The following is a 71,601-nucleotide window of genomic DNA, read 5'->3' as shown; positions in this document are numbered from 1 at the left end:
ATCTAGCCATATCTCATTTGAATACTACTACATCTGAATGTGTAAATAAGAATTTGGAAACACTAATATTTTACTTTATTTTTCTCCAAATCTCTACCCAATTAGTTAAAGTGTAAATCTATTGCTTCGTTTCCCCTCTCGGGGGGTTGTGGGTGTTGGCAAAATGTAACATTTTAATGAGTATCTGGACTTTTAAAAGTCCTGTAAATTTTTACGATCACTTCCCCAACTTTACGTCAAAACGCTGATTACACAAGGCCCAAACAAACTTAAGTAACCTAATAAATGTTCTTGTGTGGCACAGCATTGTGACCTTCTTAGTTACAACTGACACTTTCACTTGAGGGCTGGTATAAAAATATAAATGAAATAATATCTAAAGCTTTTTTTATTGGTGTCTTCGGTATTGAAAATACATTAGCAATATGATGTTTCCCCGCTCTATCAAACATGGCATTATTTTTCTAACACAGCAGGTCGTTAGCTTGCATATTCTCTTAAAGTAAAACACTGAAAAAGAAACCACACTGGTTTCCTCATATTCAAGTGGTTTGGATCTGAATGTGTGAAAAAGTTTTCCATCCGTGCTGCAGTTAACACGTTATCTTTGCTGGCTTCTCATGACTTTATGCATGGATATACAGACTTTTCATAATTGTGAATGAATAAACTCAGCATTGATGGTCTTGAGTTTCTACATTTGCACATTTCCTTCATTTCACACTTGTGGGGTTTTGACACCCTGGCTGCTTCTCTATTTCCCATCTTTTATATTTTCTTTTTTAACATAATCAAAGCCGCTCACAGATACCTGACCCAATCCTACTTTTCTCTAGTGTCCATTTCATTGTTCCCTAACAGCCTTTATTTGGGGGTCTTGTGAGAACAAAAGCTTTGCATGCATTGAGCTCCAAAGGACTAGTGTTTCTGTGATGTATTGGATATTAATGTTCTTATTGTCATTGTCATGTTTTACAAAAACAAGGAAATCGCATTGTCAGCAAAAAGTTGAGAAGTAAAGCCCTTCCCACTTGCTTTGTGAGATTTGTTTCTCAGTCACTTTCCCTAAAGAACTGCAATTCATCCATCACTGTACTCAGTGAAGTTGATATATTGTAGCTAAAATACAACGGCTCCACCTTCCCAGTGTCATGGATGGTCCCACAGCTGTGAGCCCAGGTCTAAGGCCCTAGAGTGGATGTCACCATCAATGATTGGTCAGTCCCCATTGTTTCTGACACTGTCATTGGTCAAGATTAATAGCTGTTTCTGGTTAATTATTCCAGGCCTGGGTATTGGTCTGGAGCTGAACCTCAGCTAACCCCCAACTCTTCAATCAACGTACAATGACTTCATTTGGACTTCTCCATTCACTGCAGCCAGCCCTTGAATCTAATAATTGCCGAGTTCCTTTTGTGTTTTTGCTGATGCAGGCTATTAGCGGAGCAGCCAGAGCATCTTGGGCTAGGTCTGGGCCACGCCAGTTTTGACGGAGCTATTCTGTAAAAGTCCTGCCCCCCGTCTTGATGTCCTTCTTTCTTTCTCAGAGGTCTCTGAAGAATCTGCAGACTTCAGCATATTCTCAGCCCAAGGTGAAAAAGGGAACAGAAGGACAGGGAGAACAGAGAAGGACCGACTGCTGGGTCAACCTGTGCTTCTCAAGGTCTGCCTGAATAGTTTTTTTTAGGTATTCATTGTGGCCCTCTCTTTCACTCGCTCTCTATTCTTCAAAGTACTGGCAGAGCCCTGGCTTGGCGTGGGTCTCAGCTTGCATCCTTCCCAGCGAGAGCTCTGCGGGCCACACTGATGTTCTAATCATAACCCGGCGGCGGCAGCTTTGTGTTGAGCGTTGGGAGAACCGAGGACTGGCTTCCTGCCGTTCACAATCCCTTTGTCCCACTGGAAGGTGCCGCCGCCAGGATTAAAGTCGGCCACAATAAAGGTCACCCCAAAAATCTCTCACTCGTTCTCTCTGGTACTCTGTCTGTAAAGCTGGGTGGTAACAGGGGGAAGAGGTTGTGGTCCTGTTTGTGTATTGTAAACGAATAAGTGATTTTTATTACCCAAAGCAACATATACAGGGTTTATTGGTTAAGTGATCACCTGCATTCCCTGTTGCCAAGGCTACAAATGAATCAATCCAAAATGTGTGTGAACTGTTTATCAGCAGATCTGTTCGTGTTAATGTGAATGCAGCAGTTCCGATTCTTACCGTGAAATGCATACTGTATATTGGAAAGCGTGACCATATGTTTGTTTCTGTATAATGCTGCAAAAACAATTAGTTCTGGGGCAGAATCTTAACCTTTAAAGTGGCTTTGCAGTTTCACTGACTAATATCTGAGTCAGTGCAGAAGTGCTAGACAACAAAGTGACTTAAAAATGTCTAGAGAATACTACTGCTCTCCACCCATGCTCACTGTAGTTTCTCCCCAGAGACTCTGCGATGTCATAAGAAATATCAGGAGAAAAAATCTATGATGACATTATTGCATTTGCATTAAACTTCTCACAAGGGAGATAACAAGAAGACAAAGATTTCATTCTGGAACTAAAATGTAAGAGTGTGGTGATTTAATCAACAAACACAGACAATTATCAAGGACTTATTATATGCTCTATTAAGACTTTTTGAGGAAAAAGGGAACTTTATATTCTTCATGAAGGTACTTTATTGCAGTGATTTTGTATTGGGTTGCATTATGTTTCATGGTTGTTGCAGTTATTGTGTTGGAGTCTTGCATTTACCATTAGATTCCAGAGAGAGATTACTGTAGATAAAACATAATATTTTAACTTTAGAATACAAAACCTGCTTCCTAGCACATTATTAAACATTTCCTGGTCATTTACTTGCTGTTAGAAAGGAAATTAACCAATAGTAAATGTATTCTAATTTTCATGTTTATTCTGATCTCTCCCTCATGTTGGTTAGTTAAACAGTTGCTATTGACACCATGGTGACATATTTTTGTGAAATAATTGTCTTTTTGTGTGTTAATCAAGATATGTAAATCATTTATTTTAATTAATCTGTTGAAAGTGCCTTAGTTGAAGGTAGGTTGGTTCGCATTTGTTGAAGTGTTTATCAGCATAGACATCTTTTTACAGCATTGTAATTGGGAATAATGATTTGGCCTTAAAGAAATGTCTCCTGCACATGCATTCTTGGAGAGTTTGCCCATCCTTCTGTTGAGGTTAAAGCAAGAAAATTGCCAAGATAAGAACATTTCACCTACATTTAATGAAACTAAATCTGTACACCTAATGAGCAATGATTCAGTTATCTTTATAGTTTGTCCTAGTTTTCAAACGGCCCCTCTTTGAAATGCTCGTGCAGTAGTCTTCCCCTGTGACACTGACAAAGTGTGTGATCAAAATGATGACCCTGAGGATGAGCCCACATTCCTCCTCAGCACGCTCCCTCTATCTCCCATCTCCACCATGCAGACCCCCAGCCATCATGTAATAAATGTTCAGCGCCATAATCAATTTGCAATGCTTGGGGAGCATCTCTCTTGATTTAGCCTGTAAAAGAAGGGAAAGCGAGAGAGAAAAGGATGAGGCAGAACACAGAAGACAAGAGGGGTCCCTAAGAATGTGGCGAGACCGGGTGCGAAGAAGAGGGTACCGGGGGGTCTATTAGAGAAAAGACTTCCCGTGGCGTAAATAGTATTCATAGATGACAGAGTGGTCATGGGGGATAGACGAAGGTCTTCTTCTATGTGGATCTCGAGCTGACTCATTCTCAGCCTGGCTTTTCTTCCTGACGCAGCTCGCCAAGGGGCTCCTTTGTGCCCTAGCAGCAGGTAGCAGTGGAGTGGCAGGTCAACTTTCGGGCCAACACAACTACCCCGTTTTCTCGCTGACCCCTGCTGAGTGTTTCTCTGTGCAAGAGTGAAAGCATAATATTGTGCATGTGTGTGAGATGTAAAAGAGAAGAATTCACTGCAAACCACAAATATTTTTTTTAAAGTAAACTATCGCTTCTACGTCTTTGGGATATATTCTGAGTGTAGTCTGGTTTTAAAAACCACCATCTTCGGATTCGATCCCCTCCATTTTTTCTGGTAGAGAATTGACTTGACTGTGTAGAAAGATAACACAAATATAATAAAATTAGATTTTGATTCTTTAGGACTTAAGAAGAAAAAAAGGAATAACATATTATGATGACCCCTGCCGTCAACACACGTCTCTGACACACAGAACTCTCACCTTTCATATTGTAGGTTTTCTAAGCGATTAGATGCTTTTTATCCCAGACTGTTTTCTTTCTCTCCCCATGGTAACTTGAACAGTTTTCCCAGTGGGTGGTTCAGTAGGCCACGGGCTGCAGAATAGAGTTGCCCACATAGCACGCAGCCTAATCGAATGACCGCCCCAGCGTGGCGCCCAGTGTGGCGCCCAGCGTGAGAGTCGTCCCCAGAGGGGAGCTTGACCGGAGGCTGCAGGTACTTTTCATTGCTGCCTGGCAGGCAGGCTCCTTTCCCCAGCATCCTGCTGCTAGAAATTTGTAGGCCCCCTCTGGATTTCTTTTCTAGGAGTGTCAGCTACGAGGCCCCTGGTGGGAGATTTGTTGATATGATAACTCGATTAGACTACAGGATGGATGACATGGTGGCAGCGAGCCAGTCAGCAGCACATATGGAGGTGTTGACTCCTCTCTTTAACCTCTCCTCACGATCCCGGCACTCAACACCTGCCCTCAGCTAATCAGCTGCACTGTCCATGGTGGTGGCTGTAGGTTTAGGTCAGGGCTTGTTTAGATGTGAATGATGGAGCAGCCTGACATTGGCTGGTAACCCTTAGCCTCAGGACATCGAAAGGACATTAACACAGGAAGAGCATCTGAAACGTCATAAGGGTCTCTCATTATGTCCTCCATTGAGAAATCCTGACCAGAAGCAGACAGTCATTCAATTAACTTTCTATGTAGGTCTATAAGTAAGTAGTTACAGTTGTAATTGAATGTCATGTGAGGTAGGCCTCAGTGATTTCATTTCCAATGGTATGTAAAGGATCCCCAGTTTCTGGTTGAGCTCATTAGGGAAGACATTTACAGGAATTACTTGTCAAAATCATGTTAACACTCTATTATTCATTGCAGATCACGGCACAGAGTTCTTGTGATCCTATTCAACATCTCCTCTCTCTCTACAATGCTGTAATAACTGCTGTTGAGCTATATTTCACAGTTGATATCTGATGGTATAAAATTCTCCAGGGTTTCATTAGCTGGGACTACAGGGGTCGTAAAACTTTCTTCACAGGTTTTCACCACTGGTCGGACAGCCAAAACCACTTTCGGATGCATAATATGTTCTCTGTATCTCCTCCAGGTTATTTGCTACACGATGCACTGGGGCCACTCAAGTCAATTAAGTTCACATCTCCACTTTGGCCAAACAAGGGATTGTGGTGATATGAGGAGCGCTAAAGACCAACAGGAGCCTCCCCTTCCCAGCCCAGGCATTGAGAAGTAGCAAAAAGGACACCAAACAAAGGGCGGCCCTCTGTGTCTCAATGACTCCTCTCTTTGTTGCCTTCTTGGGCCCCATAAAGGAAGAGGGACGCTCTTGTTTGCCCAGGAGGTGGTTTAATGGCCCCGGGTAGAACAATGGCGCCACATTCAAGCCATCTAGAGGGGCTCATTATATGGGACCGTCCCAAAGCGCGGGGTCCCTGGACGTTCCCACTGGAGCACTGGGTGAATGGTGGCGATAGGCGGGGCGGGCCAGGGAGGGCATACAGGGGGGGAATAGAGACCATTGAGGTGACAAGCAGGTTCCATCTGCCCTCACTGCCTCCTCACCTTGCATCACGACAGCTAGGGGCCTCTCCATGCACAAAAGGCAAATTTAGTGTGTCGGGGTGGCTTAAAACGCTCACTTTAGAAGAGACTATTGAGGGAAATATCAACACTGTAGACCAGGGAATGGTGCATTCAGAGTCTCCTGCCCCCTTCCCTTTGACAGAGTTCCTTTTCCTTTCAGTCCTTTTCTCCTTTTGGCTCCATTCATGTCCCACTTCTCTCATCTCACAAACTCTTCAGTCCAGGCCATTTTTCCCATACCTTGCAAAGGGGCGGATGACAAGAATTAAGTTAGTTCTGGCCCGGCCCAGAGGTTTTGTCCTCTCTGAGCGGTGGCAGGTAAATGTGGCCATGATGAGATGGGTCATCAATCACCGGCCAATCCTCTCTGGTGATGTGACACAGGCAACAGGACTCAGAGGTCATCAGACATCAGTAATGAATAGTATTTGGTTGATCACAAACTTACCAGCTTGAGGCTTTTGGTGTATGTTGCAATGGTTAGTCAGAAGAGGCAAAGTTAGTGTGAATACATGCAAATATCCTAAACTCATTTTCGGTCCGGAAAAACCTATTTCAGAAGAAATAAACATGTATTTAGTTTTGCACAACAGCAAACAAATAGGCCAGTCTTTGCGATTAGACCCCATTGTGATGTACATTTTTTAAGTGCAGGTGAAGCAGTAGGTCAAATTGGAAACCACCCCATAGCAACTAGACATGTGATGTGATGGGGATGAGACGAAGACAATGTCAGTATGATTTTTATAATGGAGATGTAGAAGATTGCTTAAATAGACTGGCCTGTATTCTCCGGGCAAACCCGGCCTTGTGTTTAAACTCAGCTTGTGATCAATATCTCATGGAGAAAATAATATTAACCTCAATTCATGTTTGAATCAGAGCTATGTTTAATTTAACTTAACAGCTGCCTTTAAAATGGATCAAATTGCTTTTATTGTAATGCAGTTTGTTAGTTTCCTCTAACAAACTGCACATAGATCAACATACAAAAAGTTGATCCATCAAATACAAAATGTCTCCCATAAACTAGTCTTTAGAGTTTACTACAGGAAGTTTAATTTAACACCTACAAGTTGCTGCTTTACACACATTCACATGTGGAAGCTGCCCAGTAAAAAACAACTTCTCTCCCATTTAATAACTGCAGCTACACAGCAGCAATTGGGGGTAAACCTCCCAAGGCCCTTTGCCAAGAACACTCTGATAGTAGTTAATGAGGAAGATTAAAGTTTACTTTAATCACTCGTTTTTTTCATAACAAAGTCCTGAGAAATAAACTACCAACGTTCATGTCACACCTCTACATCTTTAACAGCTAGCACAGGAAATGAGATGATTCTAAAAATGACTATAATAATACACTCAATTTGTTGAAATATTTGCAATGTTTTGAGGATTTATAAAAACAAATGCAAACAAATGTGAGTACTCTTCCTATATCAACAATCTAAATGAATATCATGAGTCTGGCTATAGGAAGAATGCAACTGGTTTAAACTTGCTTTTTATATATTCTGTTAATTTGAAGTGAAGCTGCTTTAGTTGATTGTGAATAAAAACTTCACAATCAATGTAGGTGCCAGAAATGTCAAAATATTAAACATTTTGAATAAGGCTGACCCTGCAACGTATAGTTTGTGAGTTGAAGCACATCATCTTAGATCTTATCAGAAATGACATATCTGTCGAGCATTGGATCTCTCACATAATTTCTTCAGTGTTTTTCAAGTGTTTCATGGGCCCTTAACGATGAAAACGCTGATTAAGCACTCTGAAATCATTTCTCAGGACCTTCAGGTTAAGGCCATGGGAACAGCGATTGCAAATGAATCGACACAATCATCCATGTCTAAAAGCTTATGCCCGGGCCTGAGAAATGTTTCTGTCTTTGCTGCCTGTCTGAGGGACAAGGCCTCCATGGTCAACACACCACTCCTAGCCTTATAGTCTTCGGGATCACATCTCCAAGACACCCCGCTGTGTTGCTAGCAGCTAGCCCTGGAGCTCCCACTGGGCAGGCTCAGCAGGGGCCGCTGGCGGCGGGCAGGCTCCCCAGGGGCCACATTGCACCCGTTTTGCACCAGGCTTTTGTGTATGAGTCTTCAAACGTGTGTGTGTTTTAAAATGTTTATCTCTGAACATACTTAGGAATATATGTGTTTTTTTTTAGCTATCTATGTGTTTACTGTTTGGCCTTATGAGTCTGAGTGTGAGGAAGAAGTTTTCCACCAGATGCCTTTGCTCCCAGCGCTCTTAGTGGGGTGCCAGTGTTTCCCGCTGGGTCCCCACAGTAGGAACATACATCTCGCCACAGGGGAAGGCCATCGGCCCTAATGATGGGACACATCAGTCTTCCTCTCAGTCTGGCCTGACATGCCCAAGTGTCTTGTTCATGGTGGCATATCCATGGTGAAAGAATGCATAAGGAAGAGGTGCTTTATCAAGCCCTGTGGGAACCTATGTTCATTCCCAGCGGTGGAGAGCATTTAAACACTGTTCAGCGCTGTTGGTGCAGCTTACTCGCTTGGCGGGAGGTTGTGATCGTATTTCCCTTTACATGGTTCCCTCCTGTGTAGTTGTATAATTAAGTATTTGTTTTATTTACTTCCCAAATGCACTAAAGTAAATAGGTTTTGGATATATAGATCAAATATAGTACTGAGCTAAGAAGAGATAAAACAGCCTGGAGTATCCGTGTTCAGTTTTTGAGAGCCTCATGAAGAAAACAGGCAAAACAGTGTGGCAGGTGTACCTTTAAACCGCCTACGAAATTGACGCATTCTTCAGGCGCAGAACAAAACGGCTGCTTTTGTTATTTCAGCAATGATACCGGCAATATTCCAAAAAGGATAGTTGGAAAACAGAGGTCACTCTGTTCTGCCTCGCTTGCACACATCTCCCCCACTTGCTTGCTTTTAATGTTTCTATCACTGGGAGCTATTCGTTGCTGCAGATTATATAATGATGAGAATTTTACTTCTGGAGGTTTGGTACATCAGAAAAATAAAGCAAAGACAGGAGAGGGATGCAGGAGCAGAGGGAAGAGAACAGAGTAAAATGACGGGCCCATGCGTGGCCATGGATGACTCCAGAGGTTGTTTTTGCATGAAAGACTGTGGGTTTTTTTTCTTTCTCTCTTTCTCTTTCTCTTTGTCTTTATCTCCCTCTCTTTTTTCTTTCTTGCTGGCTGTGTGAGGAGCGAGTGGTGCTTTGCTCGCCTCCAGCCAGGAGGTAAAACTGAACTGCAGAGCCAGGCTGCCAAATGATGAAAGACTCTGGCATCCAGGGATGCTCTGAGCCTGGACCAAGAGCTCAGAGCGAGAGAAAATGCTCGCTTTTCAACTTAACACTTTTTTCCTACTACATTTCTTCTCTCTGGCTTTTTTTGGTGTCGGTTTTTCCATCATCAGGGCGAGCGATTTCTTTTCTTTTTTTATGAGCGGCTGCACCGCAGCCTTGGAGCAAGAGCTCCTCGTGGGAGACGGGTGGATGGATGGAAGTAGTGAGGAGGAGGGCAAAAGGATGGGCAGAGACGTGTGTGTGTGTGTGTGTGTGTGTGTGTGTGTGTGTGTGTGTGTGTGTGTGTGTGTGTGTGTGTGTGTGGGTGTGTGTGTGTGTGTGTGTGTGTGTGTGTGTGTGTGTGTGTGTGTGTGTGTGTGTGTGTGTGTGTGTGTGTGTGTGTGTGTGTGTGTGTGTGTGTGTGTGTGTGTGTGCGCGTGCGTGCGCGTGTGGGAGTTTTGAGGATGAAGTCTGAACGTGGGTGTGCAGTTTTTTTTGTTGCTTTCAATGCTTCCATACCCTCCATCCCATGTTTGAAGAGAAAGTTTAAAATCTGTTTTTTGAACTCATTTTTCAAATTGCATTGCCACATCCTCCTATTCATAATAATAACTGGTGATAATAATTTTCATAACATACACAGAAAACATCAAGATTAAAACATGTTCTAATCTTTTTTGTAGCCTTTTTTGTAAAAAAAAAAATTAGGTTAATTGCTACTTTAAAAAGGCTGGTATTTTTTGGGGGAGGATAGGGCAGGTAGCAGTCCTTGCAGACCACAGACTTAATATATGTCATCTCTGTTGTCTCGCAACATTTTTAAGACAAATGCTTCCTACTGGAATTTAACCTAAAATGCATGATGAGCTGCCTGTGCACAATCTGATAACTGACAAAAGATAGACTCGTTATGGGACTAAAATGCACGCTGTGCATGTGAAGCATTCTTTTTGCTCTCTTTTGGTATGATACATTCAGTGGATATACAAGCAGCAAATAGACTAGCATGTGTTTGTTTGACAGAGTATGTGTGTACAGCATGGCTGAATTCAACCACAAACCCAGAGGAATCCTCTGATTCTCAGGTCAGGCTGCGAGCACCTTGCCAAGACTCTGGTTCCCTAGCATAATCCTGTCTCAAACAGTGGGGAAATGTGATGCAAGGTCTCCGCAACACCATCAAGATTGTGTTTTTCTGTCTTTACAGTAAAGCTACTCCCTTCAAAATTCCAGCCAGGGGTGTAATCCTCCATCTTACACCATTCCCTCTATTCATCACACTTCATTTGTCATCCCCGTGTGAAGAAGGGAAGGTGAGGAAACTGGAGGAAAGACTTGACTGTGTTTGTGTGAGCAACAAAGACAATGTCACCATGCAGCAACACAATCAGAAAGGGAGTTCAGAGCAGAAAACTGTGTGTGTGTGTGTGTGTGTGTGTGTGTGTGTGTGTGTGTGTGTGTGTGTGTGTGTGTGTGTGTGTGTGTGTGTGTATGTGTGTGTGTGTGTGTGTGTGTGTGTGTGTGTGTGTGTGTGTGTGTGTGTGTGTGTGTGTGTGTTGTGTGTGTGTGTGTGTGTGTGTGTGTATTCGCATGTGTGCGTGCGCTCCAGGCTGAGGCCAGAGTCCAGATCTAAAACAAAATCAGTCTTATATGTTATGGCTCTGCATGTAAGTGTGTGTGTATGTTGAGGGGGGATGTGTTTATGTACCACACTATGTCGGTAGGGAGGCCTTAAATTAGAGCCATGCTTCAGGGGATTAGGGCCTGTGCTGCAAAAAATATCAACTTTAACAAGACTTTTACTCTTGTAACAAGTCTGGAGAACTAATTTTATTTAGTGGTATGAGTGAAAGCAATGTAGCTTCCAATATAGATTAAGTAGTTTTCAGTAATAACTGGACAAGTAAACTAATTAAAATATATCCTAAAAGAAATGCTTTTGTTTGGGAAGAAATTCAAAATCACATGAGATTATAATCATATTTAATATATTAAATGGTATACAGTATATGCAGCCTTCTGTTGCGAAAGAAGGAACACCTCCTGGAAAAATAAATACTGTGAATGCAAAGTTAATTATATCTCGGAAACTCATCTTGATTATGGGAATAAATGTTAATTTACGGATATTGGATCATGCTAGCGGTTCTGGTAAAGTGAGGTGCAACCCATGTACCTGCAACAACAAAACTGCTTTATGTCACATGACATCTTTCTCGATATTCTCAACAGATTTTCTGCTGCTCTCAACTCAAACCTAAAGAACAGCCTCAAATCATACATATTACTTTCACGGGTGATGACTTGGAGTTGGATGGGGTGTAGGAACGTACGTAGTGGTGGATGGGTCAAATAATGCATTGGTCGGATTGGGAAACAGGCAAACAGTCACCCAGCCAGCTAGCCAAGGCCAAGTAGGATCAGTGTAGTACTCCATGTGTGGCGGATGTTTTCCACAAACCGAGCAGCCAGCTTGGCCGCAGCTGTTTAAACCGCAGGCCCTGGGAGAAGATGAGGAGGAAGAAGGGAGGGCTGGGAAAGGAGGAAGGAGGCTCAGGGGGGCAGTGGGGAGGGTGGCGGGCTTGGCAAAGGTCAGACAGGCTGAGGCGGCCGGGAGTGTGGGAACTGTCCGGGAAGGCATGTGCGAAATGCTCCGAGACGAAGTATCATCTTACAGCCAGACCGCCTGAGGGAGAGTGCTGTGTGCCTGCATGTGTAAGTGTGTGTGTGCGGGTGTTTATGCCTTCTGCATGCCTCAGTCTGTGTTAGTGTGAGTGTACATTTAGGAGGCTATCATGAATCTTGGGGAAAAAGGGTGAGCATATTGATATGAAAAGATAAAGAGTAAGGGAAGGAAAAATGGAGAGGGGAGGAAATAATTCAAAGCCCCTTTTCGCACACACATACAAACACACAACTGTGAACATTCCTGCTGGTGAATAGGGTTGTCTTTGAGTGCGAGTCATGTCAGCACTAAAGACTGTGTACAGAAGTATGTAGCACATCTGTGTAATATGATTTCATGTCAGGGGAACACTGACGGTCTTAAATGCCCCATTACTAAGAAATTAGCCTGCTGCACCTTTAATATTGTTGTGGTTTTCGTAGAGTAATGTATGGCGTGTGCTGCTAAACCGTGTATATGTTTTAAATTGCTGTGTGGAGAATCTCAGTGAGCTCCTCAAAGCTGCGGCCGTCAGATTCCCTCACGTTTCGGGGGAAAACTAGCTCCATAATGATCCATGTTTGTCTGCAAGCGTAGTTACACTGATGGTTTTAATGAAACGCAGACATCCTCGGTTGAACTTAAACTGCACCCAAAGATGGGATGAGAAGTTTCCATGCACATACACACACACAAATCCTGGCATTGGTCGCTTGGTAAGCTTGGCTTGGCTTGGCTGAGCGTCACACCAAGCAGGTGAGGTGAAGTCTGATCCTGTGTAGATGCCTCAACATGCATTCCTCACGCTACCCCCATCTCCCCCTCAAAAACCAAGCCATCTTCTTTCTCATGTGCCTGATCCTCCAGCTTAGAATAACTCAAAAACAGCCAAACAAACCCACACCTCAAGTGGATGGTGTTTCATACACCTTAAATGTCTATGTACGTGTCTTACTGTCATAACAGTAAGTGTGTGTGTGTGTGTGTGTGTGTGTGTGTGTGTGTGTGTGTGTGTGTGTGTGTGTGTGTGTGTGTGTGTGTGTGTGTGTGTGTGTGTGTGTGTGTGTGTGTGTGTGTGTGTGTGTGTGTGTGTGTGTGTGTGCTCTAACTCCCACCTTTGTCTGCTCCTCCTGCTCCCATCTTTCACAGGGCCAGGCCTTTGAAGAAGCCTAATCCGGGTTATTTGCTTTCCCATGCTTGTGTCAGGTCCCGCTCTGAATTAACTGTGGAAAATAAACTCTCGTCTGCCGGCCGCTCCCTCTGTCCCTGATTTATCCGAATAGGATGTGGCCGATGGGCGTACATAAAGCAGGCTGAATGGTGGGTAAATATGATCTCACCGCCACTCTTTTTATCCACAAGGCAACACTCTCACTGTTGCTCAAAAACCTTTATGTAGCCTGACATCCATTCAGGGCTTGTTGAATTCAGCCTCAGCTCAATGAGAGGTCCCCAAAGAGCGCCATGCTTACAATGGGGCCCAGTTCATTACAGTAAATAACAGTGGCAGCCGCCACATTGTTTCCGCAATGCAAGTTGATTTACCACACTTAAATGGGTAATTGTTTTAGGCCGAGTGGAGCTTCCTCTCTGGGTAGGAAACTGAACCCGGACCCCCCTCATGCTGTCAACCCCTGGAGTTGGAGGAGGGAAGGAACAAGCATGAGAAGCTTTAAGCTGTTTCACAGGGAGAAAGGTGAAGCAGCTTGAAGAGCAAAGGTGCTGTTTAAGTAGAGATGTGCTCCATAAAGCCAAATGTATCTAGTTTGCAGACACACCATGTAGCAGCAAGATTATTTGTGTCTACATGTTTGAGCAACATACATGAACCAATGTGTACACCAAAAACGCTTTTATATACATGTTTGTGTGTTAGTGTGTCTGTGTGTGTGTGTCTGAGTAGTCTGCTGGTATTTCTCAGAGAGCCCATCTCTCCCAGTGTAGTTCCCGGCGTTCAGTGACGCACAGTCACGCGATGGCCGTCTGTGGGCGCCTGCCAAGGCCTCTGTGGCCTCCGCAAAGCTGTGCAGCGTTTTCCGCTCCCAGGGGCCCTCAGCGCTCCAGCCTGGTTTCAGCGCACGGTGTTTACGTCCTGTGTAATTGCAGACCTCAGTCTGAGCAGGAGGCCAGCATCTGTCAAAATAGCCATGTGTTCCCTTCAAGCAAGGCTTAAATCACATCAACTCCTGCAGTCAGACCGGGTTTCCCACAACCCCCTGCCTGACTAGGCTGGAGGCCCCAGGACCTGCTGATTGGATAAAAGGGAAATGAAATGGAAATTCCACTATGAGCTCTACAACTACCTCTCATGCACACCAAACCTATAGCTAGAGCAGTGTAATAAGTCAGAACACTTTTGTACACACACACACACATTACAAGTCAGAAAATCCAAACACATTATTTCTCTTTCACAACCCCCCAACCAGCCATGGGCCCCCGTGTTTGGTCCCACACCTTGAGCAGGCAGCCGTGAAATGGGGCCCTGTCTGGGAACTGTTGGCAGGCCTGGTGGAAACAGCGAAAGCGTGGTCCTCGTTAGCTGGGATGACGCTAGCAAGCCCTTGGTCTCTGGGGAGCATGCTTGGCTGCTGCTGCTGCTACTGCCAGGAGGCTGGGAAAGGAAAGGTGAAACATAACCAGCTCTGGGGCCAGCGACTGACTCATAAGGCAGCCTTCAGCCAATTACATCTTCATAAACCAATTATTAATTAATAGCTGGTTAATAAGTTGAGCTGACCCTAGACAGCAGTGCATTTTCTTGTTACAGTATCTGCAGCTAGGACAATATCCACTGACCTCGACGTATCCCAACCCACTGACCTATTCTGACCAGGGAGGCCTGACCACATACTTCTCCTGACCTCCAATGCGTCTCTCCCCTCCTACCCTCTTTCTTTTCCAATGTTGGGAAACAGGGCAGATCAAGGGGAGGGTGGAGCAATGTGTGGGATGATGGGTGGGATGGTGACAGGAGAGTATAAGGAGAGGGGAAAATTCCTGAGTGCTTAAATCCCTTCACATCCACCCTGGAATCAGAGAATCCTGCTCAATTTCTGCCCACACAAACCCAGCCCCTGTGACACTCATGGAATGCTGAAGCTTTTTTTTCTTCTTCACCAATTTGGGTAATTACCGCAGCGGTCACGGTGCTCAAAACAGAGACCGTGACCCTGGGCGGTGCACAGTGACAGCCCGTGTAGCTAAGGCGGCACTCTGCTTTGTGCTGCAGAAAACAAACCTGCCGACAAATTCATCACTGACTTCTCTGCAGAAGCCCATATTCGGTGGCTATAATGCCTGCCAACTGTTGTATTGTATCGCATCAGGGATACCCAACATTCCTATGGAGTGTGTTGGAATGCATCGTTTAATTATGGCACACCATTAATTGTGTAAAGGCAGGCACATATCACAGGAAGTTTGATTTAACATATGCCTTATTTGCGGTGTTAGTTTAGTTATCAGCTTATTGCTGACTCTATCAGGGTTGCTGTTCAAAACTGTACTTGCCAGTTCGTCACGATTATTGTTTTGTATAAAGGCGTTAAAAACAGACAATGTTCAGTAGGTGTTAGCAGACCATGTATAATTGACATATAAAGGTAAACTCGATGAACATCTTTTGTTGTTTTTGCCTCCAGGTATAAACCACTAGCAGTTACATCTATCACTCACATCTTTGCTGTGTCAAGTGCTGAATAAGCAAAGCTGTTTTTTGTTTTTGTTTCTGCAAACAGCTGATGTCTTGTTTTTTTCTACTCAGTGAGACATGTTTATATTTGGATCTATAAAATAAAAAACCCAAACATCATTTTTTTATCAAATAAAGTAAACTTAACAATTTGCCGTTTGGTAAACTAAGATCAGTGAATTTAGTGCATAAACTAGAGAACATCTCGCAATGAAATGCCAAATCAGGCCATGGGCGTTAAATGTGGGTGGTAATGGTCTCAAATGGATATCCGACCTTGCTCAAATCACACCCCTCATCAAACTTGCACATTTGTTTTGAGATCAACTGGACCTAATCACCTGTATACTTTTGTGACTGCAACTTGCATGGTTGACAAAATTGTACACCAAGATATATTATATTCATAGGCCGGGGTGCATTGCAGGGCCTCTGTCAGAGGTTTCAGTGCACTCTGATCACATAGTGGCACTGAGGTAAACCTTATATTAGCCTTGACAACAGCCACCTATAATAATCTTCAAAGGCACTGGTGGTGGTGTGTCTGGAGTCAAACACACGCTCATGCCCCAACCCTGTTGCGGGTCGCACAACCCTCCATCTGTGCGGTGTTCAGGTTGCACCGTGTCCAATAAAGATCTCGTTTCACTGCAGGTGTTCCATCAAAGTGTTGGCTGGTGCACTGCTGGACTCAGACCCTGGCTCCATTAAATGCCTGAATGGCTGCAAAAAGCCAGCCAGTGATAAGACTGCATGCGTGTGCAGGGGCCAGATGATGGTTCCCACCGCTGTAGCACATCTGAGCCTTGTGGCCAGAGGTGTCGTCCAGGGGATTCACTCAGACTCCTTTAGGGTCTTCATTGCTCTCCACCTCCTCCTCATCCTTTTTGTTCCCCAGTGCTTGTAATTGAAAATGTATTTATTGCAGGGCCAGAGGCTGGTCTGGGGAAAGGGAGGTGCTGCAGCTTATGAAGATGTGGCTGAGGTGAGGGCCGCAGGGTTTGGCTCCTCTTCAGCACCGCCAACTCACCCACACAGTCAATTTTTTTCCCTTTCTCTTTTTTGGCTGCTGTCTTTGTTTACTGCTCCCTCACGTATATATCTCTCTCCTTACTCCTCTCTGTTTGCTTGTCTTTTCTTTCAGCGTCTTGCCTTTCCTTTTTGCCCTCCTGTCTCTTTTATCTTTGTCTCTCTTTATCGTTCTTGATTGGGCATGTATAAAGTCCATTTCAAATGCAAATGGCGCCGCTTGAATTGACAGAAGTTATGTGCCAAAAGCAATTTGTTCAAAGGAAAGTTTCCTTCATTTCAAATCCAATTTGGCATTTTTCAGGCGTTTTTGAACCACACAAAAATGAAAACACAGAATGTTAGTGGAATTTGTGATGAACTGTTTTGTTTAACCTCTTTACCTCTTCACATGGATATCTTAAATCAAGGAAAAGATAACAAAATTAACAAAGAACCCTAAATATATTAAATTTGGCCAACGGAAAAACAGCTGTAAAAGTTGGTGGAAATGTACCCTGCATTATTAAGAGTGTTTCCAATTACAAAAAAGTACAGCTGCAGAAATTGGCTATTTTGGAAATGTCTTGGTGAAGATTTATTTAGGGGCATATTTTTATTCTAAAAAGCTTCTAAAAAGACCTATCTGCAAAAAGAGGTTTTGGGTTGATGCGGGTGTCAAAAGTATTTGTAAAATAAAATACGGGCCGATTGACTGGAAACACGTTTTTTTATGGCAAACACCTTGTTTCTGTTCTCCCATGAGTAACTAGACTGTAATTTCTGCTAGCCTGAGCATTACACTCTGGCTACTCAATAGACGGGAACAAAACTGCAAGACAAAAATGGCCTTTCCCTGCGGAGACTTCTTGAGGGGCCCTCATAAAGCGTGATTATCTTTTACGAGTTCCTCTCTCATTCCCAGGTCTGGCTGGTTTGGGAGCTCAGTGAAGCCACTGGGCCTCCCTGCTTTATCAGATAGGGAGGAGGGGGAGAGTGAGAGGTGAAGAGAGGTGAATGAGGTGCTGGGAACTTTTCCCCCCCTAAATCCTCTTTGTTTGCGCAGGCATTAGGTAGAAAGACATAACCTGAAACATATGTCACATGGGTTTTGGTTAAGTATTCATCGTGTCGATTATGCCCACAGCACTGTTTTCTTCCTGAATTGGATTTTTTCTTTTCCAATATGGTGAATTCTCTCGAACAGTACTTGACGCTAGCAGCCTGCTCTTCCTTCGTTTCTATGGCAAGGAATACATTGATTCATAATCTTGGTGGCTTTTCAAATAGAGGGCAATGATTTTGTTGTTGTTGTTGTTGTTGTACATTTATGTGGGGGGAAAAAAGGCACTGGATAGTCCTTTTTTTTTTTTACAGTTTAACCTTCTGATATTTTGTTGAACAAATAAAATAAAGGAACTCTTCTCTAAACTTTCTAATGAACAATCTTTTCTTATCCTCTAGGATTTAAACTTGTGTGAAGTTGTTTGTTAGGTGGCAGGAAAGACCATAGGGCATACATGTGTCTCTGCTTGGACCATATCTTATTTCTAAACCACTGAAATTTAATAGCATTTTTGCTTGAAAAGACACCAAAATGTTTTCCTTTCTTTAACAAAAGTGAACAAAAATCTGATGGGTTGGTTACAAAATGTGTTCCTTTCCTGGCAAGGTTCACGGAGGGCGGATGTGTTCGTGTGGTGTAAGCGTTTCTTGAAATCACCAACAAATGGATTCAAGGCCCAGCAGTAGCCTTTGGCTGCAGATGGTTAACACTTACATCGGCTGCCACTGTCTCTAAGACACGCTGACTGAAACACCAGCACTCCTGGAATCTGTCAAACTGTCTGCTGAAACAGGAAAATAAATAGGAGGGAGAGATCGAGAAATAGTAAGGAACATTGAAAGCACAATGACCAACTTAAAAAATCACCCCTGCAGATGATGATTGATAGCTTGCCTAAGGTACGCATTTTTTGTAGACAGCAGCATGACAATGGCGCTTCTGAAATAAGATAGAGAGCCCGAGCTTTGTTGAAATGGTAGCCTAGCATTGTCTTTGTAGCGATTCTTTGACTTCCCTATGACAAGTCCCAGTAACACAGACAGTTGGCACACCAATGTGGGCCACTTTGCGCTATAGAGGGACATGAGAAGCCAAAAAGAACCTTTAAAAAAACTAAGCAAGATGTAATGCAGCTTTTTATATGCTCATTCTGTGCCTGTGATAGCTGCGGTGGCATGGATTTGTATCCCAGCTACACTGAAAGGGCTGCTGAATTGGATGGAGCTTTAAAGTGAAGCAAGAAAGCTCTGGAAAATCGGCCCTCAAAGGCACATTTCAACTGGAAAGCATTTCTTTTAAGCTGTCACTCCTTGGTAGTTGACAATCCTATTATGGCACCAACTCATTGTAATTAAGAGGGAGAAGAGATATATGGGCAAAAACACATTTACCGGACCATCAGAGATACAAAGAACTTGGTTGTTGTTCTGTGTTTGGAGGCTAATGTAGTGCTGAGCAGCCAGATCACCTTATTTGCATTGACATGTGAGTGATGTTAACTGTATCGAGAAGCCAATTTTTCTTTCTCTCTTGGTCCCTCCGTCCCGTCACTTGAGGGCACTTCTTTAAACAGACGTAATGGAAAATAGGTTTTATGGCTTTTCTTCTCTCCCATTTTTTAGAGGTCAGAGAATTGGAGGCTTCAAAAGAAAATCCTCAGGAGGTAACGATCCCTCACCTCATCAACTCTTCTGCTAAAGTCTAAATGCGCTTTGCACCGAAATTGTGACCAAAGCCCATTATAAAGCGCCTGGGAAAGGATTGTGAGCGGCAAGTCCATATGCTGCTATTTATTTGCTTGATAATAAGTGGATTGTGTCTCTTTCTTCCTCACCTTCTCCACAATAGGCAGCTTTTAAAGAAGGGAAAGATGATAGAGCGGCATCAGCTATCATTGTAGTAACTGAGAGACGTCTTAAAATTTAGGAGCGCTGACAGAACTACAAAGCTCCCTGTGTATTGTGGGTAGGAAGTGTGCTCATATGGTTATTTGGCAAGTGGCTTTATCTCCCTTGGGGCAATGAAGCCTGACCTATGAACTTTCTATTACTCACACGCTTCTACATAGCAATGATTGTGACCATAATATTTTGATGAACCGTGATATGATTATTCAACCCTTTTTACTGAAATATGAGGTGTTTTGCTCTTTATGCCACACATAAAGCATAGCGCTAGTAAGGTAAATTGTCATGTTCTTATTGTATGTGTCTTATCATCTGATACTCCCCTTTACCTCTTTGATCTCCATACGCTGCTCCTTCTCTATGGACCTGTCTTGTGTTACAAATGAAGGTGCTGAGAGGGTCAGAATATCAAGGGCCAGACTGCTGACATACAAATACATAGATAAACTCCTTCAGTGCTTCTCCACACCTCCAGCAGCTGTGTTTTAGGGCCGTCACTCATCCTCCAAGAGCTCATCTATAGACTCTGCAGCTGTTTCACAAATCCCTTCAACATCATGATTGTTCAGTGGAGAATTGTCGGTATTGTCTTTATTTCAGGGCTTGCACGTATATTTAAATCACTTTTTGTGTTGTTTTTTGGCAATGACAAACATAGGCTTGTGGGATCGGATGGTTATTCTGCTTTTGAATCCATGTATGAATGTAAGTAGACAAAAACCTCATTATGTGACTGAATTTATACATTACATCTATGGAGCAGATGTTGCCTTTTCCTTTCTTTATTGAGCAGCCCTGTCTGACAAATACAATTATGGGAATTATGATTTGACAGGACTTTCATGGGCTATCTTCAGAGGCAGAGCGGGCATCAAGGGAATTATTTTTAGTATGCACATTTGTAACATATCAAGCAAAATAAACATACCAAGAAGTGGTTTGTATGTTTTGAAGACAATGCCTATATCGCTTTGTTGTAAATAAAAAAGCAGTGCGTTTTGTGTGTTTTTATTACACTGTTGTTGATCTGTCTGTGTTTTTGTTCTGGTGACATGCACAGATCTGACACCTGCCTGATTGATCAGGAACTACACATAAACAAAACCCTTGCGAAGCCCAAACATCTCTAATCTTGTACCTACACAATACTATTTCCAGTGTTCTACCTTAACCAACCTTCAGGGCCAATCACAGCTTTTTAGCCCGTAGGTGTCACAAGTGTGTTGCCTGTTTCAAGAGACCCAGGTTTTGAAGCCTCATGCACGTGCAAATACACACTTAAAAAACATAAACACACAGGTAATATTTCTCACTGGGAGGCTGCCTATTTTAAGCTTCCCCTCTGTGCGTGGGAGTTGTCCGGAGTGATTTACATTGTGTATGAAAGAGGTTGGCTGGCTATGTCTTAATGCAGAGCACCGTGAGGGAGGGAGAAGTGGCCCGTAATGAATTGGTGTTAATGAGCTGTTAACTCTGCTGCTGCCCAAAGCTCCACAGTAACCCCTGCTGCCTGGCTTCCAAGACAACACAAATATATAAAATCCCATACCCACACACATCTACACATAGTGGAATGCATACATTTGCTGTGAAATACATTTTTCAGCACAAGTCGTCCAAGTGCACACATAGATGTCACGTCACCCAACGACTCTCTCACATACTCACATGTTCACTGTCACGGGCGTACATGTACGTGCACACATACTTCCACGAGCACCCGGGTGCACACACACCTCCATCCCAACACATACTCAGTCAATCAGCCTCTCACCCCCAGGCTAAACGGACCGCTGGCTCAGAGGCAGTAAATCTTCCTCATGCTGACATGTACTTGTGTATGGCGTACACCCAGCCGAGCTGCTGAGCAGATCAGAGTCGAATAACATTTGCAAATGATTCTCAGTGTTTGTTTTTCCCTAATGGAGCGCCAGGTGGACGGGGTTTACAACATTTCACATGGGGTCAAGTGTCAGACACCAGCAGAGAAGTGTTTCAACAGTATTTTAAGTCCTATTTCTAGCACTCACATTTTCCTACATTGAAACCATGTCTTCAACTTAAAACTGCTAACATGCGACAGAATGTATACAATACTGTTGTGAGGTCCTTATGTCAGTTTGATGTGTTTCAGGATGTGCTGGATTAAACATATTTATTTTGTTTTATGTAGAGCAATCACTCACTCATGTTCTTTATGTGCTGATCATTTAAAACTCTCTCCGAAATGTTCAAATCACTATAGTCTACCTATCGGGTAACAATTATTGCCAATTATATTGATATTATACTGTAAGGTCAAGTTACACTGTGCTTTTTGTTAAAAGTCGCTGCCTGTTTGGCCCCAGCCGTGGCGCAACTGGCTGGGGCACCTGCACCGTACGCCGGCGACCCGGGTTCAATTCCTGACCCGTGGTCCTGTCCAGATCCCACCCCGACTCTCTCTCCCACTTTCCTGTCACTCTCAACTGTCCTATCCGAATAAAGGCAAAAAGCCCCCAAAAAATTACTTTAAAAAGTCGCTGCCTGCACAGCACAAAGCTATACTTATCAGTGTTCCACATTGTATTTACTTCTATAAAAAAGTTGTCCTAATTTCTGATGATATGCTAGGTATGTTTTCCACTGAATATCTGCCTTCCATAAACTTCCATTTAAATGATGTGAAGGTGGCAGGCTTAAAATGGCATATTGCTGTGATTGAATTATCCTCCATAGTCAAATTGTGTTTCGATTGACAAGTTCTTATAACATTTTCATTGAGATACCTTATGATGACATGCCTATTGTAAATTCTGAAGCACTTTATTCACTTAATCTAGACAAATACAATAAAACACAAATGCAGCAGAGTTTCCCATACTCCTTTGTTGAGCCGATTCCCCATAGTGGTGCATACTGTTTGTTTATAGTACTTTATGAGTTATTTCACTACAATTTCAGTGCACCATTAGTTGCCTTTGCACAAACACAGTCAAGATAAGGTCCTCCATGTTTTACTCTGTATATTAATCACTCTGCGCCGGTGGCTGTTGAGGCAGGATCCTAGCTAGGAGGACAAAGGCGCACTCTCTGCACCCGCACAATGCTGACTGAGGGCAAATCGTCCTATAACTGATTCTTTAGCAGATAAGCCTTCACTACACTTCCTCAAACACACACACACACACACACACACACACACACACACACACACACACACACACACACACACACACACACACACACACACACACACACACACACACAGTTCTGATGCCTCATGCTTCTGCTGCGAGAAACAAAATATGGAAAAAAAGGGAGATCTGTGTTTTACTCACTGAGGGTGTGTGTGTGGTGTAATGTGTGTGTGAGATCATTCTGTTGGTCTAAATGTGCATGCCGTTGTACAAATGTTTGCCCCCACGTTAAGGGAAGAGGCCAATTAATGGAGGATGCTGTTAAGTGATTTTAGGGGCATTGCTGGGGATTTAGGGGAAGGAAGAAAGATGGCCGCCCGCAAGGTGCTTTGATAGTCCCTGACAGCGCTGGTGCTTTATAGCTAGCAGCTGGTCCAGGTGTTAGCCTCTGCCTGAGCACACATGCACACACATGCACGTACACACCGCTTGCCTCATTAAGACCGGCCCTTACAGGAGGGCTCTTTGCGGTTTAGAACTGACTCAGGCGCAGTGTGTATTTTCAGCATGTGTGAACAGACGTTAAACGAGCTGCTTGCCTGGAAGGGTAGGAAAAAGGGAAAGCAAGGAGAACTTGGGTTGGTTGTCATGCTTAGGCATTCAAATCGCCATTTGTTGTGGCATATAAAATACCCCCAGAAACAACTGGCACATTTATAGTTTCTCTTCCCAACGTTAACCAGAGTTTTACAGTCTGATGTTTAAAGTCATCACAACCACCAAATTTGTGTTGTTGTGTATGTGACCTTTTACAACGTTGTTATTTTTTCTTCTTTCTTCCCAAATCCGGGTGTATTACATTAGCATAAGCATCGACCATGTTTTTACTATGCAGTCTTTAACTCATGCTGTGGTTCGAGGAAGTACACACCCTCAAGTCCCTGGATAATTAAAGTGGGATGGAATTGTTGCCGTCTTGTACAAAAAAAGGATTTATTCGTTTCCGTTTTATAATCTCTTAATTCTCTGAACTAGACAACATGACAAAATCCCAGTGAGACACTTTAATGAAACCCTGTTGAAGCAGTTCAATGAAACACCGATTAGATTTGTATTAGGGGCACCTCATCAGCAAACCCTTTCCCTATGATGGAAAGAAGTGTGTGTTTGTGAGTGTGTGTGTGCTCTGGGGGGAGACCTACTCGTGCAATAATTGTAATTTGGCAATAAGTAGCTTAACCAACGAGGGAAAGGAAACTGAGCAGGGGGGTGGAAATAAGGAGCACCATGTGGGAAGGAATACAAGAGATTATCAGTTTGGAGGGTGCTACTTCGCCTCCCCTCCTCACCCCCTGCGATGGCACTCTCTTTCCCTTAGTGAGGCCAACATTCACTTCAGGTCAGCCATATCTAATGTTACTGGACCTCTCCTGGCACAGGGTTACAGAACAAAGGTGCACCCTCCATTCATGGCCGCGATTCTCTCCCCAGGTCTGCTAATGAACATTACAGACCGGTTCACTGAGAAGCTAAAGATACTCGCTGCTGGTGTTCTCTCCCCCTGCGGTTTCCCAGGAGGACGACCATCCTCAAAGAAAGTGTTTTCTTTTACAGGCCTTTCACTTTTTGGAGTGTCCATCCTCTTAATGCCAATGTAACAGGAACAGGAAATGGGATGTCCCGTCTTCCCTGTGTGTGTGTGTGTGTGCATGTGTGTATGTGTGCATTCTTAATTACTAGAATGTGATGCAAAATGAGATACTTAGTGACTTTATTCACTTACCTACAGTATGACTCATGTTACAGTTAGGTGACACTTATGTTTGTCCTCAAGCCACATCACTGTTTGAAAAAGGTGACAGGAGAGGGGAAAAGGAAAGAGGATGCTTTCAATTTTCTTTTAGTTTTTCATGGCTGTTTTTGTAATTTGCTGATTAATTCAATTAAAACATGAATTGCCATATCTAATGCAAATGAATAGTACATGACACAATATAATTGCATGTAATAGCATCATTAAAGGACAGAAACAAATGAAAGACACAATGTGAAATTAAAAACACAAGAGATGTCGGAGCCCTCATGTATTTTAAGAATCCTGTATTTGCAAAGGTTTGAATGCCTGTATTGACCCAGATTCAGTAATGGTGCTAAGCGACTAGAGGCCAGTTGAGTCCAGCTGTCTACCTCTATTTTGAATTGCATAATTTGCAACAATTCTTCCTTTCATTCTTGACTTCTTGTCTATTGTTAGGACAATAATGACTGAGACACAAACGTCTGTGAAATCTGTCATATGCGTAGGCAGCGAAAAGTCACCCAGCACCTCTGACAGGACAGATGCTGACTTTACAAACCAAACATAAGCTCTCTCTGTCTGCTCAGACAGCCACAAAATGTTTGCTTTGATCTCGGCATGAATGTGTCTATTTGTGTCATTTCTTAAACTTCTGACAGGAAGAAGTCCAAGCAGGGTTATTCATTTGTTCAGGCAGTGAGTTTTTAGGATGTGGGTTTTCTGGAGGATTTAGATTGCAGATGATAGCCACAGACTGTCTTTGTTTGTCATCAGCCACTTTGATCTCTTATGAATGCTATGTGTTTTTACATTCTGATGTGAAACTGTACACTCATCCTAGCCAAGTTGAAAGCAGCTAATTATATCACAATATTATGATATTATGACCAGAAACATATGTCATGGAGAGACAGCAGATGTATAAGACTGGTGTATACGTTTGTAGTAATATATAACTTTAATAGCTCTGATGTTTTTCACTTGATGTGCTACTGTACATTTTGGCAGGACATTAGACATTCTGCGGAAGCTTCATCACAGGCATGTCTCACTATATGTAACTGCATGTGTTGGAGTGTGTCTCTTGATATGGTATGGGAAAGCATGGTTTGGCAAAACCCTTGCAGACATGCAGGAACATCACAAAGTTCCCCCGGCGTATCCTCACAAACCACTATGAAGCAGCATTAATGATAAGCACCTGGATTCCCACAAGCTCCCAGTTAGGCCCAATTGGCGGTAACTGATAAATTGGAATGAGGGGGAGTTTTTCACTGTAGGGCCCAGTGAATAAACCCTTTTCACATCAGGATGCAAAAGAGAGCCGAATGAGAGAGATGAAGAGATCCTTTATACTGGCAGTGTGTTCACATGAGAGGAGACCACACGCTTTAGAAAGAATGAGATAGAAAAAGAGAGAGGGACAGTGCCTTCCAATATACTCCCACGCGTCTGGGCTTGTGTGACCGCCGCACACACACATGCACACGCTACACGCCACATGTGTCCGTGTTCATCCCCCTCCTCATAACATCAACCCTTGGCTCTCTCAATCCGGGCCACACTCCCCGCCGACTTTGATGCATTTTTTACTTAATGTTGTACGACAATAATCTTTTTCACCCCTCCAAAAGAGCGGGCCATGGGAAGAAAGGCCCTGCACTCAACGCTTTGCTTCATCTTTTGCCCCGGCTCTCCAGCGAGACAAAATAGCTTCACCAGCACCACAGTGCAGTTCAACTGCATCTGAAAGGAGACGGGGACCAAATCCCTCTCATACACAACAAAACAACACTGTAGCCTTTTCAGTGTGACTGCCCACAAGGAAAGGGCCTTTTCTGTCTGCGGCGGACACAGTGTCTATCTATCTATCCGCTCCCCACAGATGTTGACACTGTTTGTTGCGGGTTAAGATGCACTCTAAAGAGCATTGTTCCCCTTGTATCTGTTCTGTTATTGAGTTTTCCTGTCTTTCTGGACGAGGGCCGGAGGTAGAGAGGGGAGAAAGCGGTGAAAGACCTCCGGATAGCAGTCAGCGCTCCAGGGGGCCTTTCTGCCCAGAGAGACCCCGGCAATGGGCTTCATTGTGGATAGCAGCAGGCAGCCACCAAGAGCTGTATGCTGGAAGTATTGTGTTGCTGGAGGGACCCGAGTCCCTCTCCAGAACAGGGTCAAAGGTGAGCCCCCCTGTGGGCTGCTCCATACCTGCCCTGCCCTGTCCCCCCCTTCCACTCTCACAGGCCCACGGAGACAGGGCTATATACAATAGAAACCAGTCAACACACTACTAAGGAGACTCTTAAGATTGAGAGGTAGCAGAGCGGAGAGACTAATTCAGTGCGCTCTCCACTTTTCGATGAATAGCTAATTCGATTAATGGGCCCATGAGAGGGAATAACGAGTAAGGCAGGTCAGAGGCTTCTCTGTGCAGCTTACAAGGCCATGTCTCAGCACTCCAGCATGATAAAAATCTTATCATTGGCACAAAACAAAAACCTTTTGATGGCATCTCAGCTATCAGTATTGTTGATGCGGGCATGAGTCACAAGGTGGTGTATGTACCTGTGTGTCTGCAGGTGACTATGTGGCTGTGCGTGTGTGGATACGTAAGTAAGAGCGCTTTTAGAGACAACAGGATGGTGAAAGAGCGTGTCAAACATTTGGATCTATGCTGAGCCAGATCCCGCACATATCGCCTTATCTCAACACCCCTGTGCACCTAGGGAATGCTAGTTCTCATGTCTCCATGCACCGTCAGCTTTTTGAACACAAACATACAGCTCTGCTAAATTGCTATACAATATGAAATGGACCTTCTTAAAATGTAATTAGGATATTGTTTTTAAGGGATCTAGTTTTTAACGTTCATAACTAGGTGTACTTCGATTTGTGATATACACACCTTTATTTGGGAGGGTTCTCAAATAAAATGAATCAAGTTTCTGCTTATAATAAGTATTGTCCTGTCTGTTATTCTCTGAGATCATTGTCAACATAAAACCTGTGTGCAGTTGTTGCCCTATGTAGTCCCAAAACAAAAGCTATTAACTTGCCATGTATTTATGTTTATATATTAATGTGCCTCTTTGTTCACCTTTTTGTCAGCTGGGACCTCCCCCTGTGGCACCCCAAAGGCAATGCACTTATGGTTAATGCATGGATATACGTTTTTAACTCTAGTTGTTCTAGATTGCTTCTCATTATAATACAACAAAACCATCCCTCCCATTCACTGCGGGATCATATTAAACTTTTATGTTTTGAAAAGCTAACACCTGAACCAGTCTCCTGAAATGATTCATGTTTTTTTTTCATCTATTTGGTCCTAGCAGTTACATTTTTGTTATGGTTTTATCAGTTGTTAGCCCTCATGGCTCCACCCAATTGGGGGAAACAAGAGAGAAAGTGCTCTATGGTGGACACAGAGAGTCATTTAGCTATGGGACTAATGTGCAGTGTTTATGACAGAGGATACATGCCAGTAGTCATCCCTGATTGGTGCTGTCAGTGGTGATGTATGAGTGTGAAGGGGCATCTCTGACCTCAGATTAACAGTACATTAACCCTCTCCCTAGGCGAAGCCAGTGTGCCTCTTAAACCCTGACCCCCCGTCCCCTCACACCACCACAGGGGGTCTGCAGTCACTGCTCTCCCTTCCAAACTCTGCAAGATGCCACATTGTGTTCTCTCTGGACTATTGTGTGCAGCACTAAATTATGTGCCTTCTATGTCCCCCAGTTCTCATGCTCACTTCAAGGGAATGCCAATGGCTGCAGGGCTGGAGCTGTAGTGTCCAGTTTGAGTGTCATCCCAGAGGGGAGCTTGACCACGAGCTACAGGTAGCTTTCATGGCTGCCTGGCAGGCTGGCTCCTTCTCCCAGTGTCTTGCTGATCTAAATTTGTTGTCCCCCTCTGTGTGTCTTTTTTTGGAGTGTCAACCGTGGGGCCCCTGATGGGAGATTTGTTGATATGATAACTCGATTAGGGTTCCAGGATGGATGACATTTTGGCAAAGAGCCAGTCAGCAGCACCCAGGGAGGCACTGACTCGTCTCCTTAACCTCTCCTCAGGAGGCAACAATTAGTGGTAGTAATTGGTGAATTAGCAGTGTTGCTACATGTATTCTCTACTTCCTTCTCGCTCTCTTTGGGATTTGGATTGACTGTTGGCAGAGCAATTGACAATTTGTGCAATCAGCACCTTTTGCAGTTAACAGTTCTGCTGCAGTATATTCTCCCACTATGTGCCCTTTGAAAACACAAAGTGACTAGACAAACGTTTCATTACTGAAGGGTAGGTTGGCCATGAGGACTCCCTTTTTTATTTTCCGTTGACACCCTTCTTTATGTGGCTCACTGCCTGCAGTTCAGAAAAGTTAATTCAATTAATGCGGCCATGGACTGCATTTCAAACGCTGGTCTTTTTGTCTGAGAGTTTTGCATCATAAAACGTCTTTACATTTTTATGCTTTTTTAAAATGTTAAAATGGCCACAGAAATATACATGCGCTCTCAAACAAGGCCGTTACCTCGACAACATGATGTCCCTTTTGTAATCTCATGGAAATGGAAGTCTTAACTGCAAAATGTCATTTCATTATAAAATTTTGTTGCAGCTGATGCAAATCTGCCAAATGTTAAAATGAAAGTCAATTTCGCCAGACTCTTTGTGTGCCGTGCATTCAAGTGTAAAATCAGCGATAAATAACTAAATTAGAGTAAGGAAGCTGATGATAACTTGAGATAAATACAATATATATGAAACTTTATTGTTTCACATGTGTCCTGGTGGGTAATTACATGCATTTCTTTCATTGCTTAATTTTGGAGCAGGATGCAGAGAAGCAAGAACTACATTTTCAGGCAAGATTACAGACTCAAATAATCGTAACTGAAATGTAGTAAATCTTTACAGTTATCTACAACATTAGTGAGTAGTTTTCCTCTCTTGATAAATTCCTTTAGTGTTTAGGAGTTCTCTGCGAGTCCAGAAAGATTCTACAGGCCCATTCCAGCTTAATTACCTCGCCTCATCTTCCACTGTAGTCCGTAGAGCTTGTCGACTCTGGTGACCCCTGACCTGTCATGCACTGTGGGTTTAGCCTGACGTATTCAAGGTGTTGCCATCTGTGCCCCCACCCCCCCAACCCCTCCATCTCTCGTCTCTCTCTGTGGACAAGTGCTCTGTGTCCTGGACCACTGGGCTGGAAAAGTTGCTTACAGTGGACTGTTTGTTTGGCTTTGTAAACGTATCAGCCCTGGAGAAAGGAGGGAGAGAGAAGTTGCAGGGCTCCTGAAGGACACTTGTGCTGTTTTTTTCTCCTTTTTGGTTAACAGTTCTACAGAGGGCTGTGATTCTCTGCTCCTATGAGTTAACTTGTCACTCAATGACCTCTGACTCTGTGTACCCAAACAGAACAATAGAGTGCAACTTTACCTGTGTGTGTGTGTGTGTGTGTGTGTGTGTGTGTGTGTGTGTGTGTGTGTGTGTGTGTGTGTGTGTGTGTGTGTGTGTGTGTGTGTGTGTGTGTGTGTGTTAAAACATTGTTTTAAAACTCAGAAATATGAACTTGTTATAAACTTGATAACTATGCATTTTATAGGTAATGTAATGGGTTTTAAATATTGATCAAAACCGTATGTGCAGAAATGGAAATCATCAACATTAGCAAAACACATTCTCAATGATGGGGTCAAATCTGTCTTCACAATGAATGTTTAGCTTTTTTTTTTATATGTAAAGAGGACTGAAAAGGTGCAATCCATTTGTCAGCTCTTTCAGCCAGTGTCAATGGAAGAAGAAGTGAGTAGATCTAATAAAAATCAAAAAAATGTAATTAACTGATGCAATTGTGTTTAAGCAGCATGATGGCGTAGATAGAATCGGAGGATGAACCTAGATAGATAGATAGAATCACAGGATGAAACCCTCTTTATTAGTAACATACATGCACACAGCAGAGCACACACAGTGAAATTGGTCCTCTGCATTTAACCCATCCTAGTACTAGGAGCAGCTATCGTGCAGCGCCCGGGGAGCAATGGCGAGGGGGGGCTGGAGGTGTCCGGTGCCTTGCTCAAGGGCACCACAGAAGGGCATAGGAGGTGAACTGGGACCTCTCCAAGTAGCAGTCCACTTTCCATATTTTTCAAGTCTGTTCGGGACTTGAACCGGCGACCCTACGATTCCCAGTCCAAGCCCCTACTTACTGAGCCACTGCTGGACCAGATTGTTGAAAAGTAAAATTTTCATCAAACATTTTGTAAGTAAAATCTACAAACTAATAAATCTATTATATCAGAAGAATTTTGTGAAGTGGAAGATTAAAGTAACATGAATTGAGGTAAAATAATAGTAACATGTACCTACAGTAAGTATAGTACTTTGGTAAATGTAGACAGTTTGGGCTTAAATGTAGCGTATGAGTGTAGACGCCTGCGTGGCTGTTTGTGATAGGACACAGGGCCCTCCTGCATACTAAGGTGACTGTTCTCAGATGCCTTGGCCTAAATGCACCTAGTGATGATTAGATGATCTCGTCATAGGACGCAGAATTAGGAGCAGCAGAGCCAGCTGATGCAAATCCACCACCGTCTTTCATTTTCCACTCGATGCCTGAATTATCCCAAAGCAGCTGTGGCATGCTGACGTGTGACTGACGCTCGAGGTCAACTCTTAAATTGAGAAACATCTTATGGTGGAAACTTCAGTGACATCTGTGTGGTTTGAATATGACGATCAGTGTACAAATCAACATCTTAAACAACTAAACCATCACAGAACTTTAACAGATGGCGCTGTGGTGTCCACACACACCCAGGACGTTCTCTGTGAGTGATGTGTCATGACACCGCAAACGAGATGAGTTGGCCCAGACACTGAGTGTGCATCCAATGTACTCATAATCAACATATTCATCATTCCCTCTCCCAAAGGAACTTGTTTTGTTTTGACGTGTAGATGTTGAGTGAATATTATGTTCTTTTCTGGCACCGACTGAGTCCTACAGTGCACTGTTGTACTCATTATGTATTTCATAACAAGCAATACATTATGCGTCTTGGATGGCAGAAACAGAGACTTGGCAGGGTCTTTCTCAGAGTATCAGAGGTGACACGTAAAACAGATCACTCTCAGTAGGCAGACAATGACACCTAGTGGGCAAAGGTTTGCGCACGCGTCCATTGCTGTAAAATAAATATTTTACAGCAATTATTGTACAACCCTGCCATCTAATGGTTGTTTAACTGCTCAAGACATTGATGAATCTAGGAGTAACATATTTTTGACTGGGAACTATTGGTTCAGAGATATTTAAATAAATGCACATTGATCTACTTTCTGCAGCTATTCACTGTAAAACCGTTTTTGTTAGTGCTTTATTTAGTCAAAGATATAATCCTGTGTAATCATTTTTGAAAGTCATGATGACACACAAACACACAGAGTCGCAAAGATTCAGAAACAATGATTTAAAGTCACAAAGTTGTTTGCACACAAATTGAAACAAAACCAGCCTCACTGTCATGGCGAGTAACCAGAGTTTGACCACATTTACTGCAAAATGAATTATTAAAGATACAAATGACTGGGTTCACAAGGTATGCACTAGTAGTGAAGTTAGTAACAAATACAAGCAGCCCATTGTAGTTATCATAGGTACAAATGAAAAAAAATGAATCAATTAAACACAAACAATCCACAAGAGTCATAGTAAAGAACATTTAAGAATACAAATCAGTTATAGCTTAGTCCTACCGATTCTCAAAATGTTGCATTATAAGTACATATAAATGGTTCCATTGGCAGAAAATATTAGAAGAGAATAAGCTCTCTCGAAAATGATGCTTGTAATAAAGCGCCCTCTCATGGAAGAACTAAATAGCAAGCACCTGCAATCACATTCTGTACACAATATATAAAGTGAGGGGAGTGCAGTGCAGATTATCCATGGCAATAATCATGATCCACATTTTAAACAGTATGGAATGGAACATGAGTTCAGATGGCACTCAATAAGGGTAATTACTTTGTGTTAGCAGGAGTACTGCCAACACACAGCAGGAGTCCAATAGTGCAACACTAGAAAGGTAGACGAGACAAATTATTCCTTCAGCCTTTAGGGCATATTTATTATATAGCAAACAAAAGAACTTCTCTTCCAGCCTTCATCATATTGGGAGCGGGCCAAGAGAAAAATCACGCGCAGAACATTCATATATATAGGGGGTGTGACGTCACCAATCATATTCATCTCATATAAAATCAATAGCACCCCCTTATGGTGTGGAACAGGTAAGTAGTACAGAATACATCTCAGTCAATCATACACACATATGTCAACACTTTGTCCTCATTTTACAAGGTACTTTTGTTATATTGATCATCATGTCGTTGTATGTACAACATCACATTTTTCAAACTTTATATAACCAGACCAAAAATATAAAAACATTTTTTTAATTTCAATTATCCATCCCATACTCTTTCCATACTCAAAGTTGGTATTTGGGATATTGTGCTGTATTAATAAAAAAACAAACACTTGAATTAATTCACTACATGTGTTTTTTGTATGACAAGCAAACCTAGATTATATAAAAGTCAGCATGTGGTTAAAAGGGAAACATGTAACCCAGGCACACCGCTCAGTGTGAAGTTCTAATTTCAGGGATTATTGTAGTCTAGAGGTGTGGTGACACTGTTTTTTCACTTATACACTTGCCTCAGTTTACAAAGTCACCAGGATATATTCTTCAACTGCTCGGAGGTCACAACTGTGGTCTGTCCTTAATTTCCATGGGAACTTGTATTCACATTAGGTTTTCAAGATACATTTTTAAAATGTTGGTACTTGACCCATATTGGACCACCACTCCCTATGTCAGCCTTTGTGAGGAGACAAACCCTGGGCGTAATGTGATACTTATTTGTCCAGTTCACGTCTATTGTGTGTTATTTAGAAGTGGGGCATTACAAGGTTTCCCCACAGAAACAGCTTCTCCAGGGCAGCTCACTATGACCAAGACAGCGTGTTGTGGGGCTATGCAGTTTAAAGGTAGGACCCCAAATAATTTGGGTAACCTGCCTTTTTTACTGCTTCTTGGAACAATATTTGTTGGTAAGACATTTTCTGTACTGAAACAAACATTTCAAATTTTACAAAATCAATTACACAACTGTTTTAAATCATTGTTTTGTTGTTTGATAATGCTGATAGACTATATGCGTTATTATAAAACCAATATATATTTTCTAAATTTGTATATTATGTTAATATATTAGCATTGTTTTTTATTATGATAACCAATAATGTAATCAATCAGTGTATTGTAGGGCAGGCTTTTTTTCCTTCAAGAAAACTGCTAGCCATAACAACAATGACCACCTTCAATGCTTTATTCTTCTTATCCGTGAGAAGCTTTTCAAATCTCTTCTGTTTAAAGCATGACAGTTTAAAATGAATATCAGTACAAGTATATGATTAAGGAGACTACAGGCTTGATCAAACTCAAAACATATATATCTCAGGTTCTTTGGGGGAATCTGGGCCACGGAGAGCAACACCCCCCAGGACATCAGCGGATCAATCGCTCCCACAGCCTTTCTTCACTACAGGTTATCCTTTTTTACTGATTCCGCCAGCACACGTATTATTCATTTTAAACTGTAACTATTATACTATAAATATAATAATTACGCTCAATGTCCTGTCTTAATGGTAATATATCCACAGTCTTTCCAATGCCACTGCAGACTCCAAATGACACAAACATGACAGAAAACAATGTCAGAAGAAGGAAAAGCTCTTCCTCAGCCGACACCGGAGACATTACTTTGCCTCTAAAGTTTCTGACTGACTATCATCTTTCTGCTCTAAGACAGCTGACGTCCGACAAGAAAATCACAGGTTGTGAGATTTTACCAAACCCCCTCACACTACTCATGACAGCATGATGAGATAAGAAAATGTTATGTGCAAACTGAAGGCAGGATAGAGCTATATTTTTTAATATTGCCTTTTATTGTTTGAATCACACTGTCATATGAGTACTGAGCAAAGTCACCAGCATTGTATATCATTTAAAAATCAAAATGTTACACTAGTGTTTATATTTCTTTGGCTAATATAAAATGTTTAGTCAATTGAGAAAGGCATTATCAGTATATAAGCTCTGGTGATGATTCAATATTTGATCAGCAGCACTTGTTAGGTAAACTAAATGATTAGTTTAAAACGCTGCACTACTGCTGTGTTACTTTTGGTGGTGGCAGATCCTGGCAACATTTGTACCCACAAGATGGCAGCAAAAGAATATCTTTCACCTTGTATTCTACTGTTCAAAGTCTTCTTATTTTTTATTTCTGCTTTAAGTATTAATTGTTTCCTATGAAGTTATTTTGCCTGTGATTGTGTGAAAGACTATAATTAACAGACCCATCTTCATACTGTGATTACAAGGTGTCAACATGACAAAGAAAATAGTTCCGGTTCGGTGATTTAAAAAAAGAGTATGAGAATGTTGTTGAACAGGAACAGACACTTTAAATATAGAAACTGAGGCTAAAAAGGAGAACGGAGAAAAAGAAGCAGTGTCTGTATTCAGCTGCCCCATCCCTCTATCGTGTGACACAAACAAATCACAAAATTCCACTTAAACCATTGAAATAAAATGTTGTTGTCTTCTCATTATTTATTCTTAAAGGAAAATAAATGTTATGGTGTGATATTGCAACCAAGGCCTGTCTAAATGTTATCATTATAGTTAGCCTTGTAGTAACTTTAACTTTAAATAAAAGTGAAGGTTATTATAGTACAATTAATTTGAGAATTGTTTTTGTTTGCAGTTCATTTAGGTCTCCGTGTCTCTCTCACTGGTCCAGGTCAGCTACTAGACCCTCAGCTCCTCCTTGCCATGAACAAAGAGGTCAGTGGGTTATCTAACACACACACACACACAAACACACACACACACACACACACACACACACACACACACACACACACACACACACACACACAAATAAATCTGTTAAGCCATAAAGATGTGTATAGTCTGTTTCAAATGGTTTAAACTGTAAAACGTTTTGTGATTTCAGTGAGAGCTGACACAGATTTCCCTTGTTGTAAAAAAAAAAAAAGTTCTTATTTTACATAAACGACATGTTAGCCAAGTAAATTGGACTTGCACAACAACCAAAAAGCCAAACTGATCAAAGTTCAGCCAGTCTAAAGGCCAGAGGCCAAAACCCCTGTGTTAGTTTTGATCAGACTTTAAGATTTAACATGTATTAATCAGTAAACAATAAACAAATCTGGACAGAAGCTATTTAATTTACTTTACTTTAATTAAGTGAATACACTTTCCATTCATGAGCTTCAGAGTGACATTTCAGACTAACAGCACCTTTTAATTAAAGAACAGGCATGTGTGGATTAAAGGATTAGTGTCTCGAGTACTCAACAGACTGCTAATGTTGTGGAAGGTTTAAGGGTGAGAGGTATTTCTGATCATAAGAAGTCAGGCATAGCTGAAAACCATTTTAACAATTGAGTCGAAAAAAGCAGGTTCGACAAGAAACTCTTGTGTTGAAGTTGATGCTTATGACTGCCGTCTTTTGTTCCTTCTCTTTTTTGAGAAGCCAGGAATCTACAACATTGGAGAGAAAGGAGGACTCTTTTCAATGAGAATAGTGGGAATAAAGAGAGTGACCTTCACACCATGATTGCATCACCCACAGTCCACCCCTCTGTTCCCTCAATCACTTGTATTATTTATGACAAATTGATTTCAAAATAAATATCATTTTTTTCTTGAAGCCCATGTTACTTGTGTTATATCCTCAAGTTATGTCAAGCCTGTACTGTTATTTGCACAGTTAAAACAAGTTTACATTCTTGTACCATTGTAATCCTTTGGCCTCCCCTCTGAATGCAAGTTGAGTAAATAAATACAATAAGATAAAAAATAAAACCGCTGATGTTATACTGTTTAATGTTAGTTACATTTAATATCACTGATAAGTTATCTACTAAAGTGTACCTTCATTATCTTGACACAAGCATGTGTGGCAAACTGGCAGTTTGTCCCGCCCACCAAACTGACGTGCCAATAGGAATCGACGCTGGGTCTCTATACCCACGCTTCTTGATGGTGTCCCTGTTGAACGTGTGCACGTTGGTGGGGCGGTAGTGTAGTGAACTGCCTGACGGCTCGCTATCAATAAAACGGATCCGCACGGACGTAACTCCGCAGGGATGGCAGATTTCCTGGAGGACACGCTGCCCGATGAAGAGAGGGAGTTCCAGAAAACTATAGCTCTGATCGGAGGTAAAGAGAGGATTTACTTGGTCGGTGATGCCGGTAAGAGTAAAGAGGTGGACGGGGATGACTCTGGAATATTGCAGGAGTTTATCAGTGACATGTTTTACTACAGCAACGGGGAGCCCCAAAACTCTCCTTCGGGCATGCAAGACAATACTGCAAGTACATATCCTGTTTGCGGCAAAACCGAGACTAAAAGCAATGAAATACCTCTGAAAGCGAGGCCTACGGGTTTGGATTTGAGAGCCTGTTCGGTGGTTGAGGACGTGGAGAAAGTGAATCCGCCGGCGCACAATGGCAACACTAAGAGAACAGCAACGAGGAGAGCAAATATTTACAGCCGAAAGCGACTATAGACTCTCCTATCATCATATTCGTCTTCAGACAGACATTTTTAAGCAAAAGTTCTAACGAATTGTGCTTAAAAGAGACACTGAAGGACGTAAAGGCACGCACGAAACGCGCCAGAATCGCCACACCAGCTCTGGTTGGATTAATACGCACCGGAGAGGAGAGCGCCGAGACACATCAGTGTGCGCAACTCTGGAGAGACTGATCCGCTCTGTGTTCCACAAACATTTACCAGAAACAATATGGGTCGGCTGTTTCATCCCGAAGACAGAGGCCAGAATCCTCAGCATCAAGAAAAACGCCTGCAAAGTCATATACTCATCCCAAACAGCAGGTGTAATAAAATACATTATGTATAGCTGTGCAGCTATCAATCACATCTAACATTATTCTTTCTTTTACCTGTATAGTATAATTTAAATCTGTTTTTGTCTTGTTTACCCAGACACACAGAGTTGTCTTTAGCTCAGGCGCACGTCAGCAGATTTGTCAACATGAAGTTTGAACCGTTGTCTGCCAGGGCATAATGCCAATTTGATAAAGCATACAATATTAAGCCTACTGTACAGATATCACACAAACATGCAACTCATTCACATAATTATTAGGAGGACAGATAAATAGTAATATCTTTGATAATCAAATAATGTAATTAAGAGAACCATAGAAGTCAGTAAAATAATATGTTAGGTTTTATAGTGATATGGGTACCTTAAGCATATGATAAGATCATTGTAAACACATTAGCGTTACACAGGGGAAGTTTTGGCAAGCACTGCAGAGCACTCCACGATGTAGGTCAATCCACATCATTCACACGACCACACATTTATGCACACATTTTTCTTCCCAGGCATGGTTGCGAAGGCTGGGAAACAAAGGGAGCATTCATGAAACAATCAGGCCCTAAGATAAGCTGCCAATTTGTTAAACGCTTATTATTGCCTTTCAGATAATACCAGGGATAGAGGAAACCCGCTTCTCTGGCCATTCCAATGTTTGTTCGGGGATCATAGAAGAGGCCAGGCCAACAACTCTTCAAACGGCAGGCAAAGAGGTAGCAGCATCATCCCAAAGTCCAGTTTAAACCAAACTATACAGACATTTTAATTCCCGAAGGAATCATGTATTGTGTAAACTACCTTAGTCCTTTTCAGGGTTGCCAGGAAACTGGGGCCTAACCCAGATGGCACAACATGGGCAAAGGGCATGGCTGCAAGTTGCCAGTCTATCACAGGGCCAACTTGAAGAAAAAGACATTAGCACATTCACTTTAATGGGCTTGTTTTTATCTCAGATTTCATGAAGTGATGATCAACAAAACACATGTAATAGAAGAAGCAGAAATAACCAGTTTAGCCTGGATATACCAGAATAGGTGTGACTAAAAAATATACAGTATTTGTGTTTTGGTTAAAACAAATTTAAGAAATGTGTTTAATCCACTGTCTGTCCAATGTTAAGTGGTAAAGTCCAATTGGAAAAAATAACAGAAAGGTTAAATTTAGAAATTCACTGACAGGAAGCAATAGAAAACGGCTTAACTCATTGAATACATCAGCCATTAGATTGATCATACACACAACATGTTGTTAACCCTGACAGACGCCCTGCAGCTAAATTGTTTCATTTTGATTTCCAATTGGTAAAACTGTTTGCATTGTCCTTAGGTAACACCGGAAGTAAAGAGGAGGGTATCCCTTTGAAAACCATTTCCCTGTCTGCTGGACCTCATGTGGATGTAGGAGACAGCTGATGTCAAGACACTGACCTGCAGCTGCAGGCATATCACTGCAGACAATCATTCTGTCTTAACTTTCAATAAACAGTTAGCCTCATTGTGCTACAGAGCCTTACTACATGTAACACCGTTTCTTCATAGTGTTACATATTTGCATCGCATCTAAGAAAATGTTGGTAAATAGTCTAATCTGTTGTCATTTAGCAGATTTACACACAATTCATGATGAAAAATTGTTATATTAACTTTCACACCATTTAAAAACATAATTTCAGGCCTAAATAGAGATGTGTCTGTTAGTTTAACACTGTGTGCACTGCAATAGGGCTAGGTTGTTGCAAAAGTAATCTTTTAACATGATGCATAGTCAAGTACAGGGTTAGACTGCCAACTTGTCCCAAAACCCCAATGCTTTTAAAAGGCCCATGTTTTTGTGTGTCATCTGGAATATACATTTGCAAAGCACAACTCACGTAAATAGGGCCATTGTTGATAGGGCCCCTTACCCTTGGGAGGTTAATCCCACCATAGTTACAGTTGGGAATCTGTTCTTGTTTTTTACATTCATTCACTCATTAGAAATGTGTGCCTTAGATTATTGCTTTTGGCAATAGCATTATCTGCATCTGGATGTAACCATTTTCGCTCATTATGTATTTATGTAGACTTCTAGACCGTACATTCAAATAAATATGTAAATAAACAGATTTAATTTTGTGTCATTGTGACATTCATTGGCTATTCATTCAGATTAAAAGAAGGATATTAAGGGTTTCTGATGGTAACTGAGAATAAACTACTATCGCATATTTATTTATATTATTGATATTACAGCCCCACCCCCTTAATTTCCATTAACCTTATTTTGCAAGTGCACATTTTTGAAATGTATTATTTACAAATATTAATGATCATATTTTTGGATCTTCCAAACAAAAAAGAGAAATGTCATACAATTTCGAATGCTATTTATCCCAAGTGATAACCAAATGTATTTTCTATCCAAAATATTCTTGACACAGCATGGGAAAAATGTGCTTTCCAAGCAAACAGTGCAGAAAAAGAAAGAAGTGAATTTAGCGCAAGAGAAATATTTTGCAGAGCCATTTAAAATCACATACAGAAATAGCATAAACTTTTTTTTTTAAACACAAGAAATTGTGCCATATCGTTACAATGTTTTTTATAAGTAATTGAGTGTCAGCTATAGTTGGTAGAGTCTAAAAAGAGGAATTATTCATATTTAAACCAAGTTGGTTTGGGTGTCTGATTTTTCTATTTACATGAATAAATTTGATATTTGCAAATGATAATGGCAAACGATAATCACCGTTATGGCAAAACAACTGATTCACGATAGGCCACCTTTAGAAAAGCCAGTCCATAAATAGGATACGTTAAATTACTATGTTGGCATTATAGCTTCTCAATGTTGTGGACACTTTTAAGATACTATTATATTTTAAAGATACTACCATAGAGTACTATTTATTCAAATGGCCTGCGAGGATACAATGGATTATAATGTATATTTGTTTATTTCTAATCAGGCGTAAAAGAGGACAGCCAACCCGGAGGTCCTCTAGGAGGGGACTTGCGGCTTTAGACAAAAAGAAGGTAGCGTCGCTTGCGTTTGTTCCCACTGAAGTGCATTTCACGATTCTACAAATCTTTTCTGCTCTTTATCTCCTCGTAAAAATCGCACGGAATTCCACCGTCGATACAGGATCGTGGGGCTGAGGAGGGAATAAAGAGCCAATCATGATAACATCCGCCGGTAGGTCGTAGAACGTGTTTTTATTTTGCTAGCCGCATTTTGAGCTAGCTGCCATTGATTTAGCTGAGTCACACAGCTAATGTAGCATTTCTCAGTCAGCCGTTGACCGGTTTAGGCAAATATATCCAGCAAAATATATTTTCAGGAGGCAATAACCCTTTGTAATGTGGCTGTGGTATAATAGATTGTAATCGCTGAACGGCTGTTTTAATTAAAAGTGTACTAGGTTGATGAAACGTCAATGCTAATGTCAAGTCATAACTACACTAGCATGTTGGCTCTTTAGCTTCAACAACAAGTTGATCAAGTTCAATATAATATATGTACGGAAATATTTTTATTTATCTTGGAATCAATTCTCAAATAAACTCTTGTTATAATAATAACACCCTACTTATATTTGACTTACATTAAAGTGTAAGTAAGTGTAGTTGTGCAAAACAGACGCAAATCAGCTGTTATCAAATGTGCTGATCTAAGATTTTAATGTGTTACTACCAGTATTTTAATAATGCCCTTTAAATGCGTACATTTGTGTAGAAACGATTATGGGCAAATAAAAACTTTGTCTGAACATGTAAGACGAATACCAAATTCTCATTTGTTGTGTTACGTTTTATTTGTAGCAGTTATTGCATGGCCTGCATTGAAAAATATCTTAAACCCACACTTGGATGAAAGGGAAGATATATGAACATTAAAGTATCAAGTAACCAATTGTTTCTATCTCTCGTCTTTTTTAAAGCTGGAATTATATCACTCCTTGATGAGGAGGAGCCTCAGCTCAAGGTAAGAACTGGTGCCCAAAGATTGCAAACTCTTTTACAGGATATGATGAGGTCATGTCATAATATCAACTTCCATACAGGGATGCTGTAATGTCATATCAAGTCAAACATCTTCAGGCTATCATCTCTTTCTGCTTGACCATGATCATGCTTGTCAGCTTTTTGAAATGCTTCTCTTGTTTTTATGTTTTTCACTTACAAATATAGTTCAGTGTAGGTGTGTAAAACAGTTTTAGATTTCACCATCGACCCTGTTCTTTTCCATGTTTTTTTTTTTGCTGCGTTGGCTTGCATAAATAATAAAAAAACTCAATCAACCTTAATCAAGCTATTCTTCATGGACCCAAAGTATGGAACATTTTGATACTAAACTCGTATAATGACAATATTGCAGTTTCACAAAAGGTAAAAACATAGTAATGCTTTGTTAAGGATCTTTCTTCAACTCTCTGTCTGTTTTCACTTGCAGGAGTTTGCTCTGCAGAAGCTCAATGCCATTGTGAATGACTTCTGGGCAGAGATTTCTGGATCCGTAGATAAAATGTAAGTACTATGCTGTACTAAAAGAGCGCTTTATATGACATTAATAATGTAAATTAGACAGCACAATAATTTAGTTTTTGTGTGTCTTCAGTAGGGAGACTGATTAACACTTACTTGAGTATTGATACACTCGGATTAGACAAAATATAGGGGTCCAATGTGCCCCATAACCTCAGGTTGCATGCCGAATGTTCTTCCAGCGTGTATGATTGTCATATATTGATCTCTTTTTTTTTTTAAAGCACATCTCTGCATCCTTTCTCATTTCTGCTGTTCAGAAATGGCTCTGTTAGTCAGAAAAAATGTCATTTAGATGCAAATATTTACATTCAGTAGGTATAAATCAAGGCGTCTCTGAGGTCAAAATGTTCTTCTTGAAATGTTTGAACTTGTGCTTTCTGTAACCATCTTTCGTCTACTCACAGCGAGGTCCTGTATGAGGATGAGACGTTTCGCAGCAGAGCATTTGCTGCTCTCGTGGCCTCTAAGGTTTTCTACCACCTCGGAGCCTTTGAGGAATCTCTGAACTACGCTCTCGGTGCTGGAGATCTCTTCAATGTCACAGATGACACAGAATATGTAGAGACCATCATTGGTGCGTGTTTCATCAAAAAAACTTCACCCCATTTAACTTACAGATCAACCGGTGCTTTTCTTGGGGTAAAAGCCAAAAGATTTCATATGGGATACGATTTCGATTTGTACTACGTCATTGAACTCAGGAGTAAAACTGGTCCCCTCTTTCATCCTTTTTTTTTTGTGTATGCTACTAGCCAAATGCATCGACCACTACACCAAGCTGCGGGTGGAGAATGCCGAGATGCCAGAGGAAGAGGAGAAGAAAAGTATCGACCCCCGCCTTGAGGGCATTGTCAACAAGATGTTCCTGCGTTGCCTAGACGATCACAAGTACAAGCAGGCCATTGGCATCGCCCTGGAGACCAGACGGCTTGACATGTTTGAAAAGACCATCTTGGAATCGGTCAGTTATTGTTATTGTCATTGTCAAATACCCCAGAACTTACTCGGAGATGACAAGAATCTTTTAAATGAAATACATACCCCACATCTTCAAATATTGACTCATTCCACAATACATGACGTATACAGTTACAGTTCTCGGTAATTTCTGATAAAACAAGTTAATAAATGTACGTTTTTTTGTCTCTTCTCTCATGCAGACTGATGTGAGCGGCCTCCTCGCCTACAGCCTGAAGGTGTGCATGTCCCTGATGCAGAACAAGAAGTTCCGCAACGAGGTGCTGCGGGTGCTGGTCAAGCTCTACATGAACTTAGAGAAGCCTGATTTCATCAATGTCTGTCAGGTAACAATCAGATCACCAAACCCAACGTTATGCATGATGTCCCTGAACAACTCGTCAGTGTAATGGATATTTGTTCTTGTTGAGACACATTCCTGTCAGTTATGTTCCGTCATAATTGAATTTACATTTTTTGATTATCTGAATTCAAATTTTCCTCATCACATACTTTAAATGGTAAGGATACAGTTTCACTATGTTTTTAGAAATTGCAACTACCAATATGTTGTCGTTCCATAAACTATTAGAACCTTAAAATTAATTTCTAATCCTTTTTCTCCTCCCCTCTCTAGTGCCTGATATTCCTGGATGACCCTCAGGCTGTGAGTGACATCCTGGAGAAGCTAGTGAAGGAGGACAACCTGCTGATGGCCTATCAGATCTGCTTTGACCTGTATGAGAGCGCCAGCCAACAGTTCCTCTCCTCCGTCATCCAGAACCTGCGCACAGTTGGAACACCTATCCCTGCGGTCCCTGGCTCTACAAATACAGGCACTGTGCCCACACAAGACAAAGATAGGTGGGCAGGAGAATAAAACAAGTGCACACTTGTAGCTAGGCTGAAGCTAGGCCGATTACAATTACAATATGGGATGTTGTGGACACCTAACTGACAGTGCACATAGACTTATCTGTGTTAAATTAGTCACTAAAGTGGATTTTTGTTTTTTACAGTGACGCCATGGAGACAGATGACAAGGCAGGCAGCTCCCCTGCTGGAAAACCGGTAGAAACAGTACGGTCTTTCAAATGTTTTGTGCTGCAGTAGTTTTTTCATACCTTGTCCTTGTAATTTTTCTGTATAGAGCAACTTTTTCCCAATTGCAACTTTGAGTTAGTTGACATAACATTATATTGCTTCATTGATTTTGTAGAAAGATGAACCTAAAGACCAAAACGCCAAGATGATCAAAATTCTTAGCGGGGAGATGGCCATTGAGCTTCACTTGCAGTTCCTCATCCGAAATAACAACACAGATCTGATGATCCTCAAAAACACAAAGGTATTTAACTGGCAACAAGATAAATGGCTCAGAGAAGACACATTATTAAACTATTGTTTACACGGTCAGAAGATTTCAGCTTTATGTTGAGCTTTAATTCTTGTATTCTCCGTCACTCTAGGATGCAGTCCGAAATTCGGTGTGCCACACAGCAACAGTAATAGCCAACTCTTTCATGCACACAGGAACAACAAGTGACCAGTTCCTCAGGTAATTTTGCTGGCAGAATGGGATTATACATTTCCTAGATTACACAAGGACATGGGAAAACCTATTTACCCCAAGCGACATTTGATAAGAAGTTTTTGTTTGACCTTGCAGAGAAAACTTGGAATGGCTTGCGAGAGCGACCAACTGGGCCAAGTTCACAGCCACAGCAAGTCTGGGTGTCATCCACAAGGTATGTTTATGTCCTTATCATTATAATATAAAGCTATCAAACATTTTTCTTTAAACATAACCTGCTCTGTTTTTCAGGGTCATGAGAAGGAGGCTCTCCAGTTAATGGCCACCTACTTGCCCAAAGACACTTCCCCTGGATCAGCCTATCAGGAAGGAGGAGGCTTGTACGCTCTGGGACTCATTCATGCCAACCACGGCGGAGACATCATCGACTACCTCCTCAGTCAGCTCAAGAATGCCAGCAATGATGTGAGTTTTTGTTGTTTACCTTGTTGGAGTCTTTATCAATTACAAACTAGAATGTGACAAATTATTGTTTAGAGAAAGGGAATCCGCTGTTTTGAGTCCTTTTTAAGTCCTTGTTATAATATAATTTGTCGGTGAAAAGTATATTTCTATAGAATTAAAGGCCTCAGCTAGCAATTTATTGTCTAGACCAGGAGCTACGTCTCTTTTGTCAGTCGGTTAAATTATGTTTCAGTTTTCCTTCTCTCATGCTCTGCTTCCTCGTCTTTCACAGATTGTTCGTCATGGTGGCGCCCTTGGCCTTGGCTTGGCTGCATTAGGCACAGCCAGACAGGATGTTTACGACCTCCTGAAGTCCAACCTATACCAGGATGATGCTGTTACTGGTGTGTAAGCCTTTGACTAAATACATACAGTGCATTAGTATACACCAATTGGTGAAAAAAACATGCCATGCTGACAATATCATGTAACCTCTCAGGGGAAGCAGCGGGCTTGGCCCTGGGTCTGGTCATGCTGGGCTCCAAGTCAGCCCAGGCCATCGAGGACATGGTCGGCTACGCTCAGGAGACGCAGCACGAGAAGATCCTGCGTGGCCTGGCTGTGGGAATTGCCATGGTGATGTACGGACGCATGGAGGAGGCTGACACACTCATTGAAAGCCTTTGCAGAGACAAGGTAATTAAAGTTGTTTTATTTCCAATCAACAATAAAAAATGCAGGACTCTGTTTTTGTGTAGGGTAAAACTAACCTGTCTCACGACGGTCTAAGCCCAGCTCACGTTCCCTATTAGTGGGTGAACAATCCAACGCTTGGTGAATTCTGCTTCACAATGATAGGAAGAGCAAACATCGAAGGATCAAAAAGCGACGTCGCTATAGCTGCCCACTGCTCCTAGTACTAGGATGGGTTAAATGCAGAGGACCAATTTCACTGTGTGTGCTCTGCTGTGTGCATGTATGTGACTAATAAAGAGGGTTTCATCCTCCGATTCTATCAATCATTATTAATTCAAAAAAGAAGAAAGTGAGGTGTGTATAAAAAAAATAATCTCTGTAGCTTATTAGGTTGTTGCTGTCTATAAACCTTTCCATATGCAACATGCAATTTAAATGCATGATGTATTCAGTCTTGTATGTCCTCCTTTAACCAAGCGGTGTATGTGCATTTGATGTCACCCCTGAGGCGCTTCCTGTCTAAAAGGGATAAAACTTGCTCTCTATGATAGGACCCCATTCTGCGGCGCTCTGGTATGTACACAGTGGGAATGGCCTACTGCGGCTCCGGGAACAACAAGGCCATTCGACGCCTTCTTCATGTCGCTGTGAGTATTCTTTCTTTGGCCCTCTTCAAAACACATTATTTCAGAGGGGAGTACGGGTTTGTCATTCTGGCAGTGAAACCATGCCAACAGCCAGGACTGCACATTGTTGCCTGGCATAAATATTCAAATTAGTTCAATAATAATAATAATAATAGATTATATTTTTTCTTAAAGTGAGACTAAAAGTCGCTTTACAGTATAGTATAATAATAATAATAATAATAATAATAATAATAATAATAAATAATAATACTGTACATTTTAGCTTGTTTAAAAAATTGCAGCCCTTAACTTTAAGGAATAATCTTAATCTTGTGTTTAGGGAAAAACTGAAGATTATGACTTGATAGTGGTTTTATGGATCTGCGACTCATGGTGCTTTCAGGGCAACATACTTGAGGGCTGTGAACAACATGTTGTCCTGTAGGTGGCAGCTTTATACAAGGTCATACATAGTGTGGTAGTAGAGCGTATTCCTCACACTACATCAGCGAGTTAAATCATCAAAGTGATTTGTGAGATATGATGACTCTAGGTATACACATTGGTCATTTTTTTTTTTTACTTCTCCTAATTAAGGTGAGTGATGTGAATGATGACGTCAGAAGGGCTGCTGTCGAGTCCATCGGCTTCATCTTGTTCAGGTAAGGAGTATAATGCTCTGAACTGTCTGTTCAGTTTGCATTCATGCACCAGATGCCATTCTCTATGGAGCCCCAATCATCTTGGCCAAAATTTAGGTTTTTCAACTTGTAAAAATGTGCTATAGAAAGTATTGTTTTGGTACAATACTGAAGCTAGTGTTCAGGCATTAGTCATCTTATTTTAAACAACAGGCAGCCCTAGAGTTAACTTTACATAAGAGATTGACCTGCAGTGGATTCCGTTGTACAGTGCTCGGTGTGATCGCCTACTTTGGTCTGATGAGTTTATGGAAATCTTACACTATTGTTTTTTTTTAAGTACGTTTTCTTTTCTTTTTTACTGTTTCCTGCTTTCCATACAAAATCTAACTCTTTTACAAACACTTACCTTTCTAGTTTGGTACTGCTGACCAGGTATAGTCTGCTCAAGCATTGAAATCTGTTGTAGTGAGATAGGAGATTTTAGATGCAATGTTGCCTGGAATTTCATGTGTTTTCGTGGAATGTCTTTCTGTTTCAAAGAAAGCTGGATATACTTCACTGTCACTCAGACATTTTTGTTCCCTGCTGTTTATAGGAATACATTACCCTTAGGCTGACATAAATGTACCCATCGTAGATTATAGCAGTGTTAAAACAGAGCGCCTATCCATTCAAATATCAGGGTGTAAAGTCTCAGACCAAAAAAGGGAATGTGGGATATTTTGTGCGATCAAAATGCCGCTAGATACATTGTTTAAATCGTCACTGTTTAGAAAGCTTTTGAAGCAGAACAATTCAATTGGTCTCCTCGTCCACAACCTCATGATGGCACAAGCAAGGATAACTCCCCGAACATTTACATTAGCACAAAAAGACTACTTTCAGTACAAAGAGTTTCTGTTTTTAACAATGAGACTGGATCGCTCTAAGAAATAATTAAACGGAACACACTCAAACCCCGCATACCAAGTCTCAAAGTTTGCTCCACATTGATCAAACGCTGTTTATATTTTCTTAATTAAGTTTCCGTTCCGCTGTTTATACTACCATGTATTTGGAATTGTCTTGCTTACAAAACTGCTCTTCAAAAGCATGAAGGGACTGTAAAAAAGTGTTTTTGCCGAGTACGCTGTCCCACAGTTTTCTTACTTGCCCGTATTTGATATTTGCTGATCTTTGGATGCTGTCTCATTTAACATTTTTTGACTTTACTGTTGTAGTGTTTCATGAACAATATATTTTAATTGGCGATGAAATAATGCATAAAACAGGACAGGGAAAACATGGATGCTGAGAATTGATGAAGTTTTCTTTCAGTTTAGCATCATGGAAAACATTGTATGGAACACACATGGGATTGTATTCAATATGAAATATTGCTCGTTATTATATACAGTCTTTTATTTGGAAATCTCCTAACATGTCAAAACAGCAGGCTGCCATACATATACAAGAGTGCTTGTCAAAGGTCCAGCAAATACAATAAGTATTGTTTCAAGAGTGCAAATATTGTCTGTTGGAAAATAGATTTGAAAGGTAGACTTGTGTTTGTTTTAACAAAATATGAGCATGTGGTCTGAGATGGTTTACAGCATATTCAGAAAGCCCAAGTTGAAAGGATCATAAAAGTACTATATATTGTACTGTCTTCATAGATAATTCCAGGTTATCGTCGTATCATGCTTTCATTCCTTACATTTTTGTCGGGTGGCTTGAACTTTTAAACCTTTAATATAATTTCTGCACCTTTGAGCTGTCCTGTTTTTTTTAATAACATTTTAAAATACAAACCCTTCTCTGGTCAGTTATAAACTGTCTGTATAAACTGTATATATATATATATATATAACAAAGGACTTTGATTGAACATTTAATATGTGATTATGTCTAAAGTATATCACTGATGTAAACAGATGGACATCAGCAGACAGGTTAGATCTCATTACTTTTCTTCTACAGCAATACCCTTTATTGAATGATTTGTCAATGAAATGAACCGCTGAAAGTAACCGCGGCTTCATAATCATGCATTTTGAGTATTTGTTGTAGGTAGCCAAGCTATGCCTTTGACTTAGCCTTTATTTTCAAAGAGATACGATGTGTGCAACATAAATCTCACTGATTTTAAAGTGCACATTTTTAGTTAAAATCCTCTGTCTCTATACACAGCTAACCTTTTCCTCCTGCTTACCTCCTTCATTTTCAGTCAGAAGCATTGTGTCTAATACAATACCATTGACTGACTGTATAGGGGCTTGCCTGCACCTCAGTGGACTTTGGTAGCCAACTGCTCCAATGCCGTTTTTCATGAAAAGTTTAGAGTTTTCTGCCATGGAAGATCGGAATGAAATCCGTGTAAGGGTCCGATCTGCATTTGATGCCCTTGGCTGCCTTCCTGGACCGTTACTAGCAGTGTTTTCGTAATTACAGGTCATATAACGCGAGAATGCTTCCCTGAACGTTTTGTTGAATAGGGTGTAGACCAACGGGTTTATGCCTGATGACACATAACCCACCCAAACAAAGATCTCCATGAGATGGGCAATGACATGAACGTCACAGCTGGTGCATAACACCGAGGTGATGTTAGTGATGAAGAAAGGGCACCACATGACCACAAACAGGAGGAAGACGATGCCCAGCACTTTGGAGGCGCGCTGCTCATTGCTCAGAGTCTGCATTGACTTCTTGCCCATTGTTGACATTCTTCGAAACGATATTTCATCTGCAGTTGGAGAGTTAGACAAGCCTGCAAATGTTCTTTCTTGTATGCTGGGAAGTCTGCTGTCCAGCATGTTGGGTTGCTCAACTTGAGGTTGACTTAAAGCTTGTTCTCTTTGAAAAACTGTCGAGATTGCCAGGTAGCTAAAGCGCTGAGTCACCTTTGACCTGAGCAAATACACCTTTTTGCGTAACACCTGGACAGTAAGTAGGTAGATGACCATCATGATAGTCAGGGGGATGAAGAATGCCACCAAGGAGCCAAACATGATAAATTCCCGAAAGGTGTCCGTCTTCAAAAGGCAGGTGTGGTTACTGTTGAAGGTGATGTTGTTGGGAAGATGGTAGTTCCTAAGCCCCTTTATCGGAATTGGGATTGCAATACCTGGAAAATGACAAGAACAGTACGTATTGGTAAAGCATTTGCAATTGTATATTTATTTTTAATATTGTTTTCACGTCAATGATAGAACTGTTTGTATTTAATTCTCACACAGACATTCCTGTGTTTCAGTTTTGTATTTCTCGTGTAAGATAGTTTTAGTAAAAATCTAAAGGTTGATGTTTAGTTAAAGGATACTGTCAGGAAAAGTAAGGCACATATAATTGGGGGCTTTCCTTTTTTTGTTTTTAAAATCAAGTAAACTAATCATCCATCACTTGCCATGATGTTTCTTAACACTGCTAACAGCAGGAGAGTTGTTACTCCGAATATATACTGGGTCTCTGTTTAAGTGCTGCTGCCTTCATTCCTTCTGAACTTCTGGCTTTGGTCATGAAATGAAGCAAATTTAAATCAAACCCTTCAGCAAAACCTGCTGCTTTGAGTAGATTGTGTACTGGGCGTCTAGCATTAATCAGTAATGTCTCAGTGAATTTAGCCACATTTTTACACCCTAACCCTCCTTTCTATTAAAAATACAGGATGCATTTTGTAAAGTATTTGCCTTGACTGCACCTGGCAAATACTTATGGGTCTACAAACCAGGTCTGCCATGTATTTTCTACTGAAAAATAACTTCTCTAAAGTGAAACCACTGCAGGGTTGTAAAAGTTGAGGAAATCTGAATTGATTTGCTTACAAATGGATATGAGCCACACCAGTGCAATTTTCACCATCGCTTTGGCTCTGGATTTGTATTGGCTGTGTTGGATTGGCTTCTTGATGGCAATGTAGCGATCCAGTGAAATGGCGCATAGGTGCATGATGGATGCAGTAGAAAACAGCACATCGAGGAACAGCCAAATGGGGCAGAGGGGCTCCGGAAGAGGCCAGCCAGAGTCTAAAAAAAAGACGAGAAGTGAATTAGTTCAGTGAGTAAGCTGTTATTTAGTTATCTCTTTTTTAAATGTTTGTTCATCACTTACCGGTGGTTGTGTTATAACTGGTAAGTCCCTATAATCTAGTCAACTGATTTTTGAGTTACAGGTGGTGTGCAACAATGGCTAATATAACAGTAGCACTCATACATAAGATTGGTGTTTGTTTATCCTTATGAGGAATGGCTTTACTGGAAAAAGGAGGGTTCACTTACTGTTTATGGAGCTAAAAGCTCATTATGAAGACGTGCTGGCGACTACGCTCAACTGTAGTGTTTATTTTCATTTCCAGGCATAAAAATTGGCGAAAACTATTCTGGCTTTTGTCCTGTAGAACATTAACGTTACTAAAAAATATTATATATATATATATATATATATATATATATATATATATAGAGATAAATATATTCCTTTAACATAATTGGGTTTTGTTGTGCCTCCCCCCGTCTTCCTGCACCGGTTGTCACACTTGGAATTATTGAGTCATAGTTTTGATTAGGTTTCATCTGGAAAGCTTATTCATTGACACATGCTTAAGTAGTTCTCAAAGTAGATCCTCTGTATGTGTTTTGTCCAATGCCAAATTCAATAAACAGTGTAGCTTGCAAGCTCCAAGTAGCTGTACAAGGGAACATATTCTTTTGCATTTAATTAAATTATACACTTAAAAAAGCAAAATGCCTAGCCGCTGGCAAGCACTAGGTATTTGTGGTCACTTTGAAGTAATTCAAAACATACAGTAAGGCAAAAAAATCAGCTAAGCAGTGTGATTTCTCTTTTATGTATTTCTGTTTGTTTTTGAAAATGATGTTTCCTACCCAACCTAGATATATATGTGTTATAGAACATTGTTTGCTGTGGTTTTCTTGATCCTCCCTGAGTATTTATTTGACTATGCATTTGTCATTGGTGTGGATTTTGATTTATTAACCAAAACTCAGTGCCATAAAACTTAGAAGATGAAGCTAAAAAAGTGTCTGACCTGCAGCTCTTTTAAACAGAAGAACATGGAGAGGCAGAGAGAAATGAATGTTTGCTATAGCTATTGGAGAGACAAAAACCCTTACTCAGTCAACAGTGCAGTGTGTTGAGGGATGATGCCCTGCAGATGCAACACTTGGGAAAGCAACACTCAATTATCATTTATAACACAACATAATATTTTTGTCAGGCAGTGCTATATTTTACATTTTCACCAATGTCTCTTCACACAGCCCACATTTTAAATACGCAGGTTTCTTACATTTTTCAAGGCGTTCCCTGCATGCTTTGACTTCATCTGCCAAGCAGATGTGGAAAATGCATGACTCGACAGTAATCTCAAATGCATTCCTATTGTTTTTTTCAGGTTCACATCTAATATGTTGTTCATTATCTCTGATTTGAAAACATCAGTAAAGGCTGCAATAGATTGAGTCGCTCTGGAATTCAGTGAGGTTGTTTTGTCAGAAGTAATTTAGCCGATTTCATTGACATTCAGCAATGGAGCAACAAACAAACACGAGTCACATTGACATGCCTTGCATCATTGTGGTGCCCCCCATTTCAATTACTATCTATTTTCATTACAGTTCATTTAGTTTGAAGGACATTCTTCTGAGGCTTTGTTTGCCCACAGCAGGCCATGCTGTTGTTCCTTCATCAAACTGTTCACACTATTACTCATTAAAAGCCTAAATCCTCAATTACAAATTAGTGCACACGATCACTTTCAAAATTCTGTTGATTAACACAGTATAGAGGCAATAGTAAATGAATGGCGTAGTCCTTACTGGTGTAGCCTCTGCATAAGGAAAAGATGAAAGCAGCACCTGTGACCACTCGAGCAGGCCTTTCAGTGCTACACATCCAGTTGTCATGCAAAACAGGAAATTTGAGACCACAGATAGACCAGCGTCACAAAGTGAAAGACAAAATTATGTTTGGGGTTATTATGCTTCAGTTGAATTAATGGGGAATACTAGCTTAACCGTAGCTCTGTGTAATGCACCTGCATTAAAACCTAGAGGATAAAAGTCTTAATTGGTTGCATGTCGCTTCAATATCAGAACTAAAACAGTTTTTGTACTGTTGGTAATGTGCAACTGCTCCCATAGCACTGCCAGAGGAAGTAGCATGTTTACTGTCCACTATCTGGGGTTTATTGCCTTCTCATTTATTTGTTGAGTGATTGTCAAGATCGTATCTAGTGTTGCTTACAAACTATTTTTATCCGCTTTGCTATGAGAGGAGTTTGCGGGCCTCTGTTCTTTTGTAGATTAGAGAGGCAAAGAAAGGATGAAAATGAAATTCCCAAAATAATAAGTGACTTTCCTTTCTAAAATTAAACTTTGAATGCCTCCAAAAGAAACATTGATTACTTTCTTGATCATGTTTTACTAATGGTTTGCTTTGGTTTAACAGTGTTTTATTGTAATGTCATTTATAATTTAGTCAATATTTCTTTAGAATGGTAACAAGGAATTGATTTATTGCATACGGTTTTCCTGGCAGCGTTTGTTTCAAAAAATAAGACAGGTTTTCAAACACAGGCCCCTATGCTATACTTACTGTAGAGAACAGTGACGAGGGCAATGGGCATCACTAGGAGTCCCACCAACAGATCAGCCACCGCAAGAGACATGAGAAAATAGTTTGTGGCGTTCTGAAGTTTTTTCTCAAGTGACACAGCAAGAATGACCAGGATGTTTCCTCCAATAGTGGGGATGATGACCATGACAATAAGCAGGGCCGCCCATTTCAGCTGAACCCCAGGCGCTTCCCCAGACAGCGAGCCAGTGGCCTCGGGCGGAGCAGGGACTGCTTGAGACATGGTGCTGCAGAGGTTACAGCAGGCCTTAGCTTTGGTCTGGGCTCTGATCTTCCAGGTGTTTGACACTCGGTCAGCATGGTCACTGCGTCCTACGGGCAAGGACAGTTCAGTGTCGGTGCACAGGATGCTTCATCCCCATGTGCACTGTACAAACAAAAGGAGTAGCTCAAAATGAGTAGAGGATCCACTACTTCAAGGGGCACAAAAAAACAGGTCCACGGTGCGAGCTCCAAAGCTGGCAGTAATCCCGACCTTATTGGTATTTTCACAATGAGATGTCAGCACGGGTCCTCACCCTCCACGGCAGTTGGTACTCTTTTAATCCACTGGGGCCACTTAAAAAAACCAAACAGATGTGTTACAGTAATGACAATGCTTTGTTGTACTAGTGACACGTTATTGTTACCATTGAGGAAGGTCTTCACAGTAAAGTGGCACAGTAATGGTCACTATACTGGAAGTGTCTTTTCCAAAATGTAGAAACATGCTGGAAGAAAACATTCCTAACAAGCTTTTAAATTTATGTTGGGAGTCTAGTAAGCTATAAACATGATGTATTACATTTTTAATGGTCTTGTATAACATTTTGGATATTTTACCATACACTGGTTAAAGTTAATAAAACTTCAGGGGATATTGCATTTTTAATTGGAACTTTCTATTCCAAAATAATAAAAATGTGTAACAACCTCCTCCATAAGGCTGTAGATTAAAGACGCACATTTTGTCTCACCGTACTTATTAAGTCCACAAAGATGTGCAAAGGAATGGATATCAATCCATGAGTCAAATTGAAAACACAGAATCAAACCGTATGCATTTTTTAAAAATAAGCATTTTGTCATTCTGCTGAGTTTTCTTACCTTCTCCTGTAATTCGCATCTGTTGTAAATTTAAGTTCCTCGTTGACGTTTCAACTCCATGGGTATTTTTCCGAGCCGCTATGTTTTAACCTTTATAAACACTTTTGCCGTGTTTGTTGGTGGGAGAACAGTGCGGCTTAATAACCAATGCATTTCAATCTTAGCTCACCTCTTAGTTTAACATATTTTTTAAACTCCCGAATCATCCTTATATTTTCCGCCCTCCACAAATACGAACGTGACAAAGAATGCCCTCCTTCAGCGGTTAATCCTAAATCTGTCTGTGTCTGAAGCAGTCCGTGGTGTGGAATTTGTTTTGCTTCCACATGTTGGAGGGTCCCCCAGTCTTGCCTCGCATCACCTACAGCGATCACAGGTTTAAAACGTTCGGATGTTGTGGCTCCTCCACCTCTCTCCCATTCCCATTCGCTGCCTCTTGTTAACAGCCTGTGATCAGCCGCACTCTCCCCCGTCTTGTCTGCTCTCTCACTCTAACTCTCCCTCCCCTCCGTCTTGCCCGTGAGTCGCACTCTGTACAAAACAGATGAATGTCTTTGTACTGGCGGTGTGCCAGTGGTTCTGGGAGGTAATTTCCCTCAACACAGCCGTCCCACTGTTTATATTTGTCACTTTCTGTTCACTCCTCCATCCGAAGCAAGGGGTGGTGGGGTGTATGGGGAGAAGCTCTGTGTGGTAAGGTGCTTGAAAATTGAACTCGTACCCCCATAGCTGTTTTTTATTTTGTGTTCTGAGCTCAAATGGTCATGTTGGGAATGTCATTTGAACTGCTATCCAATTTTCTTCTACATGACTTCTTCTGAAATGTAGACCACATTTTTTGTTCTCCTTTGATCTTTACCCTTAAACTGTGTTTTCAATCAGTGTACACTTTGCTTTTTAAAGCAGATGCAGAAAGTTGAAATAAAATACCCTTGGAGTTGACAGAAACCAGATGATAATTCTTAACAATAAAATGTGTGAACGCCAGTAACATCTGTGTCTTCCAGTAAAGCCCATAGACCAAGTGGGCCTCATAGTGATAATTCATATAGTGCCCCCACAAGAAATGTGGTATAATAACTCAAGTTAGTATGAGATACCCTGACCTCTATGGGCTCCTTTTTGGTCACTTTTATTTTTAAATGGGTTGCTTGTTAATGGGTTGACATTAAGACTTAACATGTGTGATTACTGGTAAAAATCTGATTTCACCCAGTCAGTCTCTACAGTTTCAAAACAATTGAGAGATATTCTGTATATTTGTTTATGATGCAGAAAAGAAAAAAAAACACTGGAGGTGTGCTGCTAGCAGTATGCTGACTTCTGCTCTCACCACATCAAACGGGCACGTTCTTTTAAATGATATCCAATCTGGCAGACTGAGATTGCAAAATCAGTTGTCAGATCTACACTGTTTGCAGAGTTTCTAACTGCTGTCACAATCAGCAGTTATTGTTCGTGGGAAACTCAGTGTTAGTGTTGGGTTGAATTATGATGTTCTCTGGGAGGCTTGCTAATTAATTAAAATAATGAAAACAACAATTCTCCTGATGCTTCTTAGTATTCGTCTTTTTTCCTTTTGGCCAGACAGTTGGTTTCCTATTGATTTTAATAGGAAATTGTCCAGGTTCTTTCACGGTGTATTTGGGTTAGTGGTTGGAACAGATGGCAAGCAAGCTAATGAGATCTGCTGCCTTACTAGGCAAGTACATTAGTAACTGCAACAATCACATTTCATGTGGCAAAATCAATCTGTAATCTGTTTAAGTTAGCTGTATTCCTGCTTCTATCCCTGACCCGTTCAATGTGTGTGTGTTACTTCCCAGGGCAGGGAGCCTGTAGACAGAGGGAGTTATTAAGTTGCAGCTGTATCAGCCTCTGTCACTCACCATAATAGCTGTGAGGCATGCGCGTATAATCATGCAGTCCATTAACCGGTCAAGTAAAAGCCTCGTGCATTTTTCTTACCTTTTTTAAGTAAATATTTCAAACATGGCTTCTATGACCAAAGTCTTAAAGCATAAATTCTATAAAAAGGTCTGAGTACAAAAGCCACACTGTGCATGGCCGAAGGGTTCAGGGTCGTCTTGTTTCCAAAGAATAAATAATGGGTTTTGTTAGATTTAATTGTCCAAATCAGGCTGAATGGAATCGCAAACGTCACAAGATTAACATGTAATCTTTTTTATTATCCTTTCTCATCTGAGGTTTGTAGGCCCATCGCACATTATGAAGATTTTGAAATTAGGCTTGAAGTTCAGGCGTCATTGCTTCACTGCCTTCCAGAATAAACAAATGCAGGGTATTGATTTCTTTTTTTCCATCTAAGTTCTTCCAACTGCCTGTGGTTAAAGGTAATTAACTTATCTTTTATGTTGAAAAGCTTGAAAAAGGCTTTAGATTAAATTATGTAAATTGCAGTCCCCTTGATTTTATACTCTCATCCTATAATGGATTGACAAACCGAGTGTTCAGCCTAGTATGAATTGAAAGGAGTTGAAGGATTCTTTTTACGATGAAGTTCAAGTGCCTTACTGTTTACTCACTCTTAATGTCTCTCTTTGTCTCTCTTTAGGACTCCTGAGCAGTGTCCCAGTGTAGTGTCACTGTTGTCGGAGAGCTACAACCCTCATGTGCGTTGTGGGGCTGCCATGGCCCTGGGCATCTGCTGTGCTGGGACGGGCAACAAGGTGAGTGCTTTGACCTTCATTTTTATTTTCAATAATGCCATTGAACTGTGGATACAGTTTATTAAATTAAAGGGAAATTTAAGGTGTGCAAATCTTTAATATTGCTTTTCTTAAAAAAATGAGAAAGCCGTTGGTCTCTTTGTTCTGGTCAATGTATCCCCTGTGACTATTTGAGAACCTACAATGTCTATCCTCCAGCTCCCATCAAACATACTCTACATGAGGGTAAAGTTACTGCAGAAGTTGCAGAGAAAGGTTAGCCTACCCTGCCACCAAAACAGAATTTGTTTTGGTAAAATGTATTTTGTGTAATATGGCCTTACACGACTGTCATCTTCATTTAAAGCTCATCTGCTTCAAGACGATTGTAAATGATACTAAAGTGAGATCGAAGGCAAAAGTCCTGTAACTATGAGCGGCTATTTAACTTGTAAACTATTGACATCTGCAAAGTTCAGCAATGAGGAGTTCATAAATTGTAGAACGTTCTGGTGGTAGTTTTGCTGATAAAACGGTCCAAATTGGCTCCGAGTCACCAGCCTTTACCCTGCCATCGCATCTGGGTCAATGGAGTCCGAAAGGAGAGTAAAGAAGACAGAACTCAGGGGGTGCTGCCAGTTCCTGAGCTGTCTAACCATGTGGGCTGATCAGTCTCAGGTGCCATAGCCGAAGCAGAGTCATGGATCACTGCGTCCTGATCCCTGAAGCACCAACGCTAATGTTTTTGCCGAGAAATGCCACAGAGCTGATCGGCTCCAAAGCGCCACTGCTTGGTTTTTCCAGAAAAGGCCTCGAGCACATTTGGTCCTTTGTGAAATTAATGATGTTGTGGCAAGAGAAGTGGGTCACCTATCCGCCATCATCATACACCTTGGGCTTTGGCTATTTTTACTTTATATGTGAAAGACGAACTGGCACAGGAGAACCGTTTTAACAGATTTCCTGCCATAATGAAAATCTTAAATACCGTTCAGCGTCTTTAGTGAGTTAGATGGTAGCATTGTTCCCTAAAAAACATCAATCTTTTCAGAATACTGTCATATGATCCACTTTTTATAAATATGTATGAAAATGGTATTTATGCCAAGGTAAAGTGTGTGTTCCAATTATTTATACAAGCTTCCAGCCAGTTTTGAACAGTAGTGAATTGAATGTGATTTAAAGTTCAACTCGGACGAGGCCAAGCCTGAAGAAAACAGTCCTGCATTCAACATGGATTAAGAAGATCTAAAGCACCCGCATTATGTGTCGTCCTGCTCTGCTGATTGAGCCTGACAGTAAATACCCTCAATTAAACCCCTCGACAGCCTATCAGGAACAGGATGTGGTCGACTGGTGTTGGCTTTACACTCTGAGTTATCATCCCGGTACACGGCTGTCTCAGCCAGCTGAGCCGAGTGCATGGATGAAACGCGGTTTATTTTACCTCCGCTGTCATCGTCCTAGTTTGTTTCTCTTTCCTCTGCGGAGCTGACGCCTCTTTCTGAGTCTGGTGGTGTGGGTTACAGCCATTACTGCTCAGCTGAGAACACAGGACGGTTCAGAAATAAAAGGAGGAAAGAGGTGGACCTCCCTTTTTATTTCTTCACAGGCGGGGCTTGTCATTATTGTTACTTCGTTCCCCTGGGCAACCAGATGTAGATGAAACTAATCTCATTAATGTGCGGTCTGGATGTCTGTTAATTCCTTTTCCTGTATTCAACCAAACAAGTGTTCCTTTATTACACAGCTGCTCTTTTGGCAGATGTATAATATATAAAATGTGTTAGAGTGAAAAAAAACATCCAATTGGTGTCATTTCCACTAAAAAAGGTCATCCTCTTTTAAAGCCATACTAAACAAATAACATTGCAAATGACTTTGACCCTCTGATGAAACAAAAACTTATTTATAGATCAATACAAGTATTTTGAATTTGATTGCATTTGCATTAAGGCTAGTAAATAATCATTTACTGCCAAATAAGGTTTAAATGAAAGGTTGATCATATTCAAATGATGTGGTTAAGGGAAAAAGTTGCCCTTTGGATTAAGATAAACTACAATTTAAACAACATTACTAACTTTTCTGTCCTGCTTCTATCTCCGCAGGAGGCCATCAATCTGCTTGAGCCCATGACCAACGACCCGGTGAATTATGTGAGGCAGGGCGCCCTCATTGCCTCTGCGCTCATCATGATCCAGCAGACCGAAGTCACCTGTCCCAAGGTAAGATTTCTCTGACATTCAAAAGGCAGGGAAATCTTTTAGACCTGCGCAATTGCTGAGTCAAGAGTGAGGACAAAGAAAGGAACAATTGGACTGCTTGACCAAAAGCAGAAGGCATTAAATGGTTAAGACTAAGGGAAAAAAATCTGTGAGTGACTAGTCCAGGCATAACTGCACGCACTCCCCCTCGGAGCACCTCATACTTTGTCATAGACAGTTAAGATTTGCCAGACACTTTTTCAAAGACTCTTCATCTGCCCTGCAACAGTCCTTAAAGCTCAAGGTAGTGTGCAGGGTTGTGCAAGAGGCAGTGGAATGTCAGGAGGTATAACTTCCACAACTGTTTATTTCAAAGCCCTGCTCTTTGTAATTTCCAGCTGCGCTTGTTGGCAGAAATATTAGACCTTTAGTTTCTCAGCGGTAAATTGCCCAAATTGGCTGCTTACCACCATCAGTGTTAACTCTGTTCCCTGTGGTAATGACGGGACTCCCACATGTACTACATCCTCCTCAGGTGTGTGTGGCGTTGTGATGAATTATGCTGACAGTGTGAAAGTTTGTACGTGTCAAAGGTCGTAATGCAATATGTTAAACCTTCCCCTTTTGTTTGGTCGGCCCTGTAACAGAAAGTCAGTCAAAAATATGCATTCATGCAGCCCTTTCTGTAATATTTTAAAGGGGATTGTGGGTTTACCAAGTCTTTTTCATAGATTTGTGTTGCCAAGAGTTTCCAAGGTTAAAACTAAAATGGAAATGAAGCTAGTTGGAAGCAATATCACCATAATCTTTGTAATGATGTATGTAGATGCAATATATTTAAGAGCAGCTGGCTTTTGTGGACTTGGCGATCATTCAATCAACAGAAATGATTGCCAACACTTTTGATAAACAATTAATAAAAGTGATTTTTATTAACAGTAGCCTCAATATGTAGAGCGACAATAACTGAACCTGGTGTTTATCCAAAGAATCAAAACACAAATTCAGCGTTAAGGTTTGCCATTGGTGTCATAACAATATTTCAATTGTGTGTTTTACATGAACACATATTCATCCCCTCTCTGTTTTAGGTGAACCAGTTCAGGCAGCTTTATTCGAAAGTGATCAACGACAAGCATGACGATGTTATGGCCAAGTTTGGAGCCATCCTGGCCCAGGGAATCCTCGATGCAGGTTAGTCTCCAAACAGGAGAGCACAAGACATAAACGACTGTTTACAGGCACTATTATTTGCACATGAAGTCTGCTAACTGGAAGGACACCGGCTGGATTTTGTCAGAGTGCAATGGGTTTTTCCATGGTTGTCACTCGAGACTGGGATCAATCCGGTCTGTGGTCCCACCTGCCTCTATGTCCTGACCCCTCAGGGGGATACGAAAACACCCACATGCTTAATTACTCGTGTGTGTATCATAATCATGCTCAAGTGAACTCGGAGGAACCATCTCTGGTTGGCCACCCGTGCACCGTGTCTCTGGAACAGATCATGCTAAGGTGCATTAGCACCAGGCGTCCCTCCCTCAGCTCCGGTCTGCTCTCAGCCACATGGCCCGTTGGTCTCCCCTGATGATTACTGTTTGTCTGATGGTCTCTGTGTTTGTGTGTCTGTGCAAGTGTTTGTGGACACAAGCATGCAGCATGTGTGTATGTGCGTGGGTTCCTCGAGAGCTGCACCTCATCACATGGAGTGCTACACACCCGCATACATGTATGTATACACAAAGCCTCGATGCGGCCAGGGGCAGAAATCCATTTTCTTGCACCAACATAAAACCCTGTGTGCCGAGCCGAGACAAACCAGCTCTGTTTACACGCTGCAGTCCAAATACACTCTCAGGTGTTGCAACTCACACACAGTGAAGTCCATCTGAAGTATTTGAGGGGTACTTGAAAGTGCAGTGCATGTGTTTTTGAGATGTTTGTGCCTCATAAATGTTTTTTCCTCCGTCATTAAATTGCCTCTTGATTAACTGAGCCCCGCTCGCAGCGATATCTGATGGTTAATTTTGTTCCGAGCAGATTAGCCATCTTGCTGACAGACAGGACCCTGAATCATACATCAAATCAGGCACATTAACCGTAATGAAGCCGGCAAACATGCCAAGATGACCCTGCGTGAGACCATCCAGACCCTGACCACCAGTTTCATTTTTCATGCAGCAGACACTCTCCCCCCCCTCCCTCCCCCTTTACAACTCCAGCTCTCTGTGTTTTCAGTGCGATTCGGTGTGTGTCTTACAGTTTAAACACATGCACCCCTGTTTGAATGTCAGACATGCTCAAAGCTTGTGTGGTGTGAATGTTTTAGTATTCTCGTTCTCCTGGGGGGTGGGGTTGGCGTTTTTGAGGTGCACGGGTAATTGTATTTAATTTGACAAGCGGAAGCGATTAGAGCTCAGTTTCATAATCACTGGACCCCGTTACTAAGGAAATGTGAGTCTCTTTTGCTCATTCTCTCGCCTCTACAGACTTTCCCTGACTAATTGTTGCGCTACATGAGATTAAATTTATTTTGTGGCTCCCCCAAACTTAAAGAAAGTTAACATGCCCCGTCTTTCTGTTTTCATCTTTTCAAAGAGACACAGCGAGCAGGTTGAATGTTGGCATTGTAATTAAACACCTTTTTTCAGGAATCACTTTTATCCCGTGCCTCCCTCACCAACCCCTTGGAATGAAAATTGGCGCGCCAAACTAAGAGTTGGCAAAAACAGCGGGCTGGAGGGGGCCCGCGAGTCAAGTGCTCTCAACCTCTTCTCAAGTTTCTAAGAGACTCTTAAGCACCCAGTCGTGTTGCGGCATGTGGACCTTGTGATTAATTCTGGCCCACGTTCAGTCCGGCCGCCTGGAATCGTCTGAACACTGGTTCAGATGTCAAGATAAGGCCCTGATTTTAAATCTCCCTCAGAAAAGAGTGGGCACACAACTCAGTCAGCAGATGATTTAACTGGCATTGTCTGTCTGGATAAAATGTTGGAAGGGCTACTCCCTTGTATCCCACTATTTCTTTCTAAAGTAATGACAGATCTATCCTCGTTATCTCCTACCAAGTCTTCCTCCCCCTCCCTCTGTCTTCCTTTTTCAATCCCTCCCTATGTTTTGTCCCAGAAAGGCCAAATGGAGGTCTGTGACTCTTTGGTTCGGGTCCAAGTCTCACCCTTGAACCTGTGCTTCACCTTCTTTGTTCACTCTGCGGACACCTTTGACACCTACAGGGTGCAAACTCCCTCGCACAGAACACTGAAAATGAGCTCTTTCTTTCTGCTATTTCTGGGACATCTGACACACCTTGTATCTCACAGTCAGGATAATGACTGGACTCAAACGGTTGAATACAGGATGCTGAGGACAATGCATTCCCTGGCGTAGTTGGCTCAGCAGCTTGTCCCTGTAATATAAATCAACAAATCGGACGGATCAAAGCCGGAAGATGATCTCCTCAGGGTGGTGACCATCCTGGCTTGTGCCCTCATTAACCTCCCACTCCTTCATCTTATGGTACATGTGCCAACTGTATTTTAACATATGAATGCAGCGGTGATAAAAGCATGTGCACAGACTCCCTTTTCCCTGTGATTTTGTTCCCGACACCACAAAGGAGTCAAAGCAAGTGGTGTTCATGTGGTCTTTTTATTGTTCTTGTTTTAAGTTGACATGTGTTCACAATCAGTAATCAGTAAGCAAGTGTTTTAAGAATGAAATAGATTTGTTCTTTTATTGTTTACAGTGTAGTTGGCCCACGAGTTTGCACATTTTTTTGCTTTTGATTTAGCACATGTTTCCATAGACTGAAAGTTTATTGCATGTTTATAACCATAAGGAATAAACAATGGATTCTTAAAGCTGTGTTTCTTGCCTAGCTCTCAATATGACCAAGTCCAAAATGAGCTTCCTTACCTTGTAAAGCATTTTTTTTTATACCATTGTGTCATCTGGTGACTAAACAACATCATATAGGTTTGTACCATAACCCTCTCTCCCTCCTCTGCCCTGTGTCCAGGTGGACGTAACGTGACCATCTCTCTGCAGTCCAGGACGGGACACACTCACATGCCAACACTGGTCGGCCTGCTGGTCTTCACCCAGTTCTGGTTCTGGTTCCCCCTCTCCCACTTCCTGTCATTGGCCTTCACACCAACCGCTATTATTGGCCTCAACAAGGACCTTAAGGTACGGACCTGGCTATACCTGCTGTGATTGGTGTGTCAGAACTAATGTGTGTGTAGATAACTACAGAATGGGAAAACAGATTAAAAGACAATCGATTCAAGATGCATTTATTTTCATCCTGCATCCCAGGGTTGCACCAACAAACGCAATTGAGTCCATTTATGCTGCACATGAAGAACAGTAGTGTGTTCCTGTAGAGTACTTGAACAAAGGAAGCAGACACACGTAGTGTATAGGAGAGGCAAAGGAAATGGCTGGCATCCACATTAAAATGCAGACATGATTTAGCAAATGATCCTGCATATACATTTTCACTCTAGCAGGAATTAAATATATTAATATTGTTTGTTTATATTGCACACATTTTATGTTTATGTTGGGGGGGTATGGCTGCTGAATGTGTATTGGCACTGCATTGGGTCTGAACATTTTTAGTTTCTTGCTTTGGTAATGACTGTCACCTGCAGTCTTTCCATAACAACACTCTCCTGAATGTGGACTTGTTCTCACACACAGATTCCAAGGGATCACTGTGACAGGTTGAAGTCTCAAACCGACATTAGAGGGGCTTTACTAGACAAACCCCGCCCCCCCTTTATCCTTCTTATTCACCTGGTTTTAAATCAAAACACCAAAAAGCATGTGTAAAAGTTGCTAAAAAAACAATCAATGGCAGGAATTGAAATAAAGTGTCATGTATTGCATGCATGTGCTCCATAGTGGCCTACATACCAGTCTTAATGATGGTGAGTGAGCTATGACCTCCCCCAATGCAAACACAAACCGGTTTAAGAACAGAGGCATTTCATGTTAGTTTCCACCTTAAGCATTATCCTCTACAGAAAGAGAGATCCTTCATTTGAGTAAAAGTATAGCGAAACCTCAACATAACACCTCTGTGAAAAAGTTATTTATTTGATGAAAGTATCAAAAGTGATACTAAAAGCAGAAAAATGGTATAATAATTAAATCTGTAAAGCATGATGTGATGAACAGATGTGTTTGATGTTTTATCTTAATTTCTTAAGTAACAGGTAGCCACAATTACCAAATATAAAGCACGTAGCAGGGGCGCATACACATTACTTGTGTATTGTGCATCCCCAGCTTTACAAGGAGCCTACACTTGTTGTAGAGCTCCTAACAATCCACCAGGGATGGGCAGCAGTGTTTAACAGACTTTGTGCTGCACCTTGCCAAGGCTCGTCCGCACCTGTTTAACTCCACAGCACGAGTCTTCACAGACCATCGGACAAATAACTTCCTCTTCATTTCCCAGCTGTCTCTTTTTAAGAAACAGACCTGAAGGCGAGCTTCACAGAGCGAAGTTTCAATTTCTGTCTCCACACTGCAGTCTGAAATATGTGATGTTAACTAAAACCCCCCGCTGCTGCCTATAGTCTCACAGAGCAGCACAAAATGCCAAGTCCTTTAGTTTGAAAACCCTGTTGTAATGTGAAGGCTCACACTGAACAGAAGAGACCTGGTTCTGCTCTGGCAGGAGATCTCCTTTGATGTTTGTCCAGGTAAAGATGACAGAGCACTTTTTAATTTGTACTTGAGGATCAAGCAGCTAACAAGTTATGTTGAAGTGATTGAATGTGAAAGGAGTTTAAAACTTTAAACATATCCCCCAAAATGAAACCAGGGGCCTGCTAGGATCTAAAATCACCATATACAGTGGGGAGAACAAGTATTTGATCACCTACCAACCAGTAAGAATTCCGGCTCTGACAGACCTGTTAGTTTTTCTTCTTTTCTCCACTCATTACCTGTATTAACTGCACCTGTCTGAACTCGTTACCTGTATAAAAGAGACCTGTCCAGACACTCAATCAAACAGAATCCAACCTCTCCACAATGGCCAAGACCAGAGAGCTGTGTAAGGACATCAGCGATAAAATTGTAGAACTGCACAAGGCTGAGATGGGCTACAGGACAATAGGCAAGCAGCTTGGTGAAAAGGCAACAACTGCACAATTATTAGAAAATGGAAGAAGTTCAAGATGACGGTCAATCTCCCTCTCAAAGAAAACCATTAGTAACACACTACGCCGTCATGGATTAAAATCCTGCAGCGCACGCAAGGTCCCCCTGCTCAAGCCTCTCACAGTTGAAGAGTACCTATGATAAACATTACAGACTTCTACATGCTTTGTAAGGGGGAAAACCTGCAAAATCAGCAGTGTATCAAGTACTTGTTCTCCCCACTGTAGGTATTGAATTATGACATCCGAGATGACGTGACACTGCAAAAATATGTGTGGTGACTTCCCCAACCGCTGTGTGTCGTCTACAGTTGCTTTTGTTTGACTTTCTGGAAGGATGTTGCAGGTTTGTTTCCTTGAAATGGGATCCGACAGGTAGATGATGGCGACTAAACATCTCCTCTTTCTCTTCCTGTTCAGATGCCCAAGGTGCAGTATCGCTCTAACTGCAAGCCCTCCACCTTCGCCTACCCACCAGCTCTGGAGGTTCCCAAGGAGAAGGAGAAGGAGAAGGTAAGAACCAAGCTACTTAACAGATCCGCTTGTTTGTCTCCTTCTGATATTATTCGTTGAAGAAAGCAGACCTAGTTTCATATAGTTTTGTAAATCATTTTTAACCCGTGCTGTCAGACTTATACTTTTCCCCCTGGTATATCCATTATTCCAGCATTTCCAGAGCAGGTTTCTCGGTTGCTTCTCTTCCCACTGCTTTTATTCTGTGGTTGTTTTGTACACTTTTAGTCTTGTCAGTAGGTGGTCTGATTGTCGGTGGTATTGTCTCACATTGTCTTTACTCTCTCTCTCTCTGCATGGCAGGTTTCCACGGCTGTTCTCTCCATCACTGCCAAAGCCAAGAAGAAGGAGAAGGAAAAGAAAGAGAAGGAGGAGGAGAAGATGGAGGTGGTGAGTGGAAATGCACAACTGTCGAGCACCCCTCATTGCCAATTATCTTATCTTATTTGTGTTTACACTTAACTCACAACAACACATCTCCATTGCAGACGGATTTCTTTTATTGGGTTTATTTATTCAGAGAGAATTGTTTGGACTAGTGAGTTTAATGCGCTGGCTCAGAAAGATGTCCCCTTAATGATCTTGTTTTGTAGGTGGTCTGTCTGCATAAACTAAAACAAATTGACTCTAGAACCGATTTGAAATAAAGTTTTCAATGATGTTTTACATGGTTTGACTCCTAGAGTGCTTTGAACGCAGGGAGTATCCTACAACAGATTGTGTACTGTGTTTAGGGCAAGATTTTGTCCCTCAAGGGGTGGTCTTGGGGAATGTTTCACTTTTTTAAAAGTAGCTCACACGGCCGTGCGGCTGTAGTGTCCTGGTTGTGTTGTCTTAAGTTAAGGTGCCTTATTGACATGTCGCTGAATACCTGCTGATGTGCAGATAAAAGATATTAAACGGGGAATCAGGTCCACGCTCTTTTGCTCTTTGACACCAAACACACTACCTTTTTATTTCTCTTCCCAACGTCTGTCTCTATCGTTTCCCCTCACCCACACCAAGTGTTCACAGACGGACTCGGTGAGTCAGTATAGCTCTCACTGGGGTTTTTCTCTGGGCGTCAGCAGCACCTTTGATCCGCTCTGCCACGCTACGTCTCAGCTCTGGTGCTGAGAGACAAGCTTGGAAATGTCTGGCCTGCTCACGTCTTTGAGTTTTAGATTTTATTTGGCTTAACTTATCGGGAAGGCGGTAGAAGGGAGAGGTATCGACTCTCACTGGGGTCAGACGGTTCCTTTTTCTGGACCGTTTTATAGAGCGGACTTTGGTTTTTGGAGATTTTGTTTATGCTTAGCTCATCTATTTTCATGTTACACATCTCACTGTGGTATCTTTTTATTCCTACTCTAAATATATCAACACTTAAATATGTTGGGTAGAGTGATTGAGACAGAAAATGTAAACCTAGTAATGATAAATACAGATGATATTAAAAGGCCAATTGATGATTTCATCAGTGAAGTATTTAAGTGTGTCTGCAATCCACACCTGAAGCCTCCTACTAGAAGCCCAATCTAGAGGAGAGAAGACGACTCGAGTGTTTCAGAAGAGGAGATGAGGGTCCTTTTTTTAATTGCCAGCTCCCATGGCTCCTGTGTTTTTTAAATGAATCGGACTGATAGCCCAAAGAGTCACTGGTCCCTCCAAACTGTCTAGCAATGTCAAATATATAATAGATTGTGATTATGGTGGCGCTTAAAGTTTTAAATGTGGATGAGCAGTATCGAAAATGAATTTACGTTTGAATAAATTCAACAATGACACCTTAACATCCTTAAGTTACAGAACATTATGAAAAGTAATGACTAATTCTGATGAAGGGAAATGCTTCTTCTGTCACAGGAGGTCCAGGAGGCAGAGAAGGAGAAAGAAAAAGAGAAGGAGAAGGAGAAAGAAAAGGAGAAGGAAAAAGAGAAGGAAAAAGAGAAGAAGGATGAAGAGAAGGAAAAAGAGAAGGAGAAAGAGAAGAAGAAAGAGGCCGAGCCAAACTTCCAGCTCCTGGAGAACCCGGCCAGAGTGATGCCGGCTCAGCTCAAAGTGCTCAACATGCCCGAGACCTGCCGCTACCAGCCCTTCAAACCGGTAACGCATCTCTGTCTGTCTGTCTGTCTGTCTTTGCCAAGAGTTCTATAAAGGTGAACATAACACTTAACAAAGCCCACCCCAGTGTACCTTCTTAGACATCGACAGTACATTTCAGGCTAAGTTTTTAAGTTCTTAATCAAAGACCAAAAACGTCCCTCACTCCAATCAACGTGTAAAAAGGACATGTGGATCCTTGAGGGAGAAATCGCCACAGAAACTGAAGCCAGAGCAAAAGTGATACATCAGTGCTTGAAAATCGCTCCTGCAAAAGTCCCTTCATCGATAAGGTGTTAAATGAACTTAAATCTGTAGCAATACGATCTACGGACATCCATTCAATTATATCCAACATGAGTTTAGTGAAATGTAACATCGTAAAAGTGTCTGAGGGGAATTTTCCTTTTTAAATAAATTCAGGATCCAGCCTGTTGGTTGATTTTGGCCTCTGACACACTCCCCCGTCCCTTCACTTTTATAACCCGGAGGACTGCGGTCCTGCTGTACATGTTGACAGTTTTCCGCAGTAAATGGCAGGATGGCGTGCGGTCACCCAATAAGCTTTCACTCCAGTCCCGTAAAGAGGAAGCACTGTTTGATTTCGTCCCTCGCAAACTGAAAATTGTATGTCTCGTGTCTGATGCCAAAATAGTGTTTTAGCTTGTCTAAGTTTTGTGATGCTGCTTTCCTTTTAAGGGTTTGTTTTTACATAGAAAGAGGAGTTTAGGAAGTGAAGAGGTTTTACAGACTTATCTTAAAATCTGGTCAGTGTCAGGGAGGTTTATTGAAACCTTATGTGAATCAACTTACATGAAGTTCCCCCTCTCCTATTGTTCATTGGAGCTGAATGATTCCACAAATTGATTAATAAACTCAATTTTTGAGTTTGAAAACCCAAACCATATGGTGAAATGCTGTTTTCCCTCAGAATTTCGGTTTCTTTCCCCTTGTTGTACCATTTTGTTTAAAATGAATATCATAGAACTGCATCATAGCTTTTCTTGACATCTATTTGAAATGCATTTCTAGGGTATCTAGGGTAGATTACGCACTGCTTTTTGGCCCCAGACCCTCAGAGATATATCCTGTGGTTTGTCACATTTGTTTGGTAATACTGCAGCACTCAAAGCACCACATACTTGTATGATAGGGGTCCTACACATATATTTTTCATTTTACTAATGCTCTTTACTGTATACTTTTTGGAGTGGTGGTGCATCTTCCTACATATGTAAGAGCTTAAACACACACAGGACAAAAAGTTATTTATGTGTTTCTTTTACTTTGGGGCCTCTAGAAGGTTCATATTGTCCTGATTATTAAATACCATTTGGTGGTTTCATCAGAAATAAAATACTCAGAGGAATTTCTTACGGTTATGACACTTTCTCTAACAATTCAGTGTGCAGCTTCATTGAGGTTAAACCAGATTACTGTTCTCTAACTGATTTCTATTTCATTCCAGCTTTTACATAAACATCCCTTCCAACAGTGAGGAGTGATGTATAAACAGATACACTTTGAGCTAAACATACATTTTCTAAAGTCAGATTGTTCCCCGTCTGTCTGTCACCAGCTCAACACAGGCGGGATCATCATCATGAAGGACACCAGTGAGGAGGAGGAGGAGCTGGTGGAGCCCGTCTCCGCTCACGGCCCCAAAATCGAGGAGGAAGAGCAGGAACCAGAGCCCCCCGAGCCCTTCGAGTACATCGACGAGTAGGAGTGCTCTCACAGCAAAGGTATGCATTCCTGAACCTTGTTATTCATTCATAACTCCAACTGAAGAGTCTGCTGCTATCCAACAGAATCTCCGTCGTTCTATCCCAACCTGCAGCGTAAAAGCCCCGTTAGTGATGCAGACAATACGTTGACTCCCACATCATGCCGCTTTCTACGTTCCATTGTGTCATAAAACACAATGCAGGTGTGTGCTGTTGTTGCAAAGCATAACCTAGTTTCACACGTCACCGGCTGAGGAATGTAAACAGCGCTGCCATCTCCAAACAGCAGCGCAGAGGGCAGAGCTCCTCCCTGCTCTGGACCATGATGCTGGATGCTTAAGGACTCCTGGAGGCTGGTTGTGTTTGTGTTGGACGTGTTGCTGCCTGCATCCCGTGTTGTGTTTTATGAGACCAATGAGGTGTCAATGACCAAATTAGGTTCTCCTCGCGCACTCTGTCACTTCTTAATGAGGTTCAAGTGCTGTGTGACACAGTAAACACTGCGGAGATCAACAGGCTGACTTCAGGAGAGCCAGAAAAAGCAGCGTCGAATGTGAACAGGTTTTATTATTAGGTTGCAAGTTTGGCGCATATAAAAAAAAGTGTTGAGACGCAGTGCATTTGAGTAAATACTTTGGTTATGCCTGATTTCTGGTCCATAAGTCCCCACATAGTTCTGCTCCTCTCCGCAGGTTTTTGGACAGAATATAACCGATAAGAGATCCCCTCCAGACTGTTTTTGTGTGTGGAGATTCTCCTGATAGTTTTGTTTGACCTGTATGGGTGTGCAGGGACATTAGAGGACCAAATATATGTAGCTCAATCCCTCCTGAATGTCTCAAACACGACAGACATGCAGACTGTGTGGAAGATGGGACAAAAATGGTGCTGTAATCCTAGTAAAAAGGTTTGTTTTTTTACGTCAATGTAACAAGATTTACAATAGCTTTTGTTTTCATAGGAGGCATCACAACATATCAACTAGGAAAAGATGTACATGCACATCGTTCTTGTTTCCACATGAGTCTGTTCTGCTTTGATAAACTAGGTTGTTTGTGTCAATGACAGGATGCACATTTTCAGTCAGACCTTAGATCACTGGTGTCAGCATACAGCCATGTGGTCACTGCTTCTGACATTTAATCATCGATTTGTATTTATTTTTCTGATCTGTGAATCACCTCTAACCGGCATGTTCTTGGTCTCCTCAGGCATCGGGAGAATTGGGATGTTAGCATGTTGGTCCAGCGTCTCCCCTCTGTGCATCCAGCTCTTCATCCGCCTCCACGCTTCACTCCCTCTTTTACACGTTTCTTTCCTGTTCTGCCTCCTCATTATCCAGACAGGGAATGTTTTACACCCTCAAAATTGTATAATTTTCTGTCCGTACAATAAAAAATGATATATATTGGAGGCTGGATAGTGTGTGTTTATTTGAATGGTTATTTCACCAGGCGTGCTTTGAGGGAATTTCTCTAATCCCATACATTTAGACTGGTTTACATTCTCAGCACTCAGCAGGAGCCGCCCGCAGTCTGACTCTGCACAGCGAGCGAGTCCAAGGGTAAATGCTAAACAACTCTGGGTGGCAGCGTGAGGAGTGAACACTTTCCGGGTGTCTAGAAGGTCAAAAGTCAGGAAAACTTTTTCTTTTTTTAAAACCTTTTATGCAGATCAAGAGG

General features: G+C 41.6%; 3 protein-coding genes and 1 long non-coding RNA gene across 7 annotated transcripts; 3 read left to right on the top strand and 1 right to left on the bottom strand.

Moving 5' to 3' along the window:
* The first annotated feature begins 33,879 nt into the window (after positions 1–33,879).
* LOC134869315 (uncharacterized) lies at positions 33,880–36,156 on the top strand. Of its 2 annotated transcripts, XR_010166405.1 has the most exons (4): positions 33,880–33,993; positions 34,112–34,285; positions 35,224–35,303; positions 36,019–36,156. It is a non-coding gene; the product is annotated as an uncharacterized LOC134869315 (long non-coding RNA). The 2 variants fall into 2 exon arrangements; XR_010166404.1 differs by having other exon boundaries at positions 33,897–34,285.
* A 386-nt stretch (positions 36,157–36,542) lies between these two features.
* LOC134869206 (uncharacterized) lies at positions 36,543–39,510 on the top strand. The gene is given in 5 exon segments (XM_063890676.1): positions 36,543–37,049; positions 37,052–37,231; positions 37,234–37,386; positions 38,005–38,109; positions 38,723–39,510. Coding segments are annotated over 5 exon segments (939 nt in total). The 5' UTR covers positions 36,543–36,634; the 3' UTR covers positions 38,809–39,510.
* An 869-nt stretch (positions 39,511–40,379) lies between these two features.
* Positions 40,380–71,330, top strand: psmd1 (proteasome 26S subunit, non-ATPase 1). Of its 2 annotated transcripts, none has more exons than XM_063891776.1 (25): positions 40,380–40,570; positions 41,316–41,359; positions 41,828–41,901; positions 42,327–42,496; positions 42,675–42,883; positions 43,083–43,226; positions 43,517–43,743; positions 43,899–43,950; positions 44,099–44,227; positions 44,349–44,437; positions 44,549–44,627; positions 44,705–44,878; positions 45,150–45,261; positions 45,357–45,553; positions 46,105–46,200; positions 46,780–46,844; positions 57,121–57,235; positions 59,326–59,442; positions 60,513–60,615; positions 63,440–63,609; positions 66,018–66,110; positions 66,414–66,500; positions 67,956–68,195; positions 69,772–69,937; positions 71,131–71,330. In XM_063891776.1, exons 1-24 carry the CDS (start codon positions 40,555–40,557, stop codon positions 69,916–69,918), a joined length of 2,949 nt encoding a protein of 982 aa, XP_063747846.1. In that variant the 5' UTR covers positions 40,380–40,554; the 3' UTR covers positions 69,919–69,937; positions 71,131–71,330. The 2 variants fall into 2 exon arrangements, with proteins under 2 accessions (XP_063747846.1, XP_063747844.1); XM_063891774.1 differs by having other exon boundaries at positions 43,899–43,959.
* htr2b (5-hydroxytryptamine (serotonin) receptor 2B, G protein-coupled) lies at positions 48,210–55,116 on the bottom strand. Of its 2 annotated transcripts, none has more exons than XM_063892233.1 (4): positions 54,546–55,116; positions 53,421–54,017; positions 50,630–50,830; positions 48,210–49,932 (listed from the first exon to the last, which is right to left on the bottom strand). In XM_063892233.1, the coding sequence occupies exons 2-4, from the start codon at positions 53,680–53,682 to the stop codon at positions 48,986–48,988; spliced, it is 1,410 nt and encodes a 469-aa protein (XP_063748303.1). In that variant the 5' UTR covers positions 53,683–54,017; positions 54,546–55,116; the 3' UTR covers positions 48,210–48,985. The 2 variants fall into 2 exon arrangements, with proteins under 2 accessions (XP_063748303.1, XP_063748304.1); XM_063892234.1 differs by having other exon boundaries at positions 54,715–55,116.
* Positions 71,331–71,601: the final 271 nt, after the last annotated feature.

This window comes from Eleginops maclovinus, chromosome 9 (genome assembly GCF_036324505.1).
Source record: "Eleginops maclovinus isolate JMC-PN-2008 ecotype Puerto Natales chromosome 9, JC_Emac_rtc_rv5, whole genome shotgun sequence".
NCBI lineage: Eukaryota > Metazoa > Chordata > Actinopteri > Perciformes > Eleginopidae > Eleginops > Eleginops maclovinus.
Note: the sequence above shows the minus strand (reverse complement) of the source record. Positions and strands in the feature narration are given on the sequence as shown.

What these genes read in the sequence shown, in the direction of transcription:
- psmd1 (XM_063891774.1), top strand. An exon ending in CCCACACAAGACAAAGATAG is followed by an intron (nt 43,744 to 43,898) that starts GTGGGCAGGAGA and finishes TGTTTTTTACAG; the next exon opens with TGACGCCATGGAGACAGATG. An exon ending in TCAAGAATGCCAGCAATGAT is followed by an intron (nt 44,879 to 45,149) that starts GTGAGTTTTTGT and finishes CGTCTTTCACAG; the next exon opens with ATTGTTCGTCATGGTGGCGC.
- htr2b (XM_063892233.1), bottom strand. Translation starts at nt 53,682, where the DNA reads ATGTCTCAAGCAGTCCCTGCTCCGCCCGAGGCCACTGGCTCGCTGTCT. An exon ending in CCTCGTCACTGTTCTCTACA is followed by an intron (nt 50,831 to 53,420) that starts GTAAGTATAGCA and finishes TCTTTTTTTTAG; the next exon opens with ACTCTGGCTGGCCTCTTCCG. An exon ending in GGTGTGGCTCATATCCATTT is followed by an intron (nt 49,933 to 50,629) that starts GTAAGCAAATCA and finishes GTCATTTTCCAG; the next exon opens with GTATTGCAATCCCAATTCCG.